At 48.1% G+C, this 72089-nt stretch overlaps 1 protein-coding gene across 1 annotated transcript; it reads right to left on the bottom strand.

Moving 5' to 3' along the window:
- Positions 1-5251: 5251 nt before the first annotated feature.
- On the bottom strand, positions 5252-38843 carry ZBTB40 (zinc finger and BTB domain containing 40). Its single transcript, XM_059487263.1, is given in 34 exon segments — positions 5252-5282; positions 5284-5419; positions 6148-6213; positions 6216-6260; positions 6263-6337; positions 6476-6527; positions 6674-6754; positions 7680-7698; positions 8210-8267; positions 9778-9940; positions 10710-10726; positions 10818-10843; positions 10845-11155; positions 12172-12240; positions 13681-13751; positions 13754-13783; positions 13786-13809; positions 14616-14780; positions 15256-15429; positions 17841-17932; positions 17934-18022; positions 26754-26790; positions 26792-26894; positions 27416-27638; positions 33821-33954; positions 34550-34660; positions 34663-34769; positions 34771-34881; positions 34883-35070; positions 35072-35278; positions 36606-36630; positions 37107-37199; positions 37992-38082; positions 38771-38843. Coding segments are annotated over 34 exon segments (3297 nt in total).
- Between the last annotated feature and the right edge of the window lie 33246 nt (positions 38844-72089).

Here is a 72089-nt window from a genome sequence, read left to right on the forward strand (position 1 = left end):
CATGCCTCTAGTTCTGACCAGCAGCCCTCAGGATGAGGTTACATGTCTGACCAGCTCCCTCCCGTCCCCATGCAGCCCGCATTGCTTCTTCCCAGGCACAGAGGTGCTCAACTGTGCCCATGCTCAATTGTGCTCAAATGTGCTGGGCAATTCAGATCCTACTACTCCTTACTGCTCCTTCAGCCTCTGTCTCAGCAAGGGCTTTCTGTTTCCTTGCAGGTCACAGAAACCAGTGCTGTGGCCCAGTCCATGGGTGTCTCCCATTGTAGATGAGAGCTCTGTGCCACGACTTACCGAGCATCCATGTGTCTGCTATTACATGGACTAAGAACTACACTTTATCAAATTGGCTTAACGTGATTAGAAGTCTGGGTAGATTTCCTACCTTGAGTGATCATAAACAGTGCAGGGAAAGAAGAGCAAGAGCTTCTGCTCCCAATAAAAGGAATTATTGTGTTAACACAGGAAATCAGCACTTGTGGTGACTTACTGAAGGGGGCTCCGTACAGCTGACAGTACTGGGGGTTCAGGCACATAAATTGGAGAGGCAGCTGAACACCCACCAGCCAGCCTGCTCCTCCCCAGGACAGAAGGTCACCGAGCCAATCTCCTGGGGACATGCTTCAGATCTCACTGTCTGCAGCAAACCACCAGAATTTGGGAAAGCGCCTCTGGCTGCTGAAGCAGCTCATGTCTGTGTTGTGAAAGGGCACTCAGGTTTGCTGAGCTGGATGGAGGCCACTGGAGACATCACTTTCCTTTTCCAGTGCTCAAATTAACTGGGGACATGCTGGCAGTCTGCCAGATCAATAATAGAATATGCCAAGACATCAGCATCAGCTGGGGCTGCCGGGGCTTGTCCAAATCACAAGGAGGGTTTTCAGACCACTAGTATCAATTCTTCTCCTGCTCTCCTCACAAGAGGCTTCAAGAAACATCCAAACTGCCTCTGTGCTCCCACCACTGCCATCCCTCACTTCTGAGCAAGCAGCAGATCTTTGCACCTGATTACAGGACAGGTTGGATTTCAAAATAACAAAACCTTAACCCCAAAACAAAGCCTAGAGCACCAAATTTGCATTTACTGTGTTAAAATAGCACCTGGGGGCTGTGAAATGACACTTTACATGGGAAATGTCAAGTGAGGGTTGCTCAGGGCCACTAGTGCACCCCACACAAAGGATCCCACAGCAACAGGACAGACACCCGGTCACAAATGGGAGTTGTGTAGAAAACAGACATTTACTAATGGTCACAGGCTCAGTCCTGCACCCTTAATGCGAGGAAATTGTGCTGGTTTTGGCTGGGGTGGAGTTAACTCATAGTGGCTGATGTGGGGCTGTGTTTTGAATTTGTGCTGAACACAAGGTTGATAACATAGAGGTGCTTTTGTTATTGCTCAGTGGGGTTTACACAGGGCCAGGGCCTTTTCTGCTTTTCCTAAGCCCATGCTGGGGAAGAAGTTGGGGATGCAGGGGAGGTTGGGAGGAGGCACAGCCAGGACAGGTGACCCAAACTGACCAAAGGGGTATTTCAGACCACATGACATCATGCTCAGTATATAAAGCTGGAGGGAAGAAGGAGGAAGGAGGGGACATTTGGAGTTACGGCGCTTGCCTTCCCAAGTTGCTGTTCCATGGGATGGGGCTTTGCTCTCCTGGAGGTGTTGAATACCTGCCTGCCCATGGGAAGCAGGGAATTAATTCTGTTTTTCTTTGCTTGTGTGTGTAGCTTTTGGTTTCCCTGTTGAGCTGTCTTTATCTCAACCCACAAGTTCTCCAGCTTTTGCCCTTCAAATTCTCTCTCCGATACCACTGGTGGGGGAGTGAGCGAGTGGCTGCAAGGGGTTTGGCTGCTGGCTGGGGTTAAACCAGGACAGAGATGCATAAATCATAGAATGGTTTGGGTTACAAAGGACCTTAAAGCTCATTCAGTGCCCCCTCTTGCCATGGCAGACACCTCCCACTGTCCCAGGCTGCTCCCAGCCCTGCCCAGCCTGGCCTTGGGCACTGCCAGGGATCCAGGGGCAGCCACAGCTGCTCTGGGCACCCTGTGCCAGGGCCTGCCCACCCTCACAGGGAAGAAGTCCTTCCTAATTTCCATTCTAAATCTACCTTCTTTCAGCTTAAAGTCATTCCCCTTTGTCCTGTCACTCCACCATTACCTGATCTCACATCCTCCATGGGATGTCACTTCCCAGTTTGTTACAGGCACTCTGCCATTTCCCCAAATGCATCGGCAGCTGCAACAGGACACAGTGAAGGGCAGGATGGTCTCATGATCTAGCCTGACCTTAAAACAGATTCTCTGCTTCCCTGGAGGATGGCACCAGGGTCAAGAGGGGCACAGGACCCCCCCAAAACTCAACAGGTCACCCAGCACCCAGGACAAGTCTTGACAAAATCATGTTTTGAAAAATGAAGGATTTTTCCTTCCAGAGAATTGCTTCACATGAAACTCCACAGCCACATCTCTCCTTCTCCATATTTTATTTTTACAGAGGAAAAAAAAAAATCATAGTGTAACAAGAAATCGCCAGCAATCAGTATCTCCAGTGTGGTACACACCAGACCAGGACATGTCCTGGGAAATTCATCTCCCTCCCAGGTAAAACATAGGTGTTGCTAACACTGCAATTTGCTCTGCTGTGCATATCTCATCCATCAAGAAGGAACAGGAGTGGGGGGATGTGAGTTATTATCTCCTCATAATAATATGGGAGATGCTCAATGGACTCTGTAAAACTGCAGAGCTCTTGCTGGGTGTGTGCTGCTGTCAGGACTCTGCTGAGGATACATCCACAGAGGATCCTGCTGGGCAGGAAGGCAGGAGAGATGGCCCCAAACAGGACAGGTGAGCCTGAACCACTCCTGATGTAACACCTACATTGTCCTCTTTTGGCTGTGGTAACACTCCAGCAACAAGGCCCAAAGGGCACAGCCAACAGGCCCCATGCTCATGCTCTGCCCTGTCTGAGCTGCCTCTGCCCTAGGACAGGACTAGAAATAAAACAACTTCTCCTCAAGCCCTGCTGAACCTTTTTCCTCCCTCCACAGTTTTCCAGGAACAAAGAGAGATCAGATTCACTGCAGTGCTCCCTGCTCACACATAGAAGCCAGGACACCTGTAAAGCACTGTTTAACCCATTTCCCACGCCAGAGCACTCCCACAGCTTGTGCACGCTTTCCACAACTCCCAGCCCCCACAAATTCAGAAAATGGGGAACAGCTTCCAGCTTCACCAGCCTGTGGGACAAAATCCGCTGCTTTCCTCCCAACACATCTGTTCTGAAACCACCAAGCCATAGTTGCTTGTTCTGTCATTATCCCCGTTGCTCATCCAAAGTGCTGTGCACAGTGCCCAGGCAGGCAAGAGATGGGCTCCAGCAGTTCACCCTCTGGCCCCTTTCCTCCTGGCCAAGGGGCATCCCAGGTTTTTCACCTCTTCACCTCAGTAACAGGTGCATTTCACTCTCTCCAGAGGTGGCCAAGGCCCAGTTTCAGGCTCTTTAAGCAGTGATATATTCAGGGTTTCGAGGCGACCTGTCCAGGGCTTGGAGTTTTCCTTCATCCTGACAGTAGCTCAAGATTTCTGCACAGGTGGCAGCCCAGGAGCTGGGGAAGGCCTGGGAAGGCTCAGAGGGGCTTCCACAAAGGTGCACCTGGGCACTAGCGCTAATCCTCAAGGCCTTGAGCACCATCTCCTGGTCATTCATGGATTTAGTGGCAACTTAACCTCATTGCTTCCTCCATGTCACCATCCCCACAAAGCTTGGGGGGGACCATACATGGGAGCCCTTCAAGACGCTTCAGCAGGATTACTTATAAGCTTGCTGCCACGCACACAAAATGCCATGAGCTCCCCCAGCCCCTCTCCTGAGAGCTCTGCTGCTCTCTTCTTCCTTCAAGTTTTAACAGGAACAAACTCTCACACTGGCACAGCCACATTGGCACGCTCCTGTGCCACCATCTCTGCCTGGTGACCCTGAGCAGCCGGTGCAAGATGCTTCTGGAAAGCTCCAATGTGTCCCCCTCTGGTGCTGCTGTGGCTCTGGGCAGCAGGATACAACAGGCACTGCTCACAGTGTGCTCCCAGGCTCCAGGATCCAGCAGGATCACCCCTCTGTGTGTAAATATCGCAGTGGCAGGCTCAACCTTTTGGCATGAGGAAAAGGAAGATAAATGCTACCAGTCCCCTCGGAGCCACAGGAACCCTGCATCTAATTGCACTTCATAATGGATTCAGCAAGCCATTAATTATCAGATTATATTTTAGGAAGCTGCAGATAAAAAAGCTTTATGAAATTTAGTCTCAAAGGAACTCGTGTGCACAATGAAGCTGTTGCATTATGCCAGCACCAGAGAAGCAAACTTTACAGCAGGTACTGAGTGCATTTTACAAGGCAGTGTCCCATGTGCCAGGGGAAGGTTCATGTGCAGTCACAGCAGCTACCCCACACTCCAACACCTTCATTAGTGCCATGCCACAAGGGACACTGGCACACAAGCACAGCTCCTTCCCTTTTTTCAGAATGTCCCTGGTGAATTAGAGGCAGATCTTAGGGCTGTTTGCTCACAGAAAGGATGGATATGCCCAGCCATGCCTGAGAGCCTCCTTCCTAATAGACCACAGCAAAAACATGGATGGGATTAGACCTGTGTGGCACAAGGTGCCATCCAAACAGTGCTGAAGTAATTTAGCACAACTCCCAGGAAGTGTCTACTGGAGAAGAGAGGCTCAAAGGTCAGCTCTCCAGCTCTGTTTTCTCTGGAGAAGTTCTCCAGCTGCACAGCAATACAGGTGAGAGAAGAAGGAACAAAGCAGCCCTTACACCTTGCAGAAGATACCTGTGAGCACATCACTGATTCAGCCATAAAAATCTCCAACCTAAATTCTCAGGACAGTTTTTTTTTGTTTCCCTTATCCATAAGCCCCAGCTTTGTCCTGTACCAGTCCTCTGCTCTCTGTTCACAGCAGTGGAGCATCGCACTTGATTCCCATCTTTTCCTCTGCTGCCTTATTTCTCATGTGTTGGAGGAGACGAGTGTTCTACCAGTGGCTGACTGCAGGGACACTTCTCAGGCAGTAAATGTCCATGAACCTCCCCTGTCCGTGGTTATGCTGTGCTTGCTGCATGCCTGGGATTGTTTTCCCAAAGAAGCCCCAAATCTCCCAGGTGAAGCAGCACACTGAGGTCCTGAACAAGCCTAGTGGATACCAGGTGCCAGGCACAGGCAACGTCCCGTGTCCCTCACTTGATTTCTTCACACATCAGAGTGACTGTTATCAAACAAATTCTCCACAGTCACCACCTCAGAGCCAGTTTGTCTCACTTGGGATTTGGGCAACGTCACAAGTTTGGCATCATCGAAAGAGTTTATGTGCTCTGCTGCTCCTTGCTGTGATGTCTGAGTCACCTGTGTGGAAGGAAGATGACCCAAGAGTCAGACATGTACAGCACCACTTTCCCCTGGACCCCTTTGCTGCTCACACATTTCCCAGCCTCAGTTCAGGTAATAACATTTAGCTTCACACTACGGCCTCTGCAATTACAACAGGCATGAGACTAATAGGGAACATCAAACTACACACACCAAAGATGCAAAAGAAGAAGACGGGAGAGTAATTTAAATATTTCTCTCCACAAATTGCTATAATTTAGCTCCACAAGCAGTTGTAGACAGTAAACATTCCGTGATTATCCACTGGAGGAATGCCATCCCACGGATTCTTGCACACTGGACTCCCTCATCCAAGGAACTCTTCTTGACTGATGGATGAGATATTGAAGAGGATGAGGATGGGTTCAAACCTAGCACTGGGCCTCCAACAAAACAGCTGCAGTGTCACAGGGTATCATCAAGGTGTTAATAACCTCTGAGTAACCAGGCACTTCCACACACACTGCCAATCCTCCTCCTCAGCTCCTTAAAGTCATGACTGAGCAGCTTTCCCTCCAGCAAACCTGCTTCATGCCAGCACAGAAATCCCAGAGTACTGTGGGCTGGGGTTTGCATCATAGACCCCTCCAAGAATGGGAAATCATGGAGCAGAAGGGGCAACAGGGCCCACAGAGTGGATTTGGGAAGAATAAAAGCGTAGGAGAGAAGGATGGGTGAACAATGTGACACAGAACACTTCTTATATGCACAATCTGGGCAGTGGTGGCTTGGGAGGAGGTCACCTTGGGATGTTCAGTGCTGAGGTGCCCTCCAGCTTGCCCTGGGAGGGGAAGAGCTCACCCATGAAGGTGCTATCTTCTGTGTGAAGTGCTGGCTGGTGACGTGGCTCTGCAGGGCCCTCATGAAGCAGCACAAGCAGCACAACAGTTGGGAAGCTGTGGGAGAAGCACTGTCCGAGTCTGGCCTGCGACAACCAGGGCCAGCCTGAGAGCACAGGGAGCTGCAATGGGCAGGGCACACATGGCTGAAACCCAGGAGGAACTGCGTTTCAGTGTCCCTCCTCCTGCCTGCACCACTGGCCGTCAGTTTGCGGCTGCTTGGGTTCATTTTGGCTTCCTGCAGCACCTGCATTAAGAAGCCCAGCTGGTTTACCTGCAACTGTAGCTGACCCTGCTCACAGGAATCCCTTCTTCCTGTTCCCTCATACCATCCAGCACTGTTCCTTGCTGGCCTAGCTTGCATCTCCTATCCAGCTATTCCAAAATCATTACCCAACTCAGCGGTTCTCCACTTTCAGGGAGAGCTTTTTCTAGGTCTTCTTCCTCATTCTCTAGGCTGCTGTTGGCTGTCTCCTGTTGAAAGCAAAGGGAGACGACCCATCTTTGTTGATCAGCATCGACTCCAATTTATTGATCAAATCAGTCACCTTTTATAATAGTGTTAATTAACTTCATGCATATTGCAAAATCCGAGCTCACGAGAGGTTACAGAGAAAACTCTAACCCCTCCTTTTGTTTACAATACCCGTGGTTGTTTATTGAAACCAAAATTAGTGTTCTCACTGTGATATGAAAAGTTCTCAAAACCTTCATATCTGTTCCCAGAGCAGCCAAGGACTGTTATGAGAAGACTGTCTGAGAATCCTGCTGTTTATAGAAAAGGTGCCTGAGAACCTAGTTATTTACAAAATCAAGCCTGGAAACTGCTGCTTTACAGCTGCCTTTTACTTTCCCATCAGCTGTATACCTTCATGGCCTCTTTCTTTAAGCCATGCTTGAACCAGGCTCTCCACAGTCTCCTCCAATGTTTCCTGATTTATATTCTCTCCTGCTATCCCATGCTCTGTGGGGACCCACCATTTGTCATAGCCTGGTCTGCCAGTTCACTCTGCCCTTACAGCTTGCAAACTTACCAAAGCATGGAACTGGATGATTTTTGAAGTCCCTTCACACCCAAACCATTCTACAATTCTATGATTCAAAGGGTCCTTGACATGGTGTCCCGAAGCCCAGGTTTGTCGCTCATCTTTCTAGTGCTACACTCACTTTTTCTTCAGTCTCCCACTAGCTGTGTAGACAAACCCAGAGCTTGGGGTTCCATCCATCATCTCCTCATGCTGTTGTGTCCTCACCTACACTTAGCTCTCTTCTCTACTGTAACAATCAAATCCATAACTTTCCATGATTCCAGTAGGTCCAAAAGCTTAACATGTCCCAGCCTCACCCAGTGTTTTTCCATTTCATCCTTACTTTCTGTTTCTTCACACTTTTTCCTTACCATGTCCCTCTTCACCCTCCTGTTTACATTTCAGACATCACCAAGAGGAACCATCACTGTTCAACAGGTAACCTGAACAGCAGCAAAGGTGACAGACCTGAGTGCCTGCACTTCACTGAACCTGCATGTGACCGTGGTCACAAGGGTTTGCAGGTAAAGAGAGAGGCGAGAATGTTGATTCCATTATCAGAAGGCTTGATTTATTATTTTATGATATATATATATATATATAACATTATAACGATACTAAAAAGAAATAGAAAAGAAATGGCTTCTTCAGAAGCTGGCTAAGCTAAGAATAGAATAGAAAAGAATGATAACAAAGGTCTGTGTCCCAGCAGAGAGCGAGAGCAGCTCTGCCGTGAGTGGTCAGCAAATCCAAACATCCACCCGAGACCAATCACGGATCCACCTGCTGCATTCCACAGCAGCAGATAACCATTGTTTACACTTTGTTGCTGAAATGTCTCAGCTCCAGCAGGAAAAATCCTAAGAAAGGATTTTAATGAAAAGATATCTGCAACACCTACAGGAGAGCCAGCATGGGTAACAGCTCCATGCATGACTCACACTCATGGAACTTCACGTCTGCAAACAAAGCCAAGAATACAAAAACATGCTCTCAGGGTCTTTTATAGATCTTCTAGACCACAGCTCTCTAGTATTTCATCACCACCACACCTGCACACAGGCATGAGGAGCATCCTCAGAGGAGCAGCGGGGAGCAAGCGAGCTGCAAGATGCTGAGATGCTGAGCAAGATGCAAGAGCCAGAAGAGACTACTACAGTTCACAAGAATCTACTGTGACTTTCAGGAAAGCAGGATGTGCAGCCTTGTGCTATCAGAGTTATAACTGCATCAGTCTCTTCTCCCACACAACAAGTGATGGGACAAGAGGAAATAGTCACAAATAGCACCAGGGGAGAATTAGACTCTGTGCTCTTCCACATTTTCATAAGTGACTTGGACACAGGACTGGAAGGAATATGAGGCAAGTTCACAGAGGATACGAAACCGGGAAGAGCTGTTGCCTCCCTCAAAGGCAGGGAGGCCCTGCAGAGAGACCTGAACAAAACAGAGGATGGGCCATCACCAACCATGTGAAGTTCAACAAGAGAAAGTGCCAGATTCTTTACTGGGGATGGGGCAGCCCTGGGTGTGTGGGTGGAGCAGGCAACAAGAGGCTGGAGAGCAGCTGCAGGAAGGGACCTGGGGTCCTGGTCAATGGATCTGAGTCAGCAGTGCCCTGGCAGCCAGGAGGGCCACCCGTGTCCTGGGGGACACCAGGGAGAGCATGGCCAGCCAGGCAAGGGAGGGAATTGTCCTGCTGTGCTCTGCACTGGGACAGCCTCACCTCAAGTGCTGGAGCAGATTTGGGCACCACAAAGTAAGAAAGATAACTATTAGAGTGTGTCCAAAGGAGGGCCATGGCAATGGTGGAGGGCCTTGAGCAGAAGCTGTGTAAGGAGCTGCTGAGGGCACTTGGTCTGTTCATCCTGGAGAAGACTGAGGTCAGACCTCATCACATCTACCACTTCCTCATGAATGGAAGAGGAGGGGCAGATATTGATCTTTTCTCTGTGGTGACCAGTGACAGGACTTGAGGGAATGGCCTGAAGCTGTGTCAGGGGAGATTTAGGTTGGATATCAGGAAATAGTCTTTTCACCCAGAAAGTAGTCGGGCACTGGAACAGGCTCCCCAAAGAAGTGGTTCCAGCACCAAACCTGGCAGTGATCAAGAAGCATTTGGAAAATACCCTTGGACACTCTTGGAGATGGTGCTGTGCAGGGCCAGGAAACAGGACCCAATGATCCTTGTGGGTCCCTTCCAACTCAGCATATTCTGTTATCAGGGAAAATTTCTTCATGAAAAGTATGGTCTGGCATTGGAACAAACTGCCCAGGGCAATGGTGGAGTCATCATCCCTGGAAGCATTCAAAAATGTGTGGATGTGGCACTTAGGGATAGGGTTTGCTAGTGAACATGGCAGTGTTGGGTTAATGGTTGGACTAGATCCTGGAGAGTTTTTCAACCTAAATGATTCTGTGATTCTCTCTCTCCAAGCAGTCACTATATCACTTACAATGGGTTCTTACCTGTGTGCTCTGCCTTGATGTGCTTTTGGTGAGCAGCAGTGCTGGTGAAGGTTTTGTCACAGCAGCTGCACCGCAGGGAGGAGAACCTGGAGGAGCAGTGATTCTGAGCTGCAAAGACATCAGAGTGGTGGGTCCTGTTGTGATAACATAGTCCTGACAACTGCTGCAACGACCATGGTTACCATCCAAAGCTGTTGGCTTTAAACCGAAAGAAAGCAGGTTTAGATGGAATGTTGGGAAGGAATTCTTCCCTGGGATGGTGGTGAGGCCCTGGCACAGGGTGCCCAGAGAACCTGTGACTGCCCCACCCCTGGAAGTGTCCAATACCAGGCGGGATGGGGCTTGGAGCAACCTGGGCTGTGTCCCTGTCCATGGCAGGGAGTGGAACAAGATGAGCTTTAAGGTCCTTTCCAACCCAACCCCTCTGACATTCTATGATTCTGTTGCAGGGACAGAATGACAATCAGAAGCCATGTAGAAAACAACAGAACAGGGGAGTTGTGCTCAGCAGGTACAAGACCGGCTTGTCCTCCCACTGGATAAGCACTAACACCTCACTCTGTTTCTCCATTGTCCCTGATGAGCTGAATACAGCTGAATCCCTGATCCTTGTCTCATTCACTGCAGATCTCCTTTTGGTGTGAATTCTTCTTCCCTTGCAGCAATGTGGAGGTCTGCCACAACACTGTGAGCTGCCCCAGGAAGGGCAAAGAGATTTGGTTCCTCACATGCATCCTGCTAAAGCAGCCAGGAACTAGAACAGCTTGGTTATTTTTGGAGACTTTCAAATTTGCCCGTAGCCCTACTTTTCCTTGATGAGCTATGTGGAAAACCAATTAGGGAAGAACTACTCAGTAAGTGGTTGTGCTCAGTGGGGCAGGAAAAATGAGCTGAGCTGTGTTTCTCACATATGGAGCACATGTTTCTCACACATTTCTCTCACTAAGAGCTGAAGGGAAGAAGAGGGCAACATTTCAGACTATTACTTTACTATATTGTCCAAACTTGCATCTAAACACCCATGCTCCCAGCAACCCTACCTGAGGTATGAGCAAACTCTCTTCCAGATGTCACATGCCATGGGGAGCCTCTTCCTCTTCTTTTTCTTCTTGGCCATCCCCACCATCCTGTAGACCTCCAACTGATGCTTCTCCAGCTCATTCTTTGTCGACTTGACCTCGCCACACTCTTTATGCTGGATCTGCTTTTCTCTGGCGACCTGACAGCCTTTTATTTGTACCTTCAGGTGGCAGTAGAAGTGAAAGACCTTATCACAGTCTTTGCAACAGGCTTTGCAGACAAAACTCTTGGAAGAAGCTTTGTCTTGGGATTCCTTTGCTTCTTTGGCACTGGCACCTCCTGCCTTTGGTTCGCCTAACTTAATTACCAGAATTTTTTGGGGTTTTTTTGCAGTAGAGATGCAAAAACTGTTGTTTTCCTGTGGATGTGCAAACAGAATGGATCTCCCATGCAGCACAAACATTCCCAGAAATGTAAGGTGTCCTCAGTTTTATAATAGGAAGCTCACACCTCCCTGACATGAGGCCTGCAGTTATCACTCATATCTCATGCCAAAAGCTACAAGGTCCATAAAGTCACTTGCAATATGTGGGCCTGGTAAGCAGTGATGTCAGAGCTGAGTAGACTGGCCTGGCCTCAAAATTAAGATATGGAAATTCAGTGCAAAGATCTGTAGGATGCCAGCAAGAAGCTGGTATCTGACAATCCTCCTCTGGACACTTCATCTAGAATAGATGTTTTTGCCAAGTAAATAACATTTTCCATGGCTTTTGTTTTTGATGATGCTTCTTGCTTGATTTCATCTCAACCTTGGCTTGAAGCCCTGAGAAGCCACTCAGTGGCAGCAGTCTGCTCTCTTCGATATTGCTGCCAGAGAGGCAGCAGCTGCCAGAGCAGCCACACTGACTCCCCAGGCCCCTCTGCTACACACGCCGAGGTGTCCAGGAGTTCACTCAGGCTGCACATTCACAGACACAGGAATTGTTGGCTCATCTGCTCCAGAGCCATCAGGGCATCAGCACTTGCCCATCCCACGGACACAAGAGTCAGGGGAAGTGGGACAAGTGCCTGCAGCATCCGAAGGTGACAGAATCAATGGCAGATAAGAAAGAATCACCCTTTCTCTAGAAATCAAAGCCATGACCAGGTGAAAATGCCAGCTGGATTGGTGGCAGCTCTTGCTACAGCTATAAGAGATAATGTAGATCTGAACTGAGAATGAATATTGGATTTGCAGCATAGGACCTCTCTCAGGAGACCACTGAGGCAAGGAATGGGAGTGGAGCATGTGCTGTCATCCTCCAGGCCCTACAACTACATCAGTCATCACGTGTTGAATATAGGTAAAACCTTATAAAATAAGGGCTTTGTTACCCTTGCAGAATCATGGCTCAGGTCTGCTATTTTGGCTATGCAGAAGGGGGCTGTGGGAAAGTGACTCAGCTGAATTGGAGGTAGAAAAACAAGCATATAACCATTATGTGCTCACATTGTGGTTTATGGTCGTTCGTTGAATTATATTTGTTATACTTCAATGGAATGTAACTGATAATGTCCTAACTGCTTAAAAAGGCCTGATTTTTGCAATGAAGCAGCTCTCCTTTGCACCTGCCTGGGGACTCTGCATCATGTTGCTTGTATAATCGAGATCCTTGGTTTCTTCTACCTGTGCCCTGCTCCCAGTCACCCACTCCCACCTTCCACCCCAGCAGCATTTCCTCATTGCTCAAGACCATAGGCAGGCCAACAAGCCCAGGTTTCAGAGGCTGACCTGCCCCCAGCACATGGGGGACAGGCTTTGCCTGTCCCTGCCACACATGAAACGATGGCCAGTGTCAAAGCCATGAGGCTTGTGTTCATTCATAAAGACCGACAGCCTTGACCCAAACTTGCATATGAAGTAATCAAACCTTCTATCCCTAAAAACCCCAACATATTAACAGCAAACTGCTTTTCCTGTAACTCCCCAGCAATCTGATGGTATTTCCACACTGCTTGTCAGCTAAGCAGCTCTGGCACCATAAGAAAATAGGAATGGATTGGGCCTGTACTTGGCTAAAAACCACACTCAGCACATCCCAGAGGACTCTGCAGTCCAAATAATCTCAATATGCTGGGAAACAGATGAAAATATATGTAAGCAAACAGAATAAGCAAGTCACATTTGCATCCTTTCCAGGAGAATACACACCTGCAATTACCTTCATGACCCTCTGGTATCCTTGTCATTAAAGCACCAAATTCAGTTAAGCATTTTCTTTCAAATGATGGATGCAAAGTTACAATTGGGCTCAACTGGAAAGCCTCAAACAGCTCAGGGCAGGACTCACATGTGGTTATTGCTCTGCATTTGTTCTGGAGTTAACAAATTGCTGTCTGCATGTGTATTGTCCACAACTTTGCCAAACTAGTATAGCAGGTAACATTGTCCTACTGCTGTCAGACCCTCACAGGGAGGTATTTATCTGTAAAGTGCATACAGAGCAAGACTAAATTGAAACATTCTAAGAAAATTAACTCAGAAAGTAGTCTGGGACTACAAACTGCATTGTTATGGTCATCTTTGCACTAGGCAAGTGTGCTCTGTCATGACCTTTCCTCCACACATCTAATCTGAATCTGCCTTCCATCAGCTTAAGGCCATTTGGCCTGGTTTTGTCACTGCTTGCCCCTACAAAAAGTCCCTCTCCAGCCTTCCTGTAGGCCCTCATTTTTATAAAACACCCAATAAAATATCCAGCACACTCTCACTTCAGCAAAGGGGCACTTCCAACTTTGGATGGCTTCCCTACTTAGGCAATGACCCTTGATCTCAGGGCACATTGGGACCTGCCCACCCTTTGAGCCTCAAATCATGCCTGCTATGAGAACATCCCATCATACCTCTTTCACTGCTTCCCTGAGCCCTGCCTACCCCAAAGCCAAGCCCTTCAGGTCTTCTCTTTGCTGGACAGTTTGGAGATCAGCTTGCCATGCTGCAGGATCTCAAGGCTGTGTTCTCACTGATAGCCACTGAAGGTGAAAATAAAAAACAAAGGTATTAAGAATACAAACAAGAAGAACCTGAAGCTGAGCTGTTAACAAAAGTGACTTCTTCATGGCACAGAAAACACCAAACTACCACATTCAAGCTCTGGTTGTACTAATTGCAGCACTGACATCCAGCATGAGGTCCTTGCAGACCTCCCTTCTCACTGCTTGTCCAACTTTGGGCAATTCCAACTTCTGCAAAGAACAGGCATTCCTAGGCACAATTTGCCTCATCTCAGGACAGCCACATGAAAATTGGCTGGATGCACCAGGGACCAGAGGCGCTGGTTTTGCCAGTCAGAACACAGAGGGGATGGGGGAGATCAGATGGAGGCACCTGGCTGCAGGTGAACCCCAGCTCTGTGCCCACAGGGCCAGCACACAAAGTCAGGCACCACAAAGCTGACTACTCCTCCCACTTGTGTAAGAGTTTGACAACAATTTAGAGGTACAAGCATGGTTTAGGTTTTAAAGCAGGAAAACTGAAAGCCAAGGCTATGGAGAGGAGAGGATGGTGGCTGCCCTGGGCTCTCAGACTGATGTGCCTCCAGCTGACTGTTACCACAGAATGGTGGCCAGCTCTCAAAGGTTTGCTCATTATAAAACCTGCATGCACAGAGCCACAAGCAACGCAGCTGTGTTTTCCAAAGTGCTTTTCCAGCTATAACTGTTTCACCAGGGACATGGGTGTTGAGAAGAAAAGAGGTTACTGGCCAGGGAGGGATGAGGAGTTAGAAAGCAGCTGCTGCCAGCAGCAGGAGAAACTCAGGGAAAGAGTAGGAGGACACTTGTGAGGAAGAAAAATTCTGAGCTGGGTTGTTTCTAGATATCCTTGATGAACAGTTTTGGGGATGCAGATTCCTGCACAGTCATCAGCAGCTGCCAAACAGCAGAGACAGACAAGGACTGCTGCTCCAGCACTGCCAACACAAGGCAGGTGAAACCACTGCCTCCTACTCACAACCTGCTCCATCACCTTGGAGACACCCTCAGGGAGGCACTAACAGGGACCCCTTCCACCTGCCTCCTGCATCACACTCAGACACAGAACCCCCTAGAAGTATAGAATATTCTGACTTGAAAGGAACAAGGGCATGACTGAGGCTCACCCAGACCCAGCCCGTCCTTGGTCCTACCTGCTGCACACTTGGCTCACAGTGCAGCTGAAGTGGGGACCACTTAGAACCTGAACACATCAGCCATTCCCTCAGCTTGCTGTGAACAAACATCTCTCCTCAGAGCTCAAATCAGCCACTCTTAGTTGCTAATCTTCAGCTTCATATACATTAGCCTGCCCCACTCCCACTACAGAATACTAAGGAATCATTAAACCAAGTCCTGCTGGAAGACTGCCCGAAACCCAGAATGGCAGGTAGCAAATCAAGTCCTTAGGAATTCCAGTATTTCCCCCCAGATGGGGATGAAAACTCTGTATCTGCTTGCACAGGTGTAGGAGCCTGTTCATATCTCTCTCTGCAGGAGCCAGGCTCCATGCAGCAGAGATGTCCTGCAGCAGCACCTGGGTGTCTGTCAGGAGCTCCACAAAGTTCTCTCGGTATTGTCACAACAGTTTGGCCCTATAATCCTCTGGGCTCCATTTGCCTGAATTCAATGAATGGAAAAACAAACAGCTCAGCTTGCAGCATCATCCCAAAGAGCTTCAAAGGCAGGGGAGACAGGAAAGGCCCAGGCACTCAGTCCTCCCCAGGTCACTAATGCTCAAGGCCTTATGCTCAGCACACTCAGATTCACATTCCAGCAGAGGATGAACATGACAAATCAGAACTTCTCCAATGCAGAGACAATACAGACTATCTTCTACACTCATGTGCAAACAGAAATTTGGGTGCAAAGAAATGCATCTTTGGCACCCAAATGTCTCCTGAGTATCAGTCCCAGTCTGAGCCCAGAGGAAGAAAATCTCAGTGTTTAGCAGATGAACATGGGGCCTTGTCTGTGAAGGCAACGCTGTCAACACCTCAAGATGTTTTCAAGCCTCTTCTGATGCCCTGGAATCACAAAGACCCCATTACTGACTCTTAACTAGAGCTTCATTGTGAGGGGTCTGTAAGTCAGTGTTTGATCCACTCCACCAAGAAGGAGCTTGGAAATGCCCTGGTTCATGTCCCTCTCATGCCCTTGTTTGACTATCAAACACACCAACATTTCACACTCAGGTGGTCCAAGGTAATCAAGAACTCAGTGGACTGAGTTGCACTTGGTGAAAATGTTAAAGGCACACAAACCAGACTTGCAATTGCAGAGCAGCTGTAGCACCTTCTTCTCCTTCTGACATAAAAAAAAATGTAACTTTACCCTCATTCCTTTCTCCTGTCTAATTCTAAGCTGGATCTGCTGAGTTTGCCTTGATGAATCAGAAAAATGATGACTCCAGAGTAAAACCCCAACCCTTTAAAGACACCCCAGCATCAGGATATGATAGACTAAGTCAGGAAGAGGAACAGTGTTTATTCAGGATAATGAAGAGACTTGGGCAAAATCTACTGTGTCCCAAAAGTAATCTAGGATTGTACTTGTCACTTGATGAATAAAACTGGAAATTGGCAAATATATTAATCTGAAAAGGATTTTTTCACCCCCATTGCAGTTACTATGTTGAAGAAGAGGCACAGTTACACTTCAGTGGGAGAAATCAAACCCAAAACCTGCAGTTTATCCCAGACATCCATGCATGATTTTTGTGCTTGTGTCTTTTAATCATTCTGGTTCAGTATCAATAAGAACAATCCATCATTCCCACAGCACTACCTGGTAGAAAAGCAGGAAGCACAGCTTGGGAAAAAAAGGTAAAGTCTCTGGGACCCAGAAAATACACAGAGCTGTGTAAGAAGAGAAAACTCTCTGGGATAGGAAGGAAGCAACAGCAACAGCTGGGGGGATATGCAGTGGAAGATTCTGAGCTACTATGAACAGCTCCCTGAAAAAAGAGACATCTTCTTGGAGACATCAATCTGATCCCCAGGAAAGCAAAGGGAAATTCACAGATGCAATATTTTCCTTCTGCTCCCATCAGAATGTTTCTGATTTTATGACATAAAATTGAGTTGTTATGAATGCACTCACTGCTCTGCCACCATGCCAGGGTGATCTTGAGAACCAGCACATGCCATGTGCCACAGTGCAGGACCTCCTGCTCCCTATTAGCTGTACAGCATGGGACACCAAAGGTACCACCAGTTAATTCATCAGTTGCCAGCAGACTCAAATCATCCCCTCCCTCTTCATTTTCATCGTAAGAAATATCTGTGCTTCTGTTTGTTCAAGCTGCAATTTGAGGAAATTCAGTTCTGTGTAATTAAGTAATGCCCCTCCTTGGAATGGGTATTACCATGAGATAATTAACCATGCTGGGAATCTGGTGTTTTGAGAAAGCAGTCATGCTTAACAAATGACAAAGCCAAGCGCCTGTTGGGAATGTTTGCTACAGAGGAAATTATCAGCACTATGAGTGCAGTTTTGCTTTCTATTAATTCTTCATTTACATTTCACTGCATGTTAATTTAGTTTTAAATTTTATATGACTTCAGAGTCTCTCGATTTGAATTGTTCAGAGTGTGCCTAAACCCACCTAAACTTGGAAGGTTGTCCCACCAGGCAAAAGATAGGGGCTCCTGAATCCCTGAACCATCACAGGCAGGCAGCAAATGATGAATTCCCACCAAAATGAGTAAGAGGAGTAGCCTGGCCACCCAACAGAATGATGTATGATGGGGACACTAAGTGTAGGATTCCCATCAGCACACTCTGCACCACACAGGAGACCACGAGTCAGTGACCAACATAAGCAGAAATGCCACCTGGATCAAGGAAAGAAGCACAGCCCAAATAAATTTTCCCCCCCCCCCATCTTCCCCAATCACATGGAATTCCAAGTAAGACACTGTATTTAATGTCAAGACATCTCCAGCTTAGGGGAAGTTTTAGGTATTTGTTTTCAAAGGCAGTCACTACCATAGAGTAAAGTCACCAATGGAAGTTTAGTTTACTCATACCTTTACCATCAGAGATGTTTGCTCTTGCCACCAAGTTGTCTGGCAGAAGCTGGAGTCCAGGGAAGGATGCTTTTACAGCCTCCAGAAGTTTCCACTTTCAGGTTTTTCTCTTCATCCACCTTCCTGATCAGATTGTCCATGGCTTCCCTCTGAGAGCTGCCTTCACAGCAATCTAAAGCTACCTGTAACAAAGAAACAGCCACAAAACTGTGACAACTTCCTACAACCTCCTGGATCTGGACAGAGATCAGAAAAACAGCAACAGTACCACAAAACTGCACTAGATCCCTACCCACTGCTTACACAATTTAACTGAAATGGGTTATAGGGGAGCAGTTACAGGAACACCCAAACGTGGCCGAGGTGTAACAGATATGTCACCTTGAAAACAAACCTGGTGGGATCTTCCACCAAGTCCAGCTCTTGGAAGTGGCTGACGAGCAAAAAAACTACTTTAAAAAAAAAAAACAAAAGTAGACCTAAAGAGAGTGTTCAAAGCAACATTTCATGTAATGTTTTTAGTGAGTACTTTTTAAAACTGTCAGTCTCGTTTCGCTTGTCTCCGCAATTTTTCTGCTTGCCATCAAAAAATTGATAGCCAGAAGAAAATACTCTGATTATTTAAATAAGCAGCTAGCTATTAACTGAAATATTATTTCTGTGACAAGGCCACGTGAAACATCTCTTACGTGAGATGCAACCGCGGTAGTTTGGAAAAGCTCTAGGATGCCAGCAAAATACCTCTAAGGCTCCTACGAGGGAGAGGCACTTGGCAAATACAAGTGACCTCCTTTCCACCAGCACTGTGCTCCTGAGCAGAACCTTTGCAGGGCACCAGCCCAGCTCCCTGATGTCAATAAGCACTACAGAGTCCTATCAATTAAATTATAAAATTATTAATATCTGTCCTAAAACATTTTTGCTCCCTTTTCCCTGGTTGGTAAGATCTTCCACAGCCTCACTCCCCCACTGATTTTTCTAATTTTCAGCTGAAATTTATTCATGGCCAGTGTTTGTCTGTTTGTTCATGTGCCAATACTATCTTTTAGTTTTAAAAGCCTTTTAAACTCTCTGAGGTGTTTACCCTACCCTTCCTCTTTGATTTCATTATAAGAGCATGATCATATTCCCTCTCAGTCTTCATTCCCCTTATCTAAATTAGGCAAGTCCTCTTATAAAGCAGCTTCTACACTCCCCTAGCCTTCCCACTGCATATCTGTCAAGTTCCAGTATGAATTCACCTTTTTTGAACCAGACTGGAAGAGAAATTCTGGATGAGGTCTTTACTCTTAGTTCTCATTACCGCACCCAACGCCCACCCTTCCCTTCATACTGCCACATCAGTCAGTTCCCAGTACTCAGTTCTCCCACCACAGAACTGGAGAACTGAATTCATGGAATATAGAACCATAGAATCATTTAGGCTGGAAAAGCCCTCTAGGATCATCAAGATCACCCATCAACTAGCACCACCACCATGTTCACCACTAACCCATGTCCTTAAGTACCACATCCACATATCTTTTAAACCTCTCCAGGGATGATGACTCCACCATCCCTGCCTTGGGCAGCCTATGCCAGCGCTTAATAACCTTCACAGTGAAGAAATTTTTCCTAATATCCAATGTAAACCTCTCCTGGCACAACTTGAGGCTGTTTCATCTTATCCTGTTACTTTTTACATAGGAGAAAAAGCCAACTCACACCTGGCTTGGACCTCCTTTCAGGGAGCTATAGAGAGTGAGACGGTCCCTCCTGAGCCTCCTTTTCTCCAGGCTGAGTTGCCCCAGCTCCCTCGGCCACTCCTTGTGCTCCTTCTCTGGACACTTCAGCTCTTCAGTGACGTTTTTGTCATAAGGGGCTCAAAACTGAACACAGTTCATTCTTCTCTCTCTTGCAGATCCTCCTCTGTGTGGACAAAAGATTTTGATTGTGCTCATCATCAAGATTTGCTAAACATGCCTTGGTGTTTTTGTGTCCATAACATCATAATGTTAATATGAAGTAAGTAATAATATTAATTAATATTAAGTAAGTACCAAGAATCCCACTAGTGACCTTGCTACAAGTTGTGAGTCCTGCCTTCAACACAATCTGTGGTTGTCTCCCAAAGAAATGCATCCTTTTTAGTATCCCTGTTTCTCCTAGTTTAACAACTTCCTTACATGAAATTCAAATGCTTTGCTCTAGATCTAGACGAAGGCAGGAAAAAACCCCCATTTTTATCTCATGAAATAAAGAACCCAGGTCAAGCAGAAGCAATTTAATTAACACCTGAGAGGGACCAATCTGATTTTTACTTATGCCACAACATATATTATGTTCTTATAGGGGCTGTACATGTGCTGGCAACCCTGACCCCAGGAAGGCTTCGCCTGGCAGCCAATCAAGGCAGAGAAAGCCTCCACGGTAGGGCTGTGAATCACACACACACACACACCCACACACACACACACCCACACATACACATAAACATCCACACGCACACCCCCACCCACCCACCCCATACACGCACACAGACACACCCACAACCACACAGACACACACATGCACATACACACACACAGACCCACACACCCACACACAGACACACACACGCACACCCACACACATGCACAGATACACACCCACACACACCCATACACAGGCCCACAGAAACACGCGCACCCACACGCACACACACACCCACACGCACACACACCCACAGACACACCCACACATGCACCCACACGCACACACACACACGCACACATACACACACCCACAGACACACCCACACGCGCGCCCACACACACGCGCACATACACACACCCACAGACACACCCACACGCGCGCACACACACACACACACACACACATGCACAGATACACACCCACACACACCCATACACAGGCCCACAGAAACACGCGCACCCACACGCACACACACACGCACACATACACACACCCACAGACACACCCACACGCGCACACGCACACACACACACAGACCCACACACACCCTCCGCCATTTTGCCAGTGAGGCAAATGCCCGGGTGCCGGCGACGAATGCCCAGGAAATGAGACCGTGGGAGGAACGTTAGCACACGAAAGCAGCTAAATGCAGCACAACAGGCCCTCCCCCAGACACAACTGGAGATGCTCTCCAGTTATTCAGCTCCCATTTGCTTTGGGTACCTTGGAGGGAGGGGGGTTTGCCTGTACGGTCTGCCCAGCCTTCTCCCTCCTTCTGGCCTTTTCCTCCCTGCGGTCCTGATTCCCTGCTTCACCGTTCCCGAAAAACCAGCTCGCCATCGCGACGACCTGGTGCTCTGCTGCCTCCCCAGTGAAGCAGGCGCTGCTGCAGCCAGCCGGCCTTCATGCTTCCCAGGCACGGCCGCCGCCAGCCTGACCAGCCGCGCCCGCAGCCCCAGATTGCTTGCCGCTGTGTTTGGGGCGCTGCCGCCGCACAGACCTGTCCTGCAGCGCCAGCCCGGCTGTGCCAGTGCCCGATGCCCGGCCTGGCGCCGCCGCACGGACCTGCCCTGCCTCAGCTTCAGCCCGGCTGTGCTTGTGGCCGGTGCCCGGCCTGGCGCCGCCGCACAGACCTGCCCTGCAGCGCCAGCCCGGCTGTGCTTGTGCCCGGTGCCCGGCCTGGCGCCGCCGCACAGACCTGCCCTGCAGCGCCAGCCCGGCTGTGCTTGTGCCCGGTGCCGGCCTGGCGCCTGCACTCGGCCGCAACCATCGCCCACAGCCGCCGCGTCCCGACCCCCAACAACCGCGGCTGCTCCAGGGCCGCGCCCGTGGCCGCGGCAGCCCGCTCTCCCCGAGGGAAGGAACACGCAGTCTGCTACTGTTTGGAAATCGTGCCGGGCCCACCAGAGGAGCTGCGGAGACGCAACGCGGTTCACAGCACACACGCTCTGCCTGCTAAGCTGATGCCGACAGACCACCTGGGTGTTCTTGTGGTAATGCTGTCCCTGTCTTCTGTTTCTTTCTCCTTCTCTCTTTTCCTCTCTCTGCTCCTTTTCCTATCCCCCTCAGTAGGAACACTAAACCTTTTTTATCAATAAACAGTTCTCAGATATACTGTTGCATTTGTACTTTATTTTAGTCCAAGAAATCTATCAGAAGAATCCTCCCGCTTTTATAGCAGAACAGGACGATATCCTTTACTGCATTTTCTCCTTCTTTTTTTTTTCTTTTTTTCCTTACAAGTTTCACCTACATGTGCTCTCCTGCCTGTACCAAAGAGCTCAGATCACTGCCTTTCTCTCCAAAATGTCTGGTCCTGCTCATCAACTGTTGGGACCACTCTGAGCTTGGAGAACAATAAGAAGCCTTCTGTCACTTGCATAGCACAGGTGTCAGTTCTTCCCATCTGTTCACAGAATCACAGAATAGTTATTGTTGGAAGTGACCTCTGGAGATCATTTAGTTCAATGCCCCTGTCATGGCAGGATCACCCACAGTAGGTGACACAGGAACTCGTCCAGGGGGATTTGGACTGTCTCCAGAGAGAGGGAGACTCCACACCCTCCCTGGGCAGCCCGTTCCAGTTGTCTGCCACCCTCAATGAAAAGAAGTTCTTCCTCATGTTGAGGTGGAGCTTCTTATGTTTTATTTTCTGGCCATTGCTACTTGCTCTGTCACTGGGCAGCACTGAACAGTCTGGCACCATCCTCTTGGCATCTTCCTTTGAGATATTTGTATGCATTAATGATCCATTCTCAGTCTTCTCCAGACTATCCAGGTCCATCTCCTACAGTCTCTCCTCAAAAGAGAAATGCTGCAGGCCACTCATCACCTTTGTAGCTTCTGCTGGACCCTCTCCAGTAGCCCTTGTCCTTCTTGGGCAGAACCAGACACAGCATTCCAGGTGCTCCTCACCAGGAACAAGTGGAAGGGCAGGACGACCTCCCTTGACCTGGTCACAGTCTTCCCAGTGCCCCCCAGGATCCAACTGACCCTCCTGGCTGAGAGGACACACTGCCAGCTCATGGACAGCTTGTCACGCACCAAGATCCCAGGGCCTTTTCAGCAGAGATGCTCTCCAGTTACTCAGCTCCCAAGCTGTTCTGGGTACTAGGGATTATCCCTCCCCGGGTGCCGGACGCTGCACTGCCCTTACTGAACCTCGTTCAGTTTCTCTCCACCCAGTTCTCCAGCCTATTAAGGTCCTGCCAAATGGCAGCTCAGCCTTCAGGTATATCAGTCACTCCCTCCAGTTCTGTATCATCACCAAACCTGCTCAGGCTATCCCTTCATCCAGGGCATTGATAAATAAGTTGAATAAGTATTGATCCCTGGGGAATGCCACTCACTAGAGACCCCCAGCTGGATTCTATTCCACTGTTCACAACTCTCTGCCATTCAGCCAGTTCTTGATCCATCTCACAGTCCATTTACCTAACCCACATTGCCTGAGCATACCTATGAGGATGTTGTAGTATCAAAAGCCTTGATGAAGCTGAGGTAGACACCATCCGCTGTTCTCCCCTCGTCAACCCATCCTGCCTTGCCATCATAGAAGGCTTTCAGATTGGTCCTAATGGATTGTTGAGGGATGTCATTTGAGTTGTGATTTTCCTTTACCTGCAGGAAATTTGTGTTTCTGTGTTTCTCCTAGATCAGGCTCCAAGCTAAACCATGAATTTCCAAGGTCATCTCCTCTCTTTATTTTTTTCTTGGTCAGACAATATCTGCTGTGATGTCCAGCAGCCTGATGTGCCACAAGCTTCTCTATAGCTCCACAGTACATTTGTTTGCCTGTCAGACATTTCAGCCATTCCCTGAACTTCCTAAAGCTCTTCCTCAAGTTATTCACTCACTCAGGTATATAACCTCTCATATAAGATCTTCTCTCTCATTCAGGATGCAAACTTCAGACAGTTCCCCTACCTTAAACATAAAAGAAACTAATCCAACAGCTCCTCCTGCGCTCTAATGAGCACCTGAACTCCTTAATTAGTTTCTCTCATTTCTAAAGATCTGTCCTTTTATAGACCAAACTCTGCTAGTGAACCTGCTGATGTATTTTCCTCTTTAATTCACACTGACCTGCCTCTAGATCCCTTAGTCTGAAGTCCTCTTCTGAGAAAACACAAGAAGAGGTACAAGAGCAGCATCCTTCAGGGAGCTCCTGCAGTAACCTACCACTGCTCCCAAGCAGAAGAAATGTCCCTGGCAGTGGGCGATGCAGCAGTGACATTTTAAGACTTATTTTGACACCACCAGGTGAGACAATTAGAAAACAGCCCCCAATTCTGCTTGCAGTAGGATTTTTCCATTCCCAGTGTAACTAGCTAAAATTCCTGCAGTGGCCAACAACCTGCTTGCACTATCCCTAATACCTGTCTGAGCTCTGAAGCAGCTTGGTTTGAGCATCAAGGTCTGCAGGCCCTGGAGTCAAAAGGGAGAGAAACCACATAGCTCAGAATACCCAGGTGCCTTCTAGAAGACAGCCTAAACAGAAGGAAAAGGCTGATGTTTCTACTACCTACTCTGATTTTCTGGGTTCAGTGCTGTATTGTGGAATGATCACTGAATTCTGAAACAAACTAAGTGGTGGGGTGCACCATGCAGGAGAAGTTACCCACTCTGTATCCGCTTCATTTCTCTTAAGTGATAACCTGTATCCAAATCGTCTGTCCCTTCCCAATTACAGAAACATCAAAAAAGCCACAGAAGTTAAGCACTCAAAAAAGAGAAAGGCTAAATTCAAAAGTTATCCAGAAAAAAAACCAGAGATTTACAAAGATGCTTCATAAAATATCATGTACTGGTTTTCCAGCAAAGAAAATCAAACTTGCTCCATTGCACAGCTCGGACCAGGTACAGAAAGAACCCTGTTGCTATGAAAAAGGCTGTTCCATGAGAAACTCTACTTGTCTTGCTGAGTAAGTGTGTAGCTAATGACACAGTGATAGTGAGAAGAAAAAGGAAAGCCTCATCTTTATGAACCTCTGGAGAACTAGACCCCATCCCTGCCAGCCCAGAGCTCCAGTGCAACACTGGATGAACCAGATAAGACAAAACCTTCAGAGGTGGCTGCTAATTCCATGTTTGCTTTCCCAGTCCTACATCTGAGACACTGGGGATTCCACTTGCATACATGCCACGGGCCCATTATTTTTATCAGTTTAACTTCTGGAATAATTAAACACTTTCCCACTTGTCTGGGGAAGAAGGGGTGGAATTAAACAAATAAACCCCCCAAGGTCAGTCTACGCTTGGCAATTTCTGCCTTGTTTTCTTGTGCTGCAGCAGGACGGAGCTCTGCCCACAGCCTCACTGGAGTGCTTCCCAAACAGATCTGTCATTTCATGGAAACTGTGGGCTGAAACAAGAGCATGAAGGGATCCCATAGAGAGGAGCAGGATTTCATATTCGGAGCAGGGTTTGGGCACTCTGTAGCAAACGGAGCAGACAGCGACTGGTGAGAAGGAAAAGAAACACTGCTGCTCCACCAAACGAAGCAGGAGCTCAGCAGTACATGATGATGCAGTTACAGGCTGTATCCTGTTCCCAAGAAGCAGAATTATGATTGCAGAATGGTTTTGATTTACTATTGGGGTGTTGTGTTTGGTTTTTTCAATGTGAAGGGAGAAAAAGAATTGCTGAATTTTAACCACCTAATTCTATGAAGACAAAGAGAAGTGAGCAGGGAAAAAGTGAAGCCTTTAAAAGAAAGGCTGCACTGCAACAGGAACAGGCATATATGAAGATCCTAATCTCCCCACTGCCGATGAAGCTTCAGCTCCAGGCCCCCAACACGGGTCTCTGCTGACAGCCACAATGCCCCCAGCAGATGCCAACTCCTTTGCTATACTTACACCCTGCTCTCTCTTCTAACATCTCCATTCCAGACTCAGCTGTGTGCTTTCAGAGGCAAAAGTTCATCAGACACCGGTCACATCCCAGTCACACCACTCATACCCCAGCCCACAAAGATAGGACAGGTGCCTCTGTTGGCAATACCTTTTTAGGTACCCTATTCCAATCTGTGCCTTTTCTCAGGGATTCTCCATGCTGGATGTAGTGAGGGACCATGAGACCTTAATTGAGGGGCTTATGAGCTGGGCTGAAGTTCTCAGCCCACCTGTTGTGGCTCTGGTCAGGCTTACTCAGACAGAAAGCAGAGATCATTCATGCCACTGAGCACAAGTTTCCACTTACTATAATCCTGTGTCAGGGGAGCTGAATGATGTGACAAACTAGGACAGGAGGTCAAGCTGCATCCTGATCACAGCTTGTGAGGGCAACCTGTAATTTCCAGCTGCACAGGGTACAGCTAGCTCCCCTCAAATACAAAGGAGAACAGGTTATAAACAGCATTTTGTCCTTTATGACTTCTGGAAATCAGCATACAGAGTGCAGTTGCTTACAGAAAAGGAAAGCAACAGTCCTCCCCACCAACTGCTGCCTGCAACACATAAAAAATAAAACCAAATTATTTAGTAGATGCTCTAGTAGATGTTACAGGCAACTGTGTGGTAAGAGTTGCAAAAATGACAGAAAGCTGGGAGACAGCTGAAAGGGAAGCTGATGACCAGGAACTGACAAGCAGGTAGCAGAGAGGTGGTTAGTGGTTCTGGTCAAACTCCCCTATAGAACCTTGTCCTTGCTCCCAAAAAGGCTTTTTCAGGGTATGAGGAGTACTAGGTACCTCCTCTGGCCCTGGCTCCCCTTGCAGGGGTAGTCTGACACTCATCCTGCTCTCCAGGTTGCCTTCACCACTCAGTTGTCACTATTCCCACAGTCCAGCACAGAAGGACCTGAGAACACACACATGCAGTCCATGCTGTGCAGAAGGCAGGGAGAAGTGCCAGGTGAGGCTTGCCCATCATCTGGTAAACTATGTGTATGATGCTACCTTGAAGACACACACAGCCCACCCTGTCCACACAGTTTGCCTATTTCAGATTTTTTTACCTGCTTCTCTGAGGTAGTCAGAAATCCTCTTCTACTGTCTCCAAAACTCTCTGATGGGGCTCAGCTGTGCCACGCTCCAGATCAGCTCCTCCCTGCAGCACAGCAAGCGAGCGGTCAGCGTCTCTTCATCAGCTATGCTCTCTGGGGGGAAAAAGATTCAGAAACACAAGAGAAGAAATAAGTCTGTCTGAAGAAACTGACAGGTTCCTGAAGCAAGGGAGACTTTCTGAAAGATCTAAGTGAATAGCAAAGCTCATCCCAAGCACAAGCAGCAGAGGAAAATCACTTTACTATTCTCTTTAAACTCTGTGAAAGGAAAATGTCTCATTTATCTAACAGAGCACAAAGCCATAAAGCAAGCTGGAAGTTAACACCAGGTTTGCAAGGCCACTGTTTTGTGTCAAACTCGAGTAAAAAAGAAGTTTCCAACCCCAAGCCTCAGCTGTACTCACACTGGCTGCCAGCCATTGATCCAGCACTCCAGGCAGCAGTGGGGAGAGCCCTGCGCAGCTACACCTCCTGCTACAGGCAGAAATGCTCCAGGATCTTGGCCAGCACATAATAAACCTCCCACATCCAGATACAGGGTTTCTCTGTAATGTTACCTCCTCACTTTCACAATTTCCTACCTGCTTGGGTGTTACCTGCACCCAGTTTCCTACCTGCTTACTGTGGGGCTTCTGCACTGCCCTGTTCCCTCTCCAGCAAAGCCACCCTCAGCTCAGGATTTGTATCTTGAAACAGATTCAGAAAAGACAAAAGAGTCTGAGTGTCCAGGGGCTGAGCATCCCAAGTGTCACTATCCTGGGTGTAAGCATCCTTAACTTTGCCCAGCAGCTTCCTGAACACTGAATGATCCTCTGCCTTGGCCAGAGCAGCCAGAGCCTACAGCAGAACAGAAATGCAGGAAGATTTAGAGAGCAGAGTCAACTGCCCTATACAGACAGACACAACAGGCAGAACCCTGAAGTTTAGGTCAGGGGACAAAAAATTAAACAGAACAAAAAATAACCACACACACATACCACTGAATGCAAACTCTGGCCTGTGGCCACTCACCCTAGGAAGCAGGGCAACAAGCCCTGCTGCCAGCCCTTATCCATATAGAAAATCACATAAACCAGAGCTGGTTCCAGCACCAAACGTTTCTTCATGTCCAACTAGCCAAAGACCACTAAGTGTAAAAGACCTGAAAAAGCATGAATTTAACACTGCTACTTTGGAAGGCAAAGCTAGGACAGAAAGCAGAGGCCATTTAAAGCAGAACTTTCAGGAATCTCCATTCTCAAGCACAATGGAATTCTGTCTCCTAGAGAAAACTCTGTAGAGGAGGCACATAAACTCTGAGTGCTGTGGGCTCTCAGCACACCTGGCAATCAAACCCAGAGCTCCAAAATCTACTGCAGTGACCTGAAACAGCAATCAGAGGCAGACGTGCTTGTACAGCTACGGAAATAGAAGGCAAAGAAATAAGCTGGAACTCTTACTCCCATTTCCCCAGAGTCCTTTAATGCTGTAAATATTGCCCCCGAAGACTCACGCTCCCCAGCTCTCCAGGAGAGATGCCAGCCTTTCAGAGCAGGCAGCCTTTATTGGAGACTCCAGGGATTCGATAAAGGTACCTTTGAAGTGGGAAGTTCAGCTCCGCTCCAGGGAGAATGGCCATTTTCTGCTGTCATTGTCATTTTTATTCTGATGATAAAAAGCCTGTATGCAACTGCTTGTGGCCACACCAGGGCCGGTGGGCTGGCTTTTCCTAGCAGGTGTAAATGGTCACACATTAGGGCAGTGTGGCAGTGCAATGACCTATTGCAATGATTCCACAGAGGGGAAACTGCAGCAGTCCCAGCTCTTCCCACACACAGCAGCTTGCCTGCCTGCCAAACAGAGTGTGGACGTGAAGGGCTCTGGTGTAAAGAAAACACAGATGTGCTGAAGAACAAACGTAAAGTTATTTTTTAAATGCAACATTAATTTGTAATGAGACTTGATAACCAGATCATGTTTGTTCTCAAGGTTTGCGTGCCTGGCCCCTTCCAGATCAAAATGAGCATGTAAAACACAAAGTATCTCCGTTCTCACCACCTTACAGGTGTTCATATCCTGCCAAATCCATGTTTGCACTAATATGGATGAAAAGTAACTTGCATTGTTGCAATATATTTTTCAATTTTAGGGATTTTTAATTAAAATCAGCACAGCATTGCTACCCCGAGCCCCAGGTAACATCCCTTCCTCAGCGCATGGATTTGGTTAATAGAAATGAGTTTTCAGTAACTGAAATATTCTGCTGTTCTTAGGGTCTTGCCAGAAGACATTTCCTTCGACAAGTTGCTCAGTGGGAACAACAGCCTTTTAGCATTGTTATGAAAGAGCACACAGTTTACTTCAGAATTACATCGAAGCACGAACAATTCCCAAAGATCCTGGGAAAAAATGGAGAAATACTGATACCAGCAGAAATCCACTTAGTCATGATGTGCCTCCACATTACAGCCTGATCCACCAGGCTTTCACTGCCTGGGACACTGCAAAACTCTTCAGGGCCAAGTTGGCACAAATTAACAAACATCCAGCTTCCACTTGGGAGGAAGAGACTGCCTTCTGCACCAGGAAAATGCATCACCAAGACCCGGCTTAAGCATGGTCAGAGCTGTGCCACCAGACAGATTCCATGGCACTCCAGAGGTTTGGTCCGCATTGAGGATATCAGTTCTGGTGGCCAAAACACTCCCACCTCAGCACCATGGAACACATCACACACCATGCAACAGCCTTCCCAGCTCATCTCAAACATGCCCATGACCCCAGCAGCCCCATGGCAAGCTCTGAACAGGTTAACCTCTGCAGGTTAAGGATCCAGGAGATAGGTCTCAACCACATGTGCAAATAATGCACACCCCCCCTGAGCAATGTGCAGTGGCCCATAACTGAGACTAAAGAGGGATGTGAGGAGAGAGGGAGGACATGCAGCAGTCATTAGCCCAGCTGGCCATTAACTCTTCTCTGCAGGTGGGTGAGCACAGTTATGGCTTTTCATGTCTTATCCATGCTCCTGCTCCCACCATGAGAGCACATCCCAGCAAAAAGCCACTTTATTGACTATTTCTGAGTGATCTCCTTCAAACATCAGCTTTAGAGTGAATGCAAGCATCCAGAGGATGGTGGGTAGGGATCTGCAAGAGACAGATTGGGAAGCACCAGCTCAGGGTGGCAGAAAAAGCTGACTCCCTTCAGACCTGAGGGACACTCAGGTACACTGCAGGAGGTCAGGCACTGTGGGGAAACTTCCATAGCCATAATCATCACTCCTCTGTAAATGCACACTGCTTTGGGTTTTGATGTACAGGTGGTGATGAAAATATAAAAAAGCGATTGGAAATCTGCAGGGTTAGGGACTGTTTCACTGCTGGCTCTTCTGTGGCTCCATGGTTATCCAACCTTTGGAAGTTGAGCAGCCCTGTTCCATAGGCTGCTGCTGCTCACAGGGTCAGTAGCATGGACAACTTCAGGACTGGCTCCACACACCTCACCCTCAGAGAAGCCCCCTGGCTGCGACCCCACCATTAAGTCAGTCAACCATCAATCAACTATTGTATTGTGCATACAATAATCAGAGAAAAACTATGTTCATGTTTTTCCTTCAGAAACCTAAAGGGATTTTTTTCAGGCCTGCATCTGTACATGACTCATGAGGGAGATCCCAGGAAGGCTCTGTGGAAAACACTGACCCCCTGCTTGATCCACACAACAAGAACAAAAGCTCAGCCCAAACTTCTACAAAAATATACCATAAAACAGGAAAAATAAGTTCTCTAGCTCTGCCACCATGAAAAAAACCACCAAATCATCACAAGCTCTCTCCCCTAATCAGGATGCAGAAGGTAACAGGAAACTTCTTTCTTCTGCCTCATCCAGAAATCTCTGCAGCTGCAAATGAAGGGCGACAATGACTGGACAGTCCCACAGGCAATGGAAATGATCCACAAACACAGTGACATTTATTCTACCTGGGAGAATCAACGCTCCCCCTCTTCATCTAAACCTGGTAGTAGAGGGAACAAATGAGCTGTGCAATAATTTGAATTGAGTTTCTCTAAGAGAGCACAGGAAGATAAGACTTGACATCAGCAAAGCTCTTCTACGCTTCCCTAAATTACTGCAATTTCAGTCTTGTTCTCGTTTCCAAGCAGGTTTCATCCAAGCCAAAACCAAATTAGATAGGAATAGTTTATGTGAAATATACAGAGAAAGTATAAAACAGAAACAACCCCAAAAATCACATCTCCCTAAACTGAAAAGCAATTCATCTGCATTTTTCAGTCTGGGGAGCAGAACAGAATATCAAACTCAGAGAGAAGCAATAGTTCTCACAAAAGCCAGCCCCGCACCACAAACTTTGTTGGGGAAAAACCTCACAACCAAATGAGTCTCCACTGGAGGTAGGAGGAAATAGGCAGGAACAGTAGAGGGGAGCAGACCAGAGTGCTGCACAGAACAAGATACCATGTAGGGATGAGTTCACCAGCAAAGGACAATAAATAAAGAAGCATCCAAGGCCAAATTCCACTAAAACCACAGGAGCCTGAACACCAGGACAGCCTTGGTGCCAACAGGCAGTCTGACAAAACTCCCCTAAAATTCGGTGCTGCCCAGGCTTTACTGCCCAAAATAACTGGTGCTTTCATAGAGATCAGCTGCTTCCAAAAGGCTCCCGAGAGAATACTGCCGCGGAACGGGAGATCTCCCCTGCAGAAGGGCAAGCACACCCAGCAAGAATGCCTTCTACACAGAAACAGTGTCTCACCGGCTTCCAGACACACTTTTACTTGCCCCAAGGCACTCACACTTCAAACAAATGACTAGCAAAAGAATACAAAGAAAGAGAGGGGGGAAAAAATGAGAGAAGAAAAATCTACCCCTGGCACAACCTCGGCCTGAGTTACACATCCCAGTTCAGCTCTTTGGAGCTGAACTTGCACTTCAAGCATGACTTTAAAAATACACTGCTGTGGTTTCCCCCAAAGGAAACACCAGGCACTTGTGGGGAAAAGCTGCTCTGTGCGCTGGAAACAGACTCAGTGCTAAGGTCCATAGGTCCTGCTGGTCCCAGAGGGAAGCTCAGAGAGGGACAGGTCTGGCTGAGCCCTTGCTTATAACAGGCTGCAGCCTGTTCTCCCACTGCCCTGGGGCTGACACTTCATGCTTGTCACAGTTGAAAAGTGATTTTTCAGGAAGCCTTAAAGAAAATCCATTTTTCATTTATTCAACACTTATTTATAGCTGCAGAAAAATTGTCCAGCTACCACTCTGCAGTCAGACATCCAAACTGGCTCTGAGCTTCACAACCTCTCCCTTGGCTTCTGCTGTAACAGCTCATTTGGGAGCACAAAAGGCCAGGAATGGATCTGTAAACCTTCCCTAATGGATCTGAAGTGGTGAAGGAACACGAAACTGCAGCGACAAAGCAATAGCAAACAGGACTGTTGTGCAGTGCAGAAGCTGCAGCACACCTGCCCGGGCACTCTGCCAGCACAGCTCTGCCCTGGCACCAGCAGAAAGGGGAGGCAGGAACAGGGCCCGGGCCAGCTGGCATGGGGGCATGGAGCTGCCAGATCCTTTCTGGCAGCACTGATCCACAGCACCCACCCCAGTTCGGTCCATTCGTAAAAGTGCACAACAGGTAAAACTCTAAACCTGACACACTTATCTGATCATGGTGGAAAACAAACATACCAAAATCTAATCCTTCTCTGCGAAGGCACTCGGAGGTGCTTGTCTGCCCAGCTGGGCTTGTGCTTGCTACTAAAAATATGGATTAGGACCCACACCTCTCTCCTAAAGCCCCTAATATGTAATCAGGAGAACCAGCTGCTTAGGGAACACGAGATTCCCTTCATGAACATTTAAGGGCTCAGCAGAAAACAATCCTGCACTCCCCAACTCAAGGGAATTTTCCTCCCTGCTGTCACAAGTTTGGGGTTTTTTCTAATAAAGATGTGATCTTGGGCTTTTATAAGCAGAATGCACAATGGTAAAAACATATCATGTCCTGTGATCACACACTGCTGCTGGAGGGACTTGAATCCAGACAGCTTCCAGCCAGCAACCACATGGGAACCCAGAGAGCATGGCAACCCCCAGCCTACAGAACAGCACTGTTCCAAAGGCTGAATAACCAGGGAACCATGGTAAAGTGAAACAGGAATACTTTTTCCCCTTCAGAAAGGTGTGCAGGACAGTTCATGCAGCTTGGTAGAAAAACGCACTACCAGAAATGGCTGGGTTGAGAACAGCAAGCACAGTCCCATCCTCGCTCTACACTGGCCACAGCTTTTCTGCAGCCCCTGCCACTGCACAGCAGTGTGCAGCCAGCACAAGTGCCCCCCTAGACTCACCACAATCATTCACAAGCTCTGTGTCCTCCTGCTCCACTGTCACACCAATACAGACATCACGTTCTGCTTCTGTGCTGCCCTGGAGCTGGGACAATGAGTGGCACCTGGCTACCATAGCTCAGAGCCCAGAGAACCCCTCAGCATACGCCCAGCTCAGTTAACCCCTCCAACAGGAATCAAGCAGGGTTTACCAACTCTGACTGCTCTTAAATCAGCACACTGGCAGGAGAAGCACCACGGGGCAGCTCCCAGCTCCCCCTGTCACACCCTGTCCCACTCCTCCCTCAGCAGCTCTGCCGTGCAGAGAGCAGCAAATGCTTTACAGCAAGACAGTGCCGAGGGCTCAGGAAATCTATTTTAGGATCTCATATGTCAGCCACTTACAAGTCGATACAATTCCTGAAGCATATGCCAAAAACGGGAGAAGAGAAATGTGTGCTGGAGCTCTCCTACAAGACAAGGATGTCTTCAGGGCAGGACATACTTCTTTACCTGCATGCCTGAGCAACTTGCATTTACAGATGCTTCTCTCAGGTGAGCACATGTTGCCCTTCAAACAACCAGGCAGCAGTTTCCCATGAAACAATTTCCTAAACAAGGCACAAAATATTACAGCCCTTCACAGGGTGAAGAAAAAACTTGCATGATTTTTGGAGTAAACACACCTACCTCCTTTTGAGAGGCATCAATTTCTCTGCACTCTTGGAGTCTTTTCAGCACAGCCTGGGCATCAGAAGGAGCATCAGAGAAAACATTTTCAGATCAAACAAAGAAATCCATTTTACAGCTTTTGCTTTCTGCTGCTGTGCGAGAGAAACAAGATTAGTTATTTGCTAATTGAATGGATTCACAGAAAGCATGATGTGATTGAAAGGCATCAGTTTGTAACCAGCACATTGGCTATAAAAGGAAAACTGTGACTTATAAATCCCTTCTGAAGACATGACACAGCCTGGAGGGAAAACCAACAGTTTATTTAACACCAGTTATAAATGGAACATTTATTTTAAACCCAGTACAGCCTCTGTTTTCCTCCCATTCTGAATAGGAGTTTAAAGGATAAGGTAGCATTAGCAAGCAACTCTGTTCACTTGCTGTTAGACAGATTGTCTAATCAGCCCTATGTCCTGCAGTAACACAGATCCCACTGTGTGGCAATCACTTGTCTGGCCAATAAAAGTTTTGCTCACTACAGCTGTGGCAAAACAATGAGCATGAAGCAACTACAAAAGCCAAAGGAAGAAAATCTCTGCAGAACAGGATATGTTGCTGTAGCTCCCAACCCAGGACAAACTAAAAATATTAAACAGAGAGTAAAAATTACCCCAAAACAGGCAAATGTGAGCCAACGTGTTGCAAATAAGAGGCAATGGTGTGTCCAGACCCATGACATCTCACCTAAATCCCTCGATCGCCCTTTCCCCTCTGGCAGCTCAGCAAGCTCCTGTTCCATAGAGCCACTGCACTCAGCTTGGGCAGGCTGGTCAGGGCCAGAGCCTGAATCCTCCGCAGGGACCTGGACTCACTTGACATTGTGTCCTGATGAACCCAGGTGTGATTCACGGTAAGTTCCTAGCCAGGAGGAGAAACACCTGCTTCCATTTCTGCTTCTACAGGGTAAAGGAGAAACTCTCTGAATGAGGATGATAAATGTTCTTTCTTCATCAGGTCTTCCAGACTGGGGCAGGTAATTAGCTTCAGCTTGGTTTCCAGATGAATCTGCTTCCTGGCTGGTCCTGAGCAGAACTTATGAGATCCCTAAGGAGGTTTTTGCGACTAACAGCCACATCAAACATCTGCAGACTATCTGCCACAGAGATTACTTTGGTGAAATTGTGTTTCCTCAGTGGGAGTTTGCCATTGTACATAATCTCAAGTAAGAGTGGAAACTCCTAAGGTGTTACCACGGAAGCATCAATTGGAGATGGTGTCTGTGCTGTCCAACACGGATTTAAACAGCAGGCTGGCAGGAGCCAAAACCACCTTGTGCATTCTAAAATGCACATTACCAATGAAGATGGTGCAGTCACAGAAGGACTGCTCCTTGCAGAGAGTGTACAACCAGGGCAGCAACTCCAGCCATAACTGGGAAGCTCCTACTGGCCTCCTCTTGTCTTGGTCTCCACACTGCTTTTACAAAGCTCAAATAATGAAAAGGAAATGGATCCTGGTAGCATTTCTCTCTACAAGACAGAGTAAGAAAATTACTTTTCAGTTTACACATTTTAGTAGTTTACGATGCTTCAATTCTTTGATTACGGCAAGATCCTCATTCTGAACTCACACTCCTCAAATTCAGCAACTTACTCTGACACATGAAGAGTCTAGATAGTGTTCAAAACTAAATGAGCAGATATGGACTGAGCACTGAGTCCCAGGAGCTATAAAAAAGGAGTAGAGACTCCCTGATGTGCCATACATCTCATGGAGGTGTGAGTGCCCATCAGAGCAGGCACTGCAGTGCCAGGCTGTGCCTACAGCCAGGGGCTGGAGCTGATGCTGAATTCAACAGCTGGTTTCTGAAAGGGCAGGCAGGGAAGCTGTTGTGGTGCGTGTCAGACCGCCAGTGTTCCCTGACCCAGCTAGCAGAGGAGCGGCTGGAGACGGGCTGGCAACAACTCCCCCAGGGATCTGTGGGGCATGTGGGGAAACCCTCTGGTCCCAGGAGCTCGACGATGGTGTGGTCAAGTGGCACAGCAACAAGGAAGGAACAGATACAGCTGAAATGCCAAAACTGAAGATATTTATTAAATAAATAAAAGGGCGGAAACATGGGTGCAAAACAAAACATAAAAGGGCTACTTCAGAAGACATCGAAGTGAGGCCAACATGTATATGTATAGTCTCTCATAGAATGTAGTCTCTCAGAATGTTCTAGAAGCCTTCTGGCCAGTCATGGGCTGTTGATCTGCATGGCCACTCCCAACTGGTCCCAGAGTCCTTTGCAAGTCCTTTTCTCCTCACCATAAGCTGCTTGGATGTCATCAGTTGTGGTTTCTTCTTTCTTGAGGCCAGATGTTGGGTTGGGGCTGTGTGGCCAGTCCCTAGCCCATCCCTTCCAGGACAAACTTACACAACTCCCCCCTCTTCTTTCATTTAAAATAAAAAGTATAACAGTCTTATTTGAACTAAAATGACTGTCTACTTAATGGGCTATATAATCAATTTAACTAAATCAAGAACAAAAATACATAGAATACTGTAAATAAAGTTTACAACTAAACAGGTGGGCTCATGCTGCAAAGTTAAATAAATAAACAAATGGGTCAACTGGTCTAACTCCGAGGGTCACCCACATAACTAAACAGGAAATAACAGCAATCTCTGCAAATGAATTATAACAAAAATCAGGAACTGCCAATTAAATATAATAGGAAAATGGGGGTAGGGTTGAGGGCTGATGGAAAGCGGTTAGGGTAGAATGGCCAATTTCCCCTCCTTTTATGTCCCCTACCCAGGACAGCATGGCCAGTGCTGTCCTGGGTAGGCAACAAAAAGGAGGGGAGATGGCAGATTCCACCTCCCATTCTGTTCTCAGGGTCAGTGGGTTCAGGGACATGGGGGGCATAATGCAAAAACCAGGAAAGGAAGTCTGTTAAATATTGCACAATCAAAACTAAAATTTAAATGATTACCTTATTGAAATGAAAAATAATCTCTTAGCATCCCGATCGTGTAACAAAACAACAACACAATAAATGCATCTCAAAAGAAATCAATTAAATTTAAGAAAAATTCTAGAGGGGAGTGGGGGTTGATTATTTTTATCTTAAAGTGTTTATGTAATGGTTTTAGGTTCTTCTTTGGCAGCTTTTAAATGAAAGCAAGACTTAAAAATGAAAGCTTAGATCCCCTCTCTTCTCTGCTGCTCCTCGCGAAACCTCGCCCCCGAGTACCAAAGCCCGCGGTGTTCTAGGGCCTCCCATGGGTGGTCTCTCTGAGCTGTCCTCAGTACCCCACGTTCGCTGGGGGGCTGGCGCTCCTCAGTGCCCCACACTGGGTGCCTGCATCCTCCAGCACGTGTTGCAGCCCGTCTCCAGCCACTCTGCTGCCAGCCGGGTCAGAGAGATCACTGGTGGTCGGACATGTGCCGCAATAGGAAGCAGGGCATGAACACCTGTTCAGACCATAGAGTGGAATCTGAGGTGTTAGTTTGAACCTGCAAAGCACTAAGTGATTTGGGACCCAGTTCATTTTCTCCCCCAAGTCACAGGTAAGATGAGCAGGGCCATGTGAACATTAGAGACAGGACTCTGCTCACAGCCCAGGGCCTTCAGCATCCCCTTCTCAGCACACCAGGGTCTCAGCTCATTGATTTATGAGTCTCTTCCCCTAAAATGTAATTTTTGGTAGAAGTCCATAAACCTAATCCCATCTACCAAAAGCCCCTCTTTAACCTCTATGCCTCCCCACCCCACTGCAGGAGGGAGGGCAGATAGGACATCTGCTAACAGAATTTTTTTCATTGGGTCATCTGGAATTTTTATCTAAGATAGACAAGATAAAGATATTACTGCCTTGTCCACACACTAGGATGCCTAACAGTGGCATGTTAGGCAAAAGGGAACAGTATGAGCATTAGAGAAAGAGCACTTGGATGGACACGAATTACATGATCTTCAACGTTTAACATCTTTGCACTCAGCTTCCTGCTTTCTTGCAGATAACAGGACTAGTATAGCCATTCACCAGGGTACGAGCTTTAACAGCCAATGGTCATACACCAATCTCAAAGCTCTGCCTCGCATGAAATCAGGCTCAGATTGTACCAAATCACATCCTAAGCAGATGCTGGGGGCAGGCTGAGCTGACATCTTACTTCTTGAAGGCTCCTCCTTACTTCTTGAAGGCTCCTCTGGAGCTCAGCTTTTGAGCTGTCCACAGGCAGGCAGGACCCCAGCTGTCCTTCTGCACGGCACTGCCTTTGGTGGCTGTGGAAAGACAGAGAACAGAAGAATAGAAGAGAGTAGACATCACCTCATCCCAGAGCTACAGAAGGCTGAACAACAATGTTGGTAGATACCAGAAATGCAGGAGAGCTCTCCTGTGCAGCCAAGAGCTCCCTCAGGCTTTAAAGATGAAGTGCTATGAAACTTGTTTTACAAGCACCGGGAGAAGATCACAGATGGTTTTGACATCACCTCAATGCAGAGGTGTTATGCTCCTCAGTACTTCTGAAGCAAGAGCATAGGGCTGGTGAGTCCTTCTCTGTAAGGCAGAAAAAACTGTGGGGGCTGATAGCCCACCCTCCTGCCCCACCCCGCCCCAACAAGCCACAGCTTCTTCAGGCACATCACTGCCAAAGGCTGGCTGATCTGCAGCTCATCTTTCCAAGCACCAGATCCACGCCCTCCCCCATGCACAGGGCCAACCACCTGTACTTCCAGTCGATCCAACATGCAGGCTCTGCTTTCCTCCCACACCATTTTAAACCACAAGGAACCAAGCTGCCATCAGCAGCGTTGCTGCTGGTCGTGGGAGAAGAGACAGAACCGATTCTTTTGCCAGACTCCATGTAATAGCAGTTTTAGTCCACCCACTCCTTCCTCAGAGGATTTCAACTGGAAGTCCTTCAGCTGAGTCTGCTGGTTAAATAATAATAGCTATGGCTCTTCCTACAAAATGATAAGCAGGAGAAATCGATGTCCTGGAAGAGACGTCTGCTCACTTTGCCATGAACAGCCTCCTGCATGAAACTTACTGCTTGCACTGTGGCAAGCTGGAGGAAGAAGCAGCACCGTCTGCTCCCTCTATTCCTGGCAGGAATATAGAAGACATATTTGCTCATGAGAGCTCAAAACAGTAAAGCTCTAAGCAGCCTACCAGCATGTCCCCTTCTTCATTACAGCAACTCAGAGTACTGGAAAATGTGTCCTGAGTAATTAGCACAGACATATTTGTTTAAATACATTTTATTTCTTTATTTATAGGAACCCAAATCATCCAGTACCATCAAAAAGAACAGGCATTATAACAAGGGGTGTTGGCCAAGACCAGCCCCAAGGCATTTGCACCCTATTCAGAGGACCCAAGAGCCAGAGGGGACCACCATCAGCAATTTGATTGCTCATCCATCACTGCCTCACAGATTTCCAGGCTCAGTAACTTGGGTTTGACTAATGTCTCTCTTCCAGTAAAAAGCCCAGTCATGACAACTGGTTTTTAAGTGGAGTATCCTCCACCATCATACAGTTAAATTCTGTGTGACTATGTCTCCCAGCCATCCTCTAGATTACTTTTGGGAGATTTGGCTGGGGAACTGGGCAGAACTGGGAATCTCTCTCTGAGAGCAGGTAACTGGTACGTCAGCAGCGATGAGTGCTGACAGAGCCTGCATTGTCTTCCTCTGCCTTCCTTCCACTGGTAGGAAAAAGCCAATTGTCACTTCTTCAGCTTAAAGCTGCTTCTCTGACTCCTCTTGGGAGTCAGCCCCACTGTGGACTTCAAACTTAAGGTAAAACATGGCTTAAGCAGACTGTTCCTGGGTTGTCTCACACATTAGCCACACGATAACTGCCCTCTTCCAAAATACCACTCACTGGAGTCAGATGGGGGACAAAGTAGACAGGGCATTTGCCCAATCGAGCTGCACAACAGGCCTTGCAAAGTTAATCCTTTGAGGGGACATCTTAAGCCTCATTCCTGTCAGCTTTCCAGGGGAAGCACCAAGGTGGCTTAGGAGTTTTCCTTCCACTGACTTCCAATGAAACTGCAACATCAATCCATTTAAGCCAAATTTTCAACAGTGCCTACAATTTCTAAGGCTTTACTTGACAACATGTTGATAAATATCCCCTTGACACCCTTAAGCAACAGTTGTCATCCGCGACTGCTCTCAGGACACTCACTTCAGCAAAGATGACCCTTTTCCTTCTGAACTACAGAAGTACTGGAGGTCCAGAACGTGTCTGCAGAAAACATCACCCTCTACTGTCCAGTTTCAGCTCTTTATGCCTTTTTTCCACTTATTTTTGTCCTCCACACCTCCACAGTTTGAGGCTATCATGTTGTTTTCTTTAAACTACATTAGAACAGGAAAAAGATCTCTCAATATCAATGACCTTTCTTTCTTGGGGGAAGTTGAAGGAAGAATGAAAGAGGAAATTCTATCCACAACTGAAAAGTGTGCCCAAATTAAATCACTTCTCTTCATTATTCATATAATTACTTGCATCTAGATCCAACAGACTCAAAAGCCATGCACATCACCAGGTTCATCAAAAGATAATTGAAATTTAGGACCAAGCACTTTAGCAATCAGACTCTACAGAGACAGGTGCTCCAAAGGTGCACGGATGAGACCATCCCTCCCTCACAGTTTCTACTGCCACTTTACCCACTCCTTCAGAACATCCATCACAAGGCACAGAAAGAATTGTAATGCCTCTAAAGTTTAAGCAAAAGGATTCTGTATATCCCTTGCTATATAATTAAGGACTTTTACAAGGTGTGGTCAACACAGCTGCTGTCATTAGTAACATAACAAAAGCTCTTCCTGTATCCATCTCAGTGACTAGCTTGAGGATGTATTCTATGCCTGAAATTCTCACCAGAGATGCACATGGAGTAGGCTTTTTGTAGCTTAAAAAAAAAAAAAAAAAAAAAAAGAAAATAAAAAAAAAGAAAAAAAAGGAGGTTAAAAACCCAACACCTATTGCCTCACTGCCAAATGGTGAAGCTCTCCAAGCATACCAGTTCTGTGTGGCACAGACCCACAGCTTACTGCTCTGCTGCAGCCATGCAGAGACAGGGAACCTGCAGTGCTCACATGGGTAATGAAGCTATATAAAATCATCCTGCACACCCAGTGCAAAACTATAAGACAGGGAGTCCTATGCAAGATCTAAAAAGCTACAACTAAGAAGGCAGGGGAAAAAAGTGGACAGAAAGAGATAAGCAAAATGAAGTATCCAGCTTTTCTGTCGGAGCTGATCAGAGGGGCTTACAGGAGCACTCTCACAACCCTCCTGTTCCCCACACTCAGCTCTCTGCTTGGGGAGCTACAATCCGAAGTGGTCGTTGCAGGAGAGTGGTTGCCAGCCCAGGAAGGCTCCCTGCCCGGTGAGAAGAGCTCACCACATCCCAGCCCATTTGCACTCAATCAAAGGCTCATTTCACGGAAATCAGTGAACGAAGTAGGATAGAAAGCTGGGATACATCTCTTGTGTTGCTCAGGCCCGCAGTCCCTTGGGAATGACAGTGGCCTCTGAGTGAGGGGGCAATGTTCTATTTTTAGCTCTGGGGAGTTAAGAGCAGAGACAGCCTTAAATCACGATCTGAATACTTTCTGCGGCTGTTTACCAGTTTCCTGTTTTCTTGTTACCAAGATGATGATCTTACACTGAGGGTTATTGGAAAGCCAGAAAATCAAGGACTGCAATTCAATTTTCTTACCTCTCCCACAAAAAGTAATTCAGCCTTTGAAGTGCTGAAAGAGGCTGAGGGGTCATTACTTGTCTCTGGGGTGCTCCAAAGGGGCAGAGCAGGCAGCTCACCCAGAGGATAATGTGAAATCCAGTACAAGGAACCAGGGCACACCAATTTGTTTTTCAATCTATTTTGATGCAGTTCAGAGCATCAGTGCAGACTAGTAACAGAGGAAAATAAGCAACATTTTGACTAAATTCAGCCCTCCACAGTCTCTAAAGGCAGCAGAATATACCACTCAACCCCCACACATTTTGGTTGTCTGTCTGCACTGATGCTCTGAATAGAAATACAATAGATCAAAAAACAAACAGCTCTGCTACAACTCTTAAAGGCAAGTTTTCTTCAAACCAAGAGCTGCCCCAAAAAGCAAGCAAAATCATGCAGTGGGAAATCTGCACAAACCCAAAGAAACCACCAGTTTGCTCCAGTCACTGCTCAGCCATGGATCATTGTGCCCAAGAACACCAAAAGTGCTAATTATATTTTGCAGGTTCTCTTAACATCCCCAAAAAAACAAAAGCTGGACATCTGAACTGCTTTTTGTAAGGTAGGTTTACATCACAGATGATGGTGTGTTGCAATTGCTTTGTGACTTATTAAGAAAAACAAAGTTTTTGACCAGTTTTTTGTGACCCATTTTGCATCAGCAGAAGTACAGGAGCCATTTGCTCCCACAGCCAAGGGCAGACATGGCTCTCCGTCATCCCTAAGGTGCCTTGATGCAAAGACCTTTAAAATTATACTTCTCAGGCATGGTTACCCCAAAATGGATCTGATTCCCTCAGACTTCTCTGTAAGTACACAGAATTACTGGGAGCTGAGTCTATCAAGATACCTGGACTTCCACCACTGTCACCTCCTGCATGAGGCTGTCAGAGAGGCACCTCCTCAGCCCCAAAACTCCACTAAGACAAAAGGACTTTCAACAACTCTTCAAACATGAGTGCAGCTGCTCCAAAACAGCAGAGGAAGATGTAGCATTGTGAAAGCCAAGCAGGGTTTGCCCACAAAGCCAACATGCCTCTTCCATCTCCTGGAATAATTTTATAACTGCTGAGCTGATTTTTGAGGGATAACATGGATATTTTGGGCACCTTCTTTAAGTGGTATGTCCAGGCAGTTACAATATAATGGAAAGAGAGAAAACAAGAGTGAATAAGTAGGGCACGGAGGCTGGGGAAGGACCTCTCTGTTCTGGTCCATATTTCAACAGGTTGTTCCTGCACCATCCTGTCTTTGAACCAGAGTGTAAACTCAAATTCCTCTTCCAACACGAGACACTTGGCATATCTTAACCAGAACCCTGCAGAAACCTTCTGCCTTATGCTATGTATAGCCCATAAATCAGGTGTGTCAGCCTTCCTGACCAGCACAGTAGAGGAAACTGTCCCCAAGCCTCACCTCACTGCAGCTTCTCCCTCTGCATGGAGGAGGTGGCTCATGGTCAGGACCCCCCACAGCAGCTCTGTAACATATCTCACCTGGCCTGGGGACAGGGACAGCCCTGAGGCTCTCTTCTCCCTGCTCCCCTGCAGCAGCTCAATCGAGCTGGAGATCACAGAGGAAACCAAATGAGACTCCTCATTTTTTTGGTGTAGTGAAGAACTGTTCCTTTGTCTCTTGATGGGTCAGTCTTGATGGATCATCTCAAAGAACAGATGTGATTAGTGGTCCAAAGCAAGGAGAGGAATCTACTGTGACCAAAGAACAAGATAAACTCCTTCCATGCATACCTTTAAAAAACTTCCTGGAGGGTCACATCTGCCTAAGCAGGGGCACAACCCTAATGCACAGGTAATATAACACCTTTGGAGGGTAATGGAACCCAGCAGACAGGCTTTGGCTCACTGGTAGTGACAAAATTTCAGAGGAAACAACTTTTATGTGTAGGTCGCAAAAGGAAAGGCCCCTGCCACAAGGCAACCATGGCAGACGGCACATGGGGAGTGTTTAAAATGAGAAGGACGGCGTTTTATGGGCACTCGAGGAGCTCCTACAAGGCTGACTTCGGTTTAACATGGCTGGAGTGTGGGGGTCCCCGCACCCGGCCAGGCTGAAGGCAGAGGCATCCTTCGGCCCCCCTCAACCTCCTCATCCGCCTGAGAGGCTCCGTAGGGGCTGGTCCCTCTCTGCCGGGTGGGGGAGCCACCCACCCGTCCCGTCCCGTCCCCCGGCTCCCCGGCACGAGGCGAAACGCCCCATCCCCGCCGCGGCTCTGGCACCGAGGCGGGGCAGCGAGCGGTGGCTGCAGCCGGGCCAGTCAGGCGGCGTCAGGGGGAAGCCGAGCCGCCCCGACCCCCCGGTGTCGAGCGGGCCCGGCCGGCTCCGCCATGGTTTTACCTTTACTGGGCACGGCGCGGCGGACACGGCGGTCGGGGGCGGCAGCGGGAACAATAAAGCTTTAACAACAGCCGTCCCTGTCCAGCCCGCTCCCCCCTCACGGCGCCGCCATCTTAGGGCCGCGGCAGCGCCTCTCGCCGCCTCCGTCCTGCTGTCTTCCAGTCGAATTTTATGTCCCCTGGCTGAATTTTCTCATCTTTTGTAACGTGACTGATGTAGTCAGATAGCTTCTACAACAGAGGTTGCTTAATGAAGAATGTAACACTTTGTTTCGAGCATTGCGCAAGGTCACATCACCGAAATTAAATATGCATTAGGTAGGCGGAGAATATGTGTTAGATAGGCAGGTTCGTGTGAATGTTACTGCATAAAAGATACAGCTTTTCACCCCTTGGTGTACTTGATTTGTGGAAACCTCCACTTTACACCATGTGCAAATTAAACGACGTCTCCTTTCTGAACTAGACGGTGTGTCTGTGTTTCGGGAGCTCCTTGAACCGGTAACACTGGCACCCCGTCCCCGGGCAGCCCTGAGGGACCCACTGGCTAAGGTGACTGCTGTCGCACCCCCACCTCGTGGCCGCACGACTCTGCCGCCGTCGGACTCTGGAAGGGGCTGCCCAAGGAGGCGGTGGAGTCACTGTTTCTGGAGCTATTTAAGGGAACACTGGACATCGTGCTTAGTGTCATGGTCTAGTTGACAAGGTGGTGTTAGATCATAGGTTGGACTCGGTCTCTGAGGCATGTGATTCTGTAATAAAACATCACCTTCCTGTGTTAGAGCGGAGGTTCATTCCCTGAGGGAGGTGGTAGTCGTGGCCGGGTGCAGGCTGTGTGCAAGCAGCCAGCAGTGAGGGGCGTGTGGGGCTGAGGTGGCAGGAGACATGTCTACCTCAGGGTCACCTGCCCTTGGCCTGGGCCAAGGGAATGCTTGAGCAGTGCTGGACCTTCCAGCACACACTCTGAATGTACTTTGGGGTGCTGGCTGTAGGACATGGGGAAGGTGGACACAGCCCTGGCTGTTGGTCCTGATCTGCTTTATTACCTGCTTGCCCAGTTTCCAGCCTTTGGCTCCCTCTGCATGATGCAGGCACAGCTCCCTGTGCCTTCTGGCAAGCATCTCACCATGGTGTGCTGGGGAGGACACCTGAGGCACCAGGGTCACCTGGGGCAGCAGGTCTAGAATTGGGGTGCTGAAGGGTGTGTGTGTCACAGGCAGGGACCCTGCGGTGTGTAGCTGCCCCTAGGATACGCAGATAGCTAAGAAGCTCCCCGATGTTGAATGCTTACCCATGTTTTGTGCATGTCAGCTGTGTGTCAGTCTGTGTGCAACAGGATGCACGGTAGGACCAGGCTGTTCTCATAGCCCATGTGCCGGCATCCTGCTCTTGGGGCAGGGGTGAAAAGACCCTGATCCATATTTCTGTCAAAGCAGGGATGCTCCTTGTTCCTTCCCAAGACCCTAGTCTATATTTCTGCCATAGCAGGGGTGCTCCTTGTTCCTCCCCGAGACCCCAGCCTGTATTTCTGCCGTGGCAGAGGTACTCCTTGTTCCTCTCTGAGACCCCTATCTGTATTTCTACCGTTGCAGGAGAGCTTCTTGCTCCTCCCGGAGACTTGCTGTGTTTCTGTTCCCCGTCCCTCTGTCGGTAACCTGACCCAGCCCGTGACTCACAAAGGGCCTCCGACGGCATTTTTTCAGCAGCTCTGAGAGCTTCCAGATGGCCCCAGTGAGTGGGACTGGCTCTGCTACCAGCAGCCAGTGCAGCGAAGGTCACCGAGTGTTCCCGGTGGCCTTACTAGGCCGCAATTGCATGGGGACCGTGCCCTGGCCGGCTCAGAGAGACTCCCTCTCCCACATGCTAAAGCTGAGCAGGCATTCTCTGCTCTCTGTATGGTTGCACACCTGAAAGCTGCTGGTCCCTCTCTGCTTGGCTCTAACAGAGCTCTGGGGAAGTTTTATCTGACTCGTGTCATTGGAGAAGCAGAAAGATTTTGGCTGAAATTTATATGAAAAATAAAAAAAACCCCAACCCATGCTATCTCACCAGGCAGTCCATGGAGTAGCAAGGTAGTTTCTATTCACATTCCCAGGCCTGAAAGGGATCTGCTCTATCTATTGATAGATTGCAGAGGAGAGCAAATGAACGGACTCATTTGCATAAACAAGTGTTAATTGCAAGATAAGTGTGCAGACGTGTGAAGAGTGATATCCTGGTCTGTGTGTGACCTTGTAACCAGCAGCAGGCAGGCAGTAGGGCCTAGGACTGTGGCTCCTGGCAATTGCCAAGCCCTGTCCTCAGGGAAGAAGATGAAATCCTGAGGCTGGCATGTAGTCAAGCAGGTCAGCTTGCAGACAAATGGGTATTAATTAGAAACCCACAATTTCATGGTGAGACCTGTTCTGCTCTGGGCCCTCTATGCTCTTCCAGGAAAATGCCTCTTGGTGACCCTGTCAGCCGAGAGTGGCATGGCAGCTATTCTGCTGTTACAATAGAAATGGCATCACAGCAGCAGGTTTCAAGGTCACTTTTGGTGAATGCAAAAAAAGCAGGGCATGCTGTTTTCTTGTGGAGGTGTGGAGAGAGGTTCATGGGGACCTGCTCAGATTATGGTCCTTTGCCAGTCTCCTGCACTGAGTTGTCTTTACTACAGCTGTCAATTGCTGCTCCACGAGTTTTCTCCTGAGTGCTCCTATTCTATGTATTGAAGAGATCCCTGTGAGAGATCTGGACCCAGATCTGTTTTCTTTTATCCCCAGGCTGGTGATCAAAGCAAGGTGATACCTTGAAGTCACCAGTGATATCACCAGCAAGGTGATAGCTTGAGAAGTCACCAGTGGCTCTTGCTCTATGGCTGCTGAAAGCAGCTGACCTGGAGATGACACCCCAGCTGTGAGAATGACTTGCTCCAGGCTGCAGGGGGAGAGGCTGGCATTTGCCAAAGAGTATTGATGAGATTAAGAGCAGTTGCTGCTACAATAGAAGCGGCATTCACATCACTGTCAGATCTACACTTGCTGCAGGGCCTCTCATGCTGTGTGAGGCACACTGAGCCACAGCAGATCAGGAACTCTGTGTGGCAGTAGGTGCTTTCTCTGCAGAAGCAAGACTTTTCCTGCAAGGCCATCCTTGATGTCAGAGTCCTGATGTCTCTAAAACCTTGAGAATTGTTTCTTATGCAAGCAACTTGCGGCTCTGGCACTGAAATGGGTAAAGTATTCACTACAAGTTTGTGAGCCTGCCTGTCTGGCATTGTGACACTACTTCCTACAAGCACCTAGAGCAGGCATGTGTGGGAACAGCTTGTTGCCCAAATTAGAGAAAAGATGAGAGTCCCTGCTCAGATCAAGGCAATGCAGCAAAAGGTCATAAAAAGATGGCTCTTTGCTCAAACCAGCTCTGGAACTGAAATTGGTGTTTGTTGGTTGGTGTCTGTGATTCACAGGGGCCTAATGGGATGACAGCAGCCTGCTGGAAGAGCACCTGTGGTCTTCTACCTTGGAGGGGATGGATGATGATGTGTGAAGGTAACAGGACAGTGACATGAGCAGGAATGGAAGAGAACACACATGCCTTCACAGAAGCCACACAGACTTTTCTCCAAAGGCTGGGGTAAGGTGGTCAGAGGCACCATGACACTCTGGCTACAGGGACAAAAACAGACTCCAAAGTTCCTGTCCACATCTCCCTGTTTCTGTGCCCTCTGCTGCTTAACTCAATGGGATTTGTGTCCATGCCATGTAAATCAAACTTATGCCACGATCCAGAAGTCTCCCCAAATATGAAAAAGGGTGAGGAAGCAGGGGACCTGAAGAGGTTCCCAGTGTAGCTTTGTCAATTCCTGGCACAGTAACATTCAGTTGTCCCTTGAAAACATCTTAGTTGTTGTACAGCAAGTCCTGGTGAGTGGACCTGTACCATTGAGTGCTTCCTTTCCCCAAAGTGTAGGACTGTAGGATAAAGCTCTACCAGGTGACTCTCCAAGGAACCCACAGGGAAAGACCTGAGCAAGGTGAGCTGGTTTTGAGTTCAGCATCCTGCCAGCAATCACGTGTGTGTCCCCCACAAAGGAGTGCAGGTGACCATGTACCATGTCTCCAGCTACCATTCTCACAGACAGAAGTCTCACAGATCCAAACAGACCTTATTTCCTGTTCCTTGAAAGAGCCCCTCTTGCTGAGACACCCAGCTCACTGAAGAAGTGAGAACAGCCCTGCATAGCTCTGCCAAAACAGCCTCCACACAGCTTGGAAAGCTCACGGCAGGGAGTCAGATGGGGAGAAACCCAACCTCCCCTCTGGAGCTGGGACATTGAGATGCCTTCCTCTCCTCTCTAGAGGTCATGTCTTCTGAAGGAATGGATCCAGGAGGTCTGGCTGGGGGGTATCACTCCAGTGGCCAAATTCAAACTCTGCTGTTTCCACAAGCTTATGACATGTGCATCTTTTCCAGGCAACACAGACATTAAATCTGTTTCTCATGCTCTTGGAGCATCTCTTGGTGACAGATGGGCTATCAGCACAGATCTGCCCATTCGAGGAAAAGAAGTAGGAAAAGACACAGACATTTCACCGTAGCTCAGGCAGGGACAGCAGTCAGCCACGCTTGAGGTCATGCAACCTCATCTCTCCCCTCCACATTCATTAGTCTCCTCTGTGCCGCAGCCTGGGTGGTAGCAAGCTCCATCTCTGGCTTGCGGCTTCTCCTTTGAGCACTTGAGGGCACTGTTGGAGTTTGGAAAGAGGCAGATTCCTGGGGTGAGAGATTTGTTTCGTGAGGTACCATGCAGAGGCACATCAGTTTTGTGACTTCTGTTCTCAGGGGTTTGTAGCTTTGCCCTGAATGCTCCATCTTGGGCAAAACCTTTCACAGAAAATATCAAGTCCTGTGGACTTCTTTTGTCTTCTTTTTTTTCCTGTACATATTTCTCCCATCTTTTTAACCCTAAGCTTTCTCCCATGAGGGTCAGATCTCAGGGAAAAGGCTGGGCTGCACAATGAGTTCTTGAGGGGAAGCAGAGAGTTTGATCACATGGAATTATACTTCACCTGCACAGAAGGTTTGATTTTCAAAAGCACTGTTGATACAAGGACATGCCGCCTGTCCATGTGTGAACACAAATCTCCTCTCTCCTGGTGCCGGTCTCCATGAAAGGCAACAGCACAGGCTGTGCTGGGGGTCAGGGCTGCACTGGCTCTGAAGGGTTTCATACAGCTCTCTGCTGGGAGCCTGTGCCAGAATAATTATTTACATGTGCTGGCATAAAGGAATTGCTAATGGAGCGGAACAACATGCTTGACCCCTTCGAGTTGTCCCAGAGGACACACTCAGAGTTACCAAGCAAAGCACACTCTCCAAGTACCAAACCAGATTTCCTTCCACCACAGTCCTCCTCCTTCCTGCCACTGGAGCAGCTGGTTCATGGCAGAGGAGTTTCTGCCCCCCTTTGCACCATCCTCTTGCCTTTGCCAGCACATTCCAGGCTTGCACTCAGAGACTGTGTTGCCCTGTTATTCTATCTAAATTGCCCTCAAAACTGGGTTGGATGGTGTCTTAGGGAAGGGAAGCCCCTGCTCCCATTAAGAAGCAGAGTCTGTATATGGGTTTGAAATTTTTCACTTCAGTGTTGCTCCAGCCAAAGTGAAGTTTCCCTGAAGAGATGGACTGCTGGCACCCAGACTGACTTTGTAATGCCTTCTTGTAGTTCCTGGTCCATCAACTACCTTGGATTTTGATTTGATTACTTTTTATTGCAGTGCTTCCGAGGAGAGAGCATCTCCATGGCATTTGCCATTCCTGCTTCTTTCTGTGGGGAAAGAAGTCTTATGTCCAGCTTCCCACAGGATGCTGAACTGTGTTCACTCTGCTGAGTGTGATGGTCCAGTTTAAGCAGAACATCAGGCTTTGAGTTGAGATCAGGCTTTCTAAAGGCCATCATCTGCTTCTCCACCAGATTCTGACTTCTCTCGCCTCTAGAAAGTCTAGTTCCCAGGCTCTGTGGTTGCTATTGCAGCTATCACATATCAGTGGTCCATTACTAAATGCGATCAGGTTTCTTCCAGTCTTTCCACAGACAGGTTGGAGTTTCAGGAGGTTGCAGAGATTTCTTTCAGGATGGGGCACAGCACTTGTCTTCAGCTAAGCATCAATATCCAGTCCTGGCACCACTCCAGGCATGCCTTCATCCTCCACTCAGCATGCTTAGGCATCCGTCCATGATGTCAGCTCTCTAGTCCCGTGCTATTAGTGCCTGGCCTCTTCTAAGCAAGATCCCACCTTAAATGTGGCACTGAGTTCACCTCTTACCTGCTACTGGCAGCTGTTGATACCTGTCACATTGATTTTTTTGTGATCTTCCCAACCTTGCTGTACGAATTATTGTCCTGCCTCAGTACCCGTGTCTGTTTGGATCTTTGAAATATCCTTTGGGCCTCTCCTGCCAGCCACACCATTATTATCCCAAGCTAACAGACTGAAGATCCGTCTGTGTGTGGTGAAAGGGATGTCCAGCTCAACTTGAACTCTTTCCTCTTTCCAAGACTCCTCAAGGGGCTTCATGGTGAGCAGGAATGGCTCAGCATCTGTGCTGCAATGAGCTGGGCAGTTCTCCCCTGCCAGAGGCTGCAGTCAACAGCTCCTGTTCTATGTGAGCACAACCTCCCTCCTCTCTGTCGCTGCTGTTAGTAGAGCAGCAAACTCCTAGCTTGGCAGGATCCCTGCTCCAAGGTCTGCAAGCTGCAGACTTAGACTGCCCTGGGCATTGAGCATGTGCACTTCTTCCACTGCTTTATTCCCTTTGCAGGCCCTTGCTGCTGCAGAACTCCCTGCTTCAGAACCAAGTATCTATTTCTTCTCCCGTGCCTTGGCTTTAGGTAAAAAACAGTATCTCCGTACACTCATTTTTTCTGGTGACAGCCCCCATCAACACCTCTCTCAGCTGTTCTAGTGCTTCAAACATCATTCCTGGACTGAAGAGTCTGTTCTTCCAGAAATCATATCCCCATTTAGATAATAAAGTGTTTTCATTTTCCTGCCTTTGCTCTGGGTGGCCAGCTCTTCTCACAGCCGGTGTTTCCTTCCATGCATGTGCCTGGGTTTGTCTGTGATCCAGCATCCCTGGTGGTCTGGGTCCCTATGTGTTGTTCATTTGCTTTGTTTCTAGGTGCTGATTTGTTTTCCTAATAATCTCCCTCCCTCCCTTGCTTAGCTCTCCCTAGACTGACTGCTGCCAACATATTTCATGTATCCTGTGCCTGCGTAATAACCCAAGGGAAGGGGACTTCATGCCTGCACCCTGGGACTCTGTAAGAGCTATTTCCAGAGGTGGCAGGTGCTGGCAGGGCTCCAGCCATGCATTCCCTTGCTGATTTAGTTGCTCTCCCTCCAAACTACCCCCCATGGCACATGTCCCTCTGCACGTCCCAACTTAGTTGTTGCATGGACCATGTTCCTACTGGGACAGAGCACTGCCAACCCCTTTTTGGCCCTCAGCACAGGGAGGCAGCTACACACCAGTGCCGGCTGCTGGCTGGGAGTGGAGAGCATGCTCAGCTTGCCTGTGACCATGCTTTGCTTTTTCTGCTGGAGGAGCAGAGGATGGAATCATCTGCAATCCCCTGATGGTTCCAAGATAGTGCCATGACTGAGATCAGAAGCTCCTCTTGGAAGCAGTGTTGAGCTGCAGAACACAGAAGGGCTTGATCATGGAATCACAGAATGGTTTGGTTTGGAAGGGACCTTAAATCTCATTCTGTTCCACCTGTCTTCCAAGGGTGGGAGCTATCCCACATTGCTTCAGGCTCTGTCTAGCCTTGCCTTGAACACTTCCAGGGATGGAACAGCCACAGCTTCTCTGGGCACCCAGTGCCAGGGCCTCACCACTCTTACAGTGAAGAATCTCTTCCTATCATCCAACCTAAATCTAGGCTCCTTCAGCTTAAAGCCATTCCCTCTTGTTCTGTCGAGGGAGATGTTCTCCGTCACTCAGCCATGCAGGTGAATCTGTGCCCTGTGCACCTGCTTGGGGAGATTAAGCCTCCAGGCCTCCATCACAGAGGAGTAGTGCCTCAAACACTTCGCAAGGGTCCTTTCTTGTGGACCAGGAACTGTCCTGTTATAGGATGAATGGAGGCCAAGTGGGAGAGGCCCTGATGGGTGGCATCTAGCAAAGTGAGATCCATCCCTAACTGACGCAAGCAGAGCAACATGCACCCCATATATTGTCCCTTGCCTATCCCAGTCCCAATGCCAGGCTGGACATTTTGGGAAGTGGTGTTGCAGAGGAAGCTTTATTTAAAAATCAGTTTACGGAGTTGCTGATGATCATCTCTCCATCCTCAACCACAGTGTGCTGTCCCTGCCATCTAATGACTCCTTTGTTTGAGCTAAAGATTGAGTCCTAGAGATGACTTAAGGGCAGGGAAGGAGTAAATATAACCCCTGGCTGCTTTCTACAGCAGTCACAGTCAGCTAGATTGGAGCAGTGCCAGGGATGGCAAGGCATGAGAGAGAGGAGAGAAATTAGTAAAATCATCTTCGTCCCCCAAGACAACATGCTCCTGTTTAGGGGAAAGCTGACCTGAAATCTGGACGTGGGAGGATGAAGTCAGTCTCTTGTGTCCACGGTTACCACCCAGTCCTTCTGTTATCACAGAGGAGCCCCCAGCTCCTTCTGATGTGGGAAACCAGCCAGTCTCACAGGGCAACTTTATCCTGACTGGGTTGGCACTGAATTCCTTCAAAAGTTCATTATGTTTTCATATGGGAAATTCTGTGAGCTGCTGCTGCCCAGCAGTCTCCCTGAACAGTCCAAACCTCCTCCTCAGGCTGCCCCAGTGCATCCTGCTCCCCTGGGAACAGCCAAAATGATGGACACTGTCCCTGCCCACAGGCCCAGTCGGGGCTGCAGCAACCCTGCCCAAGCTGGGTCTGAGATAGATCACCAGGGCATGGAAGTCGCCACATTTATAAATATTGATCCTGTCTTTGGGGAAGTTCACCATTTTGGAGTGGAGGTTTTTCTAAATAGCATTAAATAGAGATGCTGGAATTATTCTTGGCTCTGTCAACAGCACAGATTTGTATGGCTGCCCTGTGTGTGGGGCTGAGTCCGCTCTGGTCTGGGCCCACTCCCTACTCCTGCTTGTCTCCCTTGGGCCTTCAGGCCTCGGAGTTATTTATTTTGGGATCTCTCCCAGCAGGGCAGACATGGAAAAGGTCTGTCTGTCACAGAGCTCTTTGCAAGGGAAGTTTTATAGGCCTCTGGCTGTTTTAGCTCTGTCCCCATGCATTGGGGACAGGTTGTGCATGACCACCCACCCCTGCACAGCTGGCCCAGGGCAGTGCTAACAATGTGCCAGCTGTATGCTGTGCTGTCTTCTAATATGCGAGACCCAGCAACAGTCATCCTCTGGCAAAAATTCCATTGGCACCTCCTCTGTACTTCACAGGCACCTGCACCAGGAAAAATGGAGGGGAGACTCAGGATGGTGAAAGGTTTACAGCAAGCTTGCAAGGCTTCAGGTTATGTGGATTAAGTATTTCTTATCAAGCCTGTGGATCAACCTCTGCAGGTCTTTTACTCCAGAATGAAGAATGGCACATGTTTTGGTAGGCTGGAATACTGCTCTTGGATGTGACAGGTGAAAAGCAGAGACCTAGATTTAGCTTGATCTCCTGGGATGGGAACCTCCAGAAAGAGAAAGTGGTTCAGTCATGGTAAAATGGTTTCAAATTCAACTCAATTTCAAAATTTCAAATTAATGTAATCCCTCAGCAAGCAGTGGTGGACATCTCTCTAGCATCAATTGCTTAAATATGTGGGTAAGACTGCCCTGTCTGGGGGTACAGTAGAGATTAGAGAGATAACCATAATGGTTCAGAAGAAGAAACCAAACCTGTGCTCATTTATCTTGCCAGCTTGGGAGTGTGCTATGAACCAGAGGTCATCCTCTCTACAGATGTTCAGAGATGTTTTGCTGTTTGCCCTGACCTAGCAGCTGAGGATATTTCTTCCTGGGACTGACCTGTAGGAGAGGACAGGCATAGGGACAACAGACCAGATGGATGGTGAGCATTTGATCATCCTCCCAGGAGAGCCTCCAGCCTAGCCAGTCCCCAGGAGCAGTGCCAAGCTTCTCAATGTTACTGCAGTCTGGTGAGGATTTTGAGCAGTAAAGTGTCAGGCAGTGTCTTGGTTTGGAAAGACGGGTGTCTGCTGAGGAAGGCAGGAGCCTCCCCTGAAATGGAAAAATGTAAATCCCCTCACTCTGAATTGTTATAAATTTGAAATTAAGAGGTTCTCAGACAAAAATATGGGAGCAGGAATAACAGTTCTTTATTAGGAAAGAAAATAAAAAGATAAAATAAACAATGCAGTAAACCAAAACAACACTGACAGAGTCAGAACTCAACCTGACACCCTGTGGGTCAGGGTGTTGGTGGCAGTCCCATTGGAATTGTGGCTGCAGCCCTCCTGGGCTCCCTCTGCACCCCTCTCAGGGGTGGTTCTGCTGGAGCAGGGATCTGTAGAGAAGGGTGTAGTCTTCCTCTGAAGAACCAGTGGGAGATGCAGCTGCTGTTCCTCTGGGAAATCCAGTGGAGAAAGCCCTGTTGGTGTTCCAGAACCTCAAGATTATATCTGGGTAGGAATGCTTGGCTCCTCCTTCTGGTTGGAGCATCCAATGGGATGCTGTAGTTCTTATCAGCCATGCAGTGACATTCAATAGCTGTTATCAGCAGATGTCTCCCCTGAGAGAGGAGCGGTTGTGGAAGAGATAAGGAAAACTGCCCACTGAACAGAAGACAACTGCTATACAGATGGCAAATAGAATACAATTTGCTTGGCAATCCAGGCTGGCTGGTGCCAGGACAGCACAAGGGGCTCAGGGGACTACATGCATCCCAGAGATTCCACTGCTGAACTCAAATCAGCTCGGTATGAGCCAGCCTGTCCTCCCTCCTCAGCATAGTGGGTTTGCCGCTCCAACAATGCTGAGAACACAGATAGGCTGAAGAGACCCCATTCCTGAGACCAGTAGGGACAAATGAAAGGCCAATCCTGCATTCTCTTGGCTTGGAGTGGATCCTTTTCTTTCATCCCAAGGGAAGAACTGTTTCTCACAACAAGCACAGGAACCTGTTGGAAGGACACCTTCCTGGATAACTGTGCATCTCTTAAGTGGTGAGAGATCTCTTGAGAGATGCACTTTGGAGCACAGGGTGCACTGGAAATCCTAAGGCAAGGTGAGCCACACTTACCAGGCAGCCAGAGCAAGTTCCGGGCTGGCACACACCTATCCTGGTCACTCCTTTATTCCTGAGCTCTGCCCCTTTCGCCACCTGGGCAAGGCTCTGAGGAGGAAGGCAAGTTGCTCTGTGTCCCCACATGCCCCATTCCAGAGGGGAGAGCAGAAAGGCCAGTCTGCAGCAGAACCAGCCAGGTGCTCCACTGCTGATGTGTGTGGCCAGCCTGGAGCAGAGCACACCTCAGACTGGAGCCCTGGGCTGAGGCTGTGCAGCTGCAAGTGGGAACAGTCAGACAGCACCTGTCCCAGGCAGCTTCCTCCTGGAAGCCATCACTGGAGGCTGAAGTGGGGCTCTTGAGCTCCCCTGCCCTGCCCAGGGAACAGGTAGTCAGTAGAGGCTATACCTGTGTGCAGAGCACACAGCAGCCAAACCATGAACTCATTGTAATTTGTCAGACACTTTTGTAATCCTTCGTGCACCTGCTGATCACCTGTGCAGGGCTGAGCGTCCTTGCCCCAGGGAGAGGATCCCCATGGGTGGGGGTCTTTTGAGTTGGCAGAACAGACTAACTCGTGGCAATGGAAATTCAGCCTTGGAGTGAGTCAGATACATGACTCAGCAGGTCCCAGAGCACAGGCTGCGCCCAGCCTTGTGTAAGGAGAGGCCAGAATACTGCTTGTGCTGCACAGGGTCTGCATGGGGACAGCAAGGGCAGGCCTGGCTCTATCCACAGGGGACACACAAGCCTCCAAGGAGGGGAACAGGCCAGGTGGGTACCTCTTCAGCTGCCGTGCTCCATGGGGTCAGTGGCCGTGGCAAAAGGGCTTTGCAGGAGTGACCCTGGTGAGCAAGACATACTGGAATCATCTACCAAGGGAGGTGGTAGAGTCACCATCCCTCGAATAGTTTAAAGACTGGATGTGGCACTTGGTGCCATGATCTAGTTGAGGTGTTAGAACATGGGTTGGACTCGATGATCTTAAAGGTCTCTTCCAGCCTAGAATTTCTGTGATTCTGTGATTCTGCCCTGGAAGGGGAGAGCACCAGGTCTGTGCTGACCTGCCATAGCGGAGCCTGCAGGACAGAGCACTTGATTGGAAGAGTCCCTTCATGGCAGTCCCTGTGCCATGGTCCCTGCACTCTGCAGTGGTTCCTCTCTGCTGCTTGCACACCTGTTTTTTTCCAAAGAGCAGGCCAGCTGATCTGCCCCCTCCTGCCCCATGGTGTCCTGCATGCATCCTGGTGGGTGCAATGGACAGGTGCCTGATGGATATCTGTGTCCAGCCACAGAACCTGCACTGGAGAGCTGCCACTGTGGACACCAAGCTCAGGAGCCAAGTGCAAGTTCTACTTGGTTTTGACAGGGGAGGGACCATACTGGCATGAGACCAGGAGAGAGTAGGGGCTGTGGGATGAACATACAGCCAGTGAGATGCTTAGCTTGATGTCATTCTCAAGATGACCGTACCCCATCATCTGTGCTTTTGCAGAAGCTGAAGCAGATGTAACATGGCAGAGAACTGGTTTTCATTCATTCTCTTGGCACTGAGCATTTCAGGAGAAGAGAAACTTTACAAATAAATGCCCACCCTCTCTGTCCCAAAGCCCTTCTTATGGACCATCACAACACACTTACAGTGTGCTGGTGAACCAGAGCTCTGTCCTTTAACCCTGACCCTGAAAAAGCATCTTCCTTTTATACAGCTTAACCTTTGTAGTGAGCCTCGAGAATCCTAAGTGCAGCAGTGCTTCTGCAGAGCAAAGTCTTGGGATCTTCAGACAACTCTGGAAGTAGAGTGAGACATATAACCATTCTCCTGCAAATGCTCCAAGACCACATGCAGCCCAGTGTTAAATAAATGCATGTTTATGGTAAACCACCAGGGACATTGGCCTGTGAGATATTTGATCTAAGGTTGCTGTCACAATTTTGTTGTTTCTCACCTTGAGGTTAAACCACAAAAGCCTTTTCTTTCTGCAGAGCTGAGAGAATTCCTGACATTTGCTGTAGCAGTGGGTCACTTGCATCTGCAACTACTAATGCAGGTTTCTGGAGCAGGAGCAATACCCTATAAAGGAACTATAAATTCAGAATGACTGTAGCCAACCCTACGAACATTTGATATTTTTAGGAATATTTTCAAGCAGCTGAATGTCCACTCATGTTCCAGATTGCATCCAAGGTGTTTTCTATTACCATCTGTATGGCAGTTGTCTTTTGTCAAGTGGGCAGTTTTCCTTATCTCTCTCTCTGAGTGATCACAATCACTCCTCCCTCGGGAGGGGACATCTGCTGATAACAGACTATTGAATGTCACTGCATGACTGATAAGAACTATAACATCCCATTGTGAGATGCTCTGCCCAGAAGGAGGAGCCAAGCATTGCTACCCAGATATAATCTTGAGGTTCTGGAATAACTGCACAGCTTCTCCACTGGATTTCCCAGAGGAACAGCAGCTGTCTCTTCTTCCACTGGATTTTCAGAAGAAGACTACACCCTTTTCTATAGGACCCCTGCTCCAAGAGAACCACACCTGACACTGCAGGAGGGCTGAGCCACAATTCCAATGGGACTGCTGCCAACACCCTGACCCATAGGGTGTCAGGTTGAGTTCTGACTCTGTCAGTGTTGTTCTAGAGTACTGCATTGTTTATTTTATCTTTTTATTTTTCTTCCCTGTTAAAGAACTGTTATTTTCTGCTCCCATATTTTTTGTCTGAGAGCCCCTTAATTTAAAATTTATAGGAATTCGTAGGCGTGGGAAGGGTTTACATTCTCCATTTCAGGGGAGGATCCTGCCTTCCTCAGCAGACTTCTGTCTTTCCAAACTGAGACACCTCACCAGAGTTGGAGCCCAAGAGAAGATCCTCCAGATCACCTCTGAAGTTAAACAGAGGATAGAAACAAACCTGAAGGCTCTAAGTTTCATATACTAAGGGTGGTTAATTAATAATTTAAATGATCAAGAGGCTGGAGGGGTTGTCTTGGGAAAAGTACTGAAAGGTCGGGATTCATCAATCTGAAGAGAAGAAAACTGGGAGGGATGTGACTGAAGTGACCAAAGGGAGTGAATTGGGTGAGATTGAAATCAATCCCAAGGCCAAGAGCTAGGGGCAGTCAGTGGCACTGGTAGGATATCACTCTGAAACAGAGAAAAGGAAAGATTTGTTCATGCAGTGAGTAAAATCTTCAAGATTTGCTGCCATGAGAGACTGTCAGCACGAGTGGAAAGAGATTAGACCAGCTAAGGAAGAGCTGGTCCATAAGGGAATATCAGAGGGAACAGTCAGACATATGCCTTCTGCTGTCCGAAGCCCAGTGACCATGAATGCTGAAGTAGGAGGTGCTTAGGCCAGCAGAAGGCTCCCCCAAAACAGCATCTCCTATTGCCTTTGCTAGTTGCAGGCAACACCAGCTGTAGCTCTGACCCAGCGAGGTTCCTATTCCCTTTCCTGTTCCAACTTTCTTTGCAGGATTTTTCCATTAGTTAGCACTCAGCTAATGTGGCATCTCAGCAACAAGACCCAGCCTATGGGGATAATCTCCACCCTCATCATGGTGAGGACAAGCTCCTATTGATAGGGATGGAACAGATGGGAAGCATGTGCTGTGCCTGTGTCCAGGCAGTGAGACCATCCACACTCAGCTAAAAACACGTAACGCCCTTGGCAGCTCGAACCTTGCCTGCACAGCCCTGAACTGCCTGTGCCTTGTGCTGGAGCCAGAGCCTTGCTGTGCTTCTGTTCTGGAGATTTAAGCCCAGGGTGAGCCTCAAGCATGTCCTGAAAAAGAAAATGCAGGCACTGGTTAAAGTTGTCCTGGTCCAGACAAGATCTGTACCAGTATGGGTCCAATGGAGACATACCATTGTTGCACAAATCCTGCACACCCATCAGCAGAGCTGTGTACCACATACCATACAGACTCAAGCAGGCTATGTAGTTTTAGTTTCTTCTCTTCAGGGTCTTTGCAGAGGCAAATAACTCATCTGTTTTTCCAATATATTTCTCCTAAATTATTTGGACTACTTAGGATGGGACTTGGAGCAACCTGGTCTGTAGAAGTTGTCCCTGCCCATGGCAGAGGGTTGAAATAAGAGGGTCTTTAAAGTCCCATCCAGCATACACCATTCTGTGATTTTGTGAGTCTCCTGAACAGGAGGCATGGTGTGATGTTCAGACAGACCTAGGACATCATAATAATGAACCATCTTCCCAGCCAAGCAAAAGCCTGTCTCACTCCAAGTGCTCCATGACAAGAAAGTGCTCATAAGGTTGTGTAGGAAGCAACTAGGGGTGGGTATTATTGGTTTGGTTTGATTAGGAAGAAGGTTCTGTCTTCATCTCTCAGTTTCCAGCATATTCCTAGTTTCACAGATGAGAAATTTAGAAGATTTTAAGTCCTTCCCAGGCCACAGAAACTTGTATGTAAGGACACAGCTGTGTTTCTTCACATCTGCATCAGGATTCAGGATTCCTCACAGCCTCAGTAAGATGTTTAGGTGAAACTTGTCTGCAGCAGTGAGCTGAGGGGTGCAGTTCAAGCCCAGGATTTCAGTTTGACCAAAGCATCCACTCTGGTTTCAGGCATGAGATGCATTTCAAAACGTGATTGGTCAGGGATAAAAGCTGCCACTGTTCAGTGAGACAAAGCTGCTGATGAATTTCCCTCTCTTCTGAATCCTTCCCAGGTGATCTCGGTTCCTGGCAGTGACTCCCTCAGTCAGGAGTCTTGGTCAAGTAACTTGGACAAACAATATCTAGCCTCAAACTATTGTGAGAATATTTGTTGCTTATTTACTGTTCATTCACCACACTGCCTGACTGGGCTGCTTGGCCACGTGCGGTGGCTGCTGATCAAGGATTGGATGGGCCTGAATCCTCACAAACAGAAGGAGGGTGGGTGCAGTCAGCACAGATGTGTGTTTGTGCTGTCCTCCAGCCAGTGCCAGCATCCACGGTTACTGTTTTCATCAGCCTTCACGCTGGGCAGAGCCCCAGAAAAGTGGCCAGCTTGGCTGCTGTGTGGGGAGCCTGCAATTAAGTCACATTAATGTCAGATGCCACATTCCTGCCATGGTGCTAGTCTGAATCCTCCCACAGCAGAGAAAGGGTGTCTGAGATGCAAAGATTACCTATACAAACCTTCATCTGACTGACCAGAAGATATCTTTTTGTGGCAGTGCTGTAACCTTCTTAGAACCATAAGATACAGAGAAGGGACCCCATCCCCACTGAGCAGAGCTACATTATTTGTATGCTGTGATTGTTGTAATATCATCCAGTAATGCATGAGACCTCCTGTAGTATCTCCCAGTCTCCCTATTTCAGAAACTCTGATTTGTTGTGATGCCACAGAAGGTGCCTGGAGTAGTGATGAGTTCACTGACTCCTCCAGGGCCAAAGCAGCTCATAAAAGGCTTCTGCTGTGCCAGTTGCAGCCCAGCAGTTTTTATCACCACACTCATGAAAGATATATTTTTCCTTTCTAAGGGTAGGAGGACATAGTCCCCAAATGAAAATATCACTAACCCTTCTAATAAAACTGGGAAGAGGGAATTCCTGAACAAAGTGTGTCCTGGGCATCTGCAGGACCCAACATCCCTCTGCTGACCCTTGAGCAGACAATGTGAAGAGAAGTTCAGGCTGAAGTCATTTAGTATTTTCATTAAGAAAATTTATTTTCAGTTTTGTTCTGAGAAGCCCAACTTATTGTGTTCCTAGAATGAGGTATGGTTCTGTTGTTCTAGATCTGCCTTTTGGGAGAATTACAGACATTTTCTAATGAGGCAACCCAACTTTGGGAATAATGGAGTAATTCTGGGAGTTTGGGAGTAATGAAACCTGGGGGCAGCCTTGCAGAAGTGCCTGGGGAAATTAATTGTATTGCATGCTGAGGGAAAGGAGAACTCTCCCTTCCAAGTGTCATTAGCCAGGATCCTCTCCAAAGGTGACACTCTGTACATTCATTAAATCCTGCCCTTGATACCTTCCTGTTATCAGCCTTGTCAGACTGGGCTGAGACTTGTAACACTAATTCACTCCTGTAAGCTGGGCTGAGTGCAAGAAGGAGCAACTGAACTGCCACAAGTCCCAGCCACAGCATTCCTGTTTCACCAAGTTTTGTTCTATACAACTTCCCAGGAGCTTTCTCCTAATGAAAATAGATTTCCAAAATATATTCTCAAAATACCAGTCAGCTGCAGAAAGGTATTCATTCACATTTGCCAGGTTTTGAACAAGCACCCAGGAACATTGCATTAATGGAAAAGAAGGAAGTATTACAAGGAAGGTTCAATAGCAGACATCTTGCAGTACCAGGCAGGACTTTGGTGCACAGGAAGAGCAGCTTTGTGCTTGTTTATCTTTGCCAATGTCGGCAGGAGGTAAGCCTGGCCCTGCTACCATCTCAGCCCGATGGAGATAGAATATCTCTCTCATACCACCATGGGTCATTTCAGGTTTTCTTAGCTGAAAATTTACATTTTCAACTTCACCAAGACCAACAGCTTATGATTCAGTTCACATCCACAGAAAACTGGCCAGTCTGCATTCCAAGGCTGTATGCAATGAAGGGTTTACCACATCTCTCAGCTCCTTGTTCCAATGGTCAGTTATTCCCACTGTTAAAAAGAGTTCCTTTGTTTCAAGCCCAACAACCACCAGCTTTGCTTTCCAATCCCTGGATCTTTTTCTGTCTTTGTCTGCCCTCTTAAAGAGTCTTTGCATTCAAAGTGTTCCCCCACATCAGTTCTCACCGACCACAATTAAATCACCTCTTAAAAACTAGATAAAATAAACAGATCATGTTCCATTTGTCTCTCACTGAGAATGATTTCTAGCCCTAGGATAATTTTCTCATTCTTTCCTGAGTCTTTTCCAAGTTTTCAGTGTCACTCTCAAGCATAAGCAGTAGACCTGAATGTGCCATTTTGCTGATGATGTCACTAAAATCACATACAGGAGCTGTGCCACCTCCATGATATTCCATTTGTGCATGTCAAGGTCCTGTCTAGCCTAGTGGCAGTGTGACTGTCTGTTCTTGGGTTTCAGCTGAAGCCAGGACCCTCATAGGAGTCCCCATTCTCCCTGTTCCATCCTGGCAGAGTGGCCTGCACGTCTCATATCAAGCCATCGTTAAATGTTGACTGAAGTGTCCCTGATTTTCTGTATTCCAGTCCCTGTGAACCTCTCATCCCTCCAGCTTGATTTCTTCCTGTACCACCAAGTATCTGTCTGTGTTTTTCTTTAGATAAGGTTTTATCCCATCCCAGACAACCATTCTGTGCTGTCAGTAATCCCATAAACAAGCTTTTCCCATGATGTTCTTGTTCTTGCAGCATACCAGTTGCCTCCAAGAGAGAAAGAAAATCCATGACATCCCTTTGCAGTACAGACCAGGCGATTTCTATGGCATTAAGTTAGCTATTTCTAAAATGAGAATGTTTTAGGAAGCATCACAGGTAGTCCAATGTTTGCATTCTTGGAAGGGCATCATGGGCTTGGCAGAGAGAGTGCATCCCACTCTGAAAAAGCATCTAAAGTACTGAAAGGAACTGAAAGGACCTTCCATTTGGAGGGATCCACATTTCTTCTCCAGCTGCAGAGAATCCCAGAGCTCCTAGACTAGACAGCAAAGTAGCAAAGTGAGGCAAAGCCAAATGACAAAGTCAAATTTTTCAATTAGCAAACAAGAGTAACAGAATTAGGCAATCACAGAATATCCTGAGCTGGAAGGGACCCACAGGGATCATGGAGTCCAACCCCTGGACCTACACAGACACCCCAACAATCCCACCCTGTGCCTGACAACATTGTCCAAATGCTCCTGGAGCTCTGGCAGCCTCGGGGCTGTGACCTTTCCCTGGGGAGCCTGGGCAGTGCCTGCACCCTCTGGGGGAAGATCCTGTCACTGTAACCAGAGAGCAGAGATCAGCAACGGCCCCTCCACTGACACTTGTGAGGAAGATGTAGATTGTTTCCTCAGGAAGTTATAGAGTCAATGAAATGCAGCTTTCCAATCCCCCAAAATTCTTGATCCACCATTTCTGCATGTACCTTTTAGGAGAGCTCAGGATCCTCCTGCAGCCCCAGAGCAGCTGGAGCCAGGGCAGCAGCATCACTATGCACCCACCCTGGGCACTGTGGCTGCCCCTCATCCCGCCCCCACCAGGTGCTTACACTTTCCTCCAGCTCCCCTCACTACACATCTCACAGGGATCCTTCCCATCTCACTGTTAAGGCTCTTAGTTAACAAAATATTTAAGAAGTTTTGGTGCCTTTTAGTAATGCACTTAGAAATATGTTTGATATTAAGAGGTGAACTTCAATGAAGTATTTTGCCAAGGGAGGAGCATGGAAATATCAGCTGGATTGTACCTGTTTGAGCTGTATTGCTGAGGGGACAGTGTCAAAGCCAAGCCCTGTGAAGCCAGAGGCAACCTGCAAGATTTCAGCAGAGAAGCTGGGTGGGTTCCAGAACCACCAGTTTGACCCCAGAGCCCTTCACTGTCTCCCTGCAAATCCCACCCGGCTCTGCACATGGTCAGGAGAGGGGTGGGCTGAAGCTGTGTGAACGGAGGCTGTGTGAACTGCTTGGTGAACCATAAATTGCATTGTCTCATCCATGATCAGCACAGGGCAGCCTGTGTCCCATGGTCTCTGATGGGCAGCCTGGGCAGAGGCTGGTGGATTTCTGATGAAATAGTTTTTAAAGAGTATTTGAAGGAAGGGGAGAGTGAAGTCAGCTGAGAAAAAGGAATAGTGTTCCCAGACATTAAGGATAATGGAATTGGGAACTACCACAAGTTGTGAGGCCTCCACTCCAGAGTAAACCCAGACGTTCATCTCAGGGCAGAGAGGAGGACCCCAGCATGGGTTCCACATGGGTATGAGCTAAAGAGGTGGCAGTCTGCACACCTCTGACCAGCCCAGACCAAGGGATGAGGTCTCAGGAGCTGAGAAAGGCTTTATTTTCAGAGGAACAGACTCACAGAGGGTGCCCTTTGGGGACAAGATGAATCCCTGAATCTTTCCTGGCACCATCTCATCAGAGCTGTGCTTTCCCCAAGCACCAGAAAGATGCATTCAGCTCCTGCTGCTTGTTTGACTGTACCAAAACATCCTACACATCTCACTGCTCCCACCATCCATCCACAATAACCCAGCAACTGCCAAGCAAAGGAAATAACCAACTCTGGAGCAGCTGTGTCTCAGATGGCAAAAGCTGGTAAGAGCTCTTCTAGCTTTGCTGGATGGCTTTTGTACCTCTGTTTCTTTCACTCCTTTGCTAAGTGCCAGTTCCTGACGCAGGACCTGGCCTTTGGGGCCCAGGCCACCCTGCGGCTCCCACACCAGCACACACAAGCCCTGCAAGGAGGAGAACCTGGCAAGAAGACTGGGAAATATTGTCACTTCAGCTGAGGTCACTCTGCACCCCATCTTCTACCCAAGAGACCTCAAATGAAGGCACTGGAAAATAACACTGGAACAAATTCAGATGTTACTCTCCAGCCTGTCATTACCCTGAGTCAGACGGAGACAAGTGAAGAGCCTCTACCCAGGCTAGATTGCAATTGGAGTGATGGAAAAGACCATTAGGTCATCTGGGCCATCTATCCCCACCAACACACGCCTGTTCTCTGCTCCGTGTTATCTAGTGCTGAGCTTGGAGTGAGTCAAGTGATGCAGCTTCCAGTTTCCCATGGGAGACTTTTCCTAATAAAACTAATAGCTGAGATGGAAACATTTCATGATATCCTGCCTAAATATGCTGTTGCTCACATTCATCCCATTACTCTTGCTGATCATCCCTCTGAAAGCACATCTCTCCTTGGTGTTCATGCCCATCACCCTCCTGCTGACAGTTACAGTCAGATTTTCCATGGGTTGCCATCTAGACAAGCTGCATTTTACTGTTTGGTGGTAATGACTCCAGACTCGGCTGCAAATAACTTTCTTTGTCCTTGGAGCCTTTGGACCCCTCCTAAGAAACTAGATTTCCCAGATATTCTGCAAAGGGAAATTGTCTGAAGATTTTTTTGTAGAAAATAACACTTAGAAAATAACACTTAGAGAAACTTGACCATTGAGTCAAGTTTCTCATGATAATTCTTCATCTTTTAATCTGATCTAGTTTTCCTTCTTTAAAATTTATTGTTTGATTTCTCCAGAAATCTCCATCCTGTTTCTACACTTAATTACAGCTTGAAGCCCCAACAAGGCACATGATGCCACTTGGAGGAATGCTCCAGGTGCCAGGTGACTTAAAGTTATTCAATTTGTAAACAGACTCTGTCATTTCCTTGCAAGGTAAAAGATAGGGGAAAAGGGAGAGAGGTAAATCTATAGGTTGATGCCTTTAGGAGCAAGAGATGTAGCCACGAAACTTTCAAAAGGTTTCAGTGCACACAGCCTGGCTCCTTCCCTTCACTGTGAATAAGAGGCTTATAAAAATAAGTGGGTTTTAGGGTTGTGTAAGCCCAGAGTAGAGCAGTTCTCCAGCATTAGATGCTGCAAGAGTGGGGAATCCCCTCAGTCCCTGGTGACCTCAGCGTGGTGTGTGCTCCTTGCCCACCTGGTGCTGCTCAGTCCTTGCAGGTGAGTGGAGCATCCTCTGCTCCTTGTGGCTTCCTCCAAGGACACCACTGGGACCATCCGGGCAGTAGTGAAGACTGTGGGGAGGAAGGACCTGAATGAGTCAGAGACACACACAGGGTGTGTCATACCACAGGTTTTTTCTCAGAATTGGATCTGGTTCTCAAAACACTTCTTACCATTAGCTTCTGACAAAAAACCTTGCCATGCAAAATCCTGCCATGCCATATCAATGCCACCAGCCTGAAAGGCCACTGTCCCTGAGGGGAGCAGTGTCTTGCAGGGAGCAGAATGAGCCACAATCCAAGACTGAGCCTCTGTGTAGGACAGATAAACAGAGCTGTGCCTGCAACAGGAAATTAATTTAAATTTAGAAGAAATAATTTTTTCCCTTGGTTGAATGAGATGGGAGATCCTCCTTCTGTTCTTCATTAAGCAACAAAGGGTGAAACCAACAGCAAATTGTGTGCAAACCACCCAACCGCGGCCCTGAACTCCTGAAACATCTTTATTCACTTAATCTGGGATTCAGGAAATTCTCATCCAAGCCAGTTTTATTGGGTGGTTTGCATTGAGCTCTCAGCCTCCCAATCAGTAACAGATGAACAATTTTGCATAATATTTTTCTCCTGGATTTTTGGCTCTGCTCCTCCTTTCTAGCGGCTGAGCTGATGAAGCAGGCTTGTTGTTCACCCTTTCAGAGACATTAGCCTTGTTCTGATTCTGGGAATGGACAAAGGCTGCCCTGGGTCCTGATCAATGCCAAGTCCTACCTTTTTGGATTCACCTCCATTGGTGGCTCATCTCCCCATCTCCTTCCTAATTCCTTCCTCCTGCTGCTTCCAGGGCTGGCATCAGGTATTGAGCCCTTAAAAAACAGCCCAAACCAGATCCCAGCTGCTGGAGGGCAGCAGTAGATGCTGATAAACTGCAGCAGCCTGACTGTATGGGAATCTGCTGAAAGGATACAACAGGCACAGGTCCAGCTGTGGCTGGAGCTGCATGAAGAGGAGGGCTGCTCTGGGGGATGACCTGCCCCTCAGCCCTTCTCCAGGCAGGTGGCTGCTCAGCTTGTTTTCATTGTTCCCTCCTGGGCAGACATGTTGGGCCTGGGAGCAGAGTGTAGATGGGGTTCTGTGCCACTGGGATGTCTCCAGCACTAGCGTCCATGTTGGTCCATTACCCCATGCTTGTGAGGGTGACCCTGGATGTGGAACGTGCTGCGCCTGCAGACCTGTTGTGCAGAGTGAGGACATGTGTGCCAGAAGTGGTGGGGATGAGTTGGTGCATGCACCCACACTCATCCCTGTGGCCAAGGTGTGCCAGTCCACAGGGCTCCCCTGCCCCACTGGGAACGCACAGCATTTGGACCACTGAGACAAAGGAAAAGGGTGAGACCCTGGAAAAAAAGGGCCTGGAGAAATCCCAGCTCTTTGGAAAGGGACTGTTTATGTGTGCACCCCATGGCCATGCACGTGTGTTACTTGTCAGCATCTCTCTGCCTCCACCCCTGTGTCTTGGCTGCCCAGACCTGCCAGGACTCAGCTGGCAGCCAGTCAGGAAATGAAATAGGTGCTGTGTCCCTGCCTTGTGCCCCCTCATGGGTGGGCTCCCTCACCTGTCCATCACGCCCCTCACCCTTGCAGACCCTCTTGCAGCCGATTTCACAGGAGGATGTTGTTGCCTTGATGTTTCAGCACTGCCAGTTCCCAGAATAACTGGGTCCTGGGGCTGGGGAAAAACACTTTGCTCAGCTGATGTGTTTGCTCAGACGCTTGAGCACAGGCTTTTAATATTATAATGCCTCTGAGATCTGGGACTTAGAGGGGGATTTGCTGCCATGTGCCTGACAAAGAGGAGTGACCTCAGCGACACCAGAGAGCAGAGACAAACCTTTCTGGGCTCTGGGTAGGAGCGCCTCTTCCCTTTTTGGCTGCTCTCAGCTCCATCTGCTCTCTCCACACATGGGTGTCCCTGATAGTCCCTCTTGGGTGGAGAGAAGACCCGGCAGGAGGTGAGTGCTCACACACATGGGCTTCACATTATTTCCCAGTTTCATGCCCTGAATTTTAAGCACAAGAGTGATTCCCCTTATTTCAACAGGTCTGCACCTTCTCCATCCTTCTTCCTCTCCATCCTCCAGCTTATCTGCATGAACTGCTTTCTCCATGCAGTGGCTCTCCTAGGGTGAAGGTGCTGCCTTCCCCCTCTCTCCTCTTGCCCACAGGGGCCTGATTCTGACTCTGTTTTTTACCCCCTCTCTCAGGTCTCTCCTAAGTGGTTGGGTGATCACCGCTGTTGCAAAGTTGGAACTGCATCAAATCAACATGTCAAAGATCATATTAGACATTCCTTCACTCACCCTGTGAAATATTGGCCATTTTCTGACACATGGAGAAAAGTAAGTTGCAAACCCAATGGGAAAGGCAGGAAAAACAGTCATTAATAACTGTACTTAATTACAAACTAATTTCTTGAAAAATGTGTTTGAAAGCAGCTGGCAACAAGTTGAGCTGTGTGGAAAGTTTGAAGAACACCAGACCAGACATTAATAAGTCAACAGCCTCCAGTAAAGGTCAAGCTCTGGAAATATTTAAAGGCCCCTTAATAAAATGAATTTTAGCTCCAATGCTGAATTAAAACTTGATTGCAAATCCCCAGAAAATAGACTCACTCCCCACAGATGTGCTGCACATATTTGAGGGAGACTTGCTTTCTGAAAAACCACAAGCTCCCCATGAGGTTCCCCAAACCATCTCTTCTAGTGACCTCCTTCTGGCTGGAAATGCCCCACAAGCACCTTCTTTCTATCAAGGGCTATTGTTAGACCAACCTCTCAAAATTATCAACTGGCATCTGTAGTGCAGCGTAACCTCTCTAGAAGCCTGGTGCCATTGGTGAAATCTCATCTGAAACCCACACTTGGGCATGAAGAGGGATGATCTCTTGGGAAGACCTGCAGAGATGCTACGACCATACACAGTGTTAACAATTATATATTTGGAAGGGACCACACATTGCTTGCTTCCAGCAGCCCAACAACATTGCTGTTACACTGTTCCTGTTGGTCTAACTGAACTCTGAAACACGAGGATATGGACAGGTATGGCTCATGGTGTGAGTCCCTGCAGTTCTGTCAGGAGCAAGGATCTTTCCCTTTGCCACACCAGGAATCATGTCCTGGGGGTAGGAGCTGTTCACCAAACAAAAAAATCCCAAGGAGAAAAAGAAAGAAAAATAGCTATCTATAAATGGTGACACTCACCCAAGAGACATTGGAGAAAGCCAGTCCTAGCAGACACATTCTGTGCCTCTGTGCTTGCAATATTTCATTGTTCTTTTGTTGTTTGTTCTCCAACCCTGACCTTATCCTGGCCTTCAAGAGCACCCCTCAACAGGTACTGTGCAGGAGAACCTGTGTGAGAACACCAGGAATGCCTTGACACTTAGAGAGGCACATATACCAGACACCCTCCTTGTGGAGAGACACATACCACCGACTCATCCCATCACAGCCGCTATCACCTCCCATATAAAGGTCCCCTGCTCAGGTTGTGTGGCATTGCCCCAAAAGCTTAGATCCCAGATGGGCATGGGAAGAGCATTCCTGGTGCTGCGGTGTGGGAGCCACATGCTGAGCCTTCACACAAACCACCCACTGCTTACCCACCCTGGCTGCTACTCCTCTCTGCTGCAGGCTGCTAAGTGACACGGATCTCCCCAGGAAGTGGGGCTGGGACAAGCCAGGAGCTCACTGGTGGATGGCACACAATATCTCTGAACATATGTCACGCATATTTGACTGTGTGTAAGCTGGTACCTCTGAGCTCTCCCACTTCTGCTGGCTCATCTGCCCACCTAGTTCTGAGGCAAATGCAAATCTCGGACCCTCCCATGCTCCTCAGCCACTTCCAGAGCAGCTGGCACGAAGCAGGAGCTTCCAGGTCTGCAGGAAGTTGTGAATATCTTGGTTTCAGAAATAGCAAAGTGTTTGGACTGCAGGTGCTTCCAAAACAAAACATCTTCATAGCTTTCCTTATTTGAAAGGTTTCATGACATTTGTGTCCAAATCAGACAAAGGCATTTTCCTATGATTTCCAACTTTTCAGGGGAGGAACTTCTGCCACTTGACAGCAAAATATTGCCAGTGCCAACAATCACAGAATCAGAGAATGGTTTTGGTTGAAAGGTACTTTAAACCTCTTATCATTCCATCCCCCTGCCATGGGCAGGGACACCTTCCACTAGATCAGAATGCTCCAAGCCCTCTGCATTTCTTAGAAGACTTCCAGGAATGGGAAATCCACAGCCTCTCTTTTCAAGATGTTGGCAAGGCTTTGGAGCCACAGAAGCCACATGTCTGACCACCAAAACATTGCTCTGTTCTCCTTTTCTCCTCCTGGCACATCTCCTGCAGGAGGGGGAGACAGGTGCAGTATCACATTCAATCACTAACAGAGAGCTAGGAAGCAGCAAAATAAAATTCCCAAGCCTTTCACACAAGTGGCAGTGGTTTTCAATAGAGATTGTGAGTTACCCTTTTCTAATCCCAGCCTTGGACTAGTTTGCTGGAGCTGGGAGAACTGTTTCTGTCCTCCACTTGCTATTCAAAGGTGATTGGTCCATCTTTGAAGTATCTGTACAAGGAGAGGCCAAGCTCCAAATCCAGACCTGAAGGTTACATGGAGCAAGCAGAGAGGATGGGTTTGTCTGGAGTTCATTTCAGGTTTCCTTTCCTTCTGCCCCACATCATCTCAGCCCTCCCCTTTCATCCGGGAGATGGCACAGCTGATGCTACTTCTGGGGAGACACCAGGACCAGCTAGGTGATCTGTGTGCTTGGAAATCTTGCTTTCAGATCAACTATCCCCTTATGACAGACAGAGTTTGATTGGCTCATTTATCCATTTTTGGGGACGCATTACAAGAAAAGAGGGAGAAAGAGAGAGAAACTCTCCTGTAAGCCAAGGAAAAGAGATGGAACTACAGAGGAGAAATTCTGGTAATGGGCTCAAGTCTTTGGGGATCCAAGGCAACAAAATAGTGACACATTTTGTCTTTTTTGAAGGTAATTTTTTGGATCAGACAGAAACAGCACACTGACATCTGGCCATCTTCAAGCAAGACCCAAGATCCAAGGGGCTTCACCAAAGCAGAGCACAGCACACCCATAGGGAAACCCTGTGTCTGATGGCACAAATGAAGGTGACTTCAGAAGAAACATGAAATGTCTTTCCAGGAATTGCTGTAGACTCAGTTCCTTGGCCTCCATCACATTTACAGCTAAGGTACACATCACATTTCACATCCACCTGGAAAACAGCAGTACTGCTCTGTGCCATGACTAGAGGCTATATTGACACAAATGCTTGCATTCCTCCAGCCAGAGGAGTCCTTCCTTGGTACAACCTTGTTGTATCTTCATGGAAGATTATGGCATTGGAGCTCACTGGAGCAGAAGCAGGGGAGAAGAGGAGGGTTGGGGTGAGGGAATGGGAGGGGAGAGGACAGGACAGGACAGGAGAGGACCCTGTTAGCTGTTGTTATGCCAGGAGAAATATTGTGCACAAACTGTTGCCTGTGGTCCCGCCTGAATTACTGCACCACACACCACAAAAGCCACCAAGGATGTCCACCCTGCAGGGATGTGCTGCTTTTGAGGTGCTCCAGGGCTCCAGGGAAAGTGTGGCTGCTCTAACAACCCACATCAGAGGCTTAATTCCCCTTAATGTTTTCCACCTGGAGAGACTAGGAGACGGCAGAGACCACACGGTCCTGGGAAATCACCTCTTTGTCTTCCTCTGGCCTCAATAGTGGAAGGAGGCAGGAATGGGAACACATGGGCTCACAGACAGAGGGCTAAGACATCCTGCTGCAACATCACCAGCTATTTTTGTGAGTCTGTCCCTGGCCCACAAGCCAAGCACTGGTAGCCAGTGTTCTGCTGCCAGCCACTCTGTTTATGAATCAACAGTTCAGTATTTTATGACTTGGGCTGAGGTGATCAGTCCCCTGCAGCTGGACTGCTTGGCTGGGGTGAGTCACCTCCCTGCCCATGGGTCCTGCTGGTTGCAGGGTGACAAATGGCAAATGGCCATGAGGTAACAGCTCTTGAGGGCTTTTCATGCAAAGCCAGCTTGCTCAAGCCTCGCTCCAGAGTCCAAAACTCAAAAGTAATGGGAAATGCTGCAGGCAGCCTGCAAAGAGCTCTGCAGTACCACAAACAGCCCAGGCTGCAGAAAGACATCACTGACTCCAGCTGATATCGGGCAGAAAACCTCTTGGACCCCGCCTTCCACAGTGGAAAGTGAATCTGCTTTC

This window comes from Ammospiza nelsoni, chromosome 22 (genome assembly GCF_027579445.1).
Source record: "Ammospiza nelsoni isolate bAmmNel1 chromosome 22, bAmmNel1.pri, whole genome shotgun sequence".
Classification (NCBI taxonomy): Eukaryota; Metazoa; Chordata; class Aves; order Passeriformes; family Passerellidae; genus Ammospiza; species Ammospiza nelsoni.